This window comes from Stenella coeruleoalba, assembly GCF_951394435.1.
Source record: "Stenella coeruleoalba genome assembly, chromosome: 6".
Taxonomy (NCBI): Eukaryota; Metazoa; Chordata; class Mammalia; order Artiodactyla; family Delphinidae; genus Stenella; species Stenella coeruleoalba.
In genome coordinates, this window is record NC_137151.1 from 12,830,455 (window position 1) to 12,902,543 (window position 72,089).

Here is a 72,089-nt window from a genome sequence, read left to right on the forward strand (position 1 = left end):
AGACTTAACTCTTCATAATATAGCCCATCATAGTCCTTTCCTGTTTTACTGTTTGTGAAAATAACTTTTCAATTAAAAAAGAATCTAGCTAAGGAAAAGATAGAAACGATACCTTCTGTGTCTTACCTGCAGCCTCCATCACTTCCCCAAAGCTCTGCCCCCATCATCTTCCTCCATGACCTCCCCTCCCAGGCGCCCTGGGACAGGAGGGGGTTGTATGCAAACTGGAAGCATCGGATGCCCCACCCTGGGAGGACTGCTGGAGGGCCAAGGGTGCTCAGAAACTTCAGGCTGAGGCAGCGGCAGAGTGAGGAGGTGGGATCTGAAGGAAAGTAGAGGCAGGGCAGACAACAGCTAGGTATTCTCCATTTCATTCATTCATTCATTCATTCAACACATAGATGTAGGAAACCACTGTGTGCAGGTTCTGAATCAGGGTCTGGGAGGAGAGCTTGGAGATATCCCTGGGGGATGTGCTGGAGCCCCATCTCTTAAGGTCTCCCGTCTCACTTCAGACCCACAAACCTTTGTCAGCTGCCCACTCTCTGCCTGGTTCTGGGCTGGAGTTTTGCCCCATGGAATTATGAAGTCAGAGACGCCTTTGGGCTGCAGCGGGCCCAGAGATTGGATGGGCTGAGGATTGAGACAGGCAGCTAACTGGAGGCTGGTTCAGGGGAGAGAGTACAAAGATCCGGATAAGACAGTGGCTGCAGGGGAAGAGGGAGAGGATCTGAGGATGACTTGTGACAGAATTGAAAGGACTGGGGGACCTGGAGTGCTCGCTCTGGGAACTGTTGCCTGTCTAAGAGACTGCAGGGACGACAGCAACTTCCAGTGAGAGAAGCGATATGGTGAGAAGGTCCTGGTGTGGGACCGTGCAGTGGAGGCACTCGTGGGGCACCCAGAGGGTGGTGAAGCTGCAGCGGTCGGAAAGTGGCCCAGGCAGCAGGGGTGACGTCCAGGAGGGACAGAGCAGCCGCACTGCTGAGAGGGGAGAGGCCGTGTGCACGTGTACAGCACGCCGCTCTGGCTTAGGGTACATCAGTAGAAGCAGCGAGGTTTTCTAAGGTGTGTTCAGTCAAGCTCTACTGGAGGATGAGAAAACATGCACCTCACTCACCTTTTTCCTCTCCACGTTCTTCTTCATCTGCTTTGAAGGGTGCTTTGGGAGGAAGCAGATGGAGTTAGAGGGTAACCACCCTCAGGCACCCCTTGGCATCATCCCTGCTAGGGAGCGTGTGGCCAGTGAAGAGAGAGAGTGAAGGTCCAGTTTTAAGCCACAGGCAGAGAGAAAGAAGCCAGGGAGGAAGGTGGAGGAGGGGTCAGGGAGACAAAGTGGGGTGAGACTCCAAAAAAGGTTGAGAAAATCAGGGGGAGAAATGTTTCAAAAAGTACATAGTGCATTTTGAATTTAAAAAACATTTTTTGAAAGGAGGCAATGATTAACGCAGTCAAATACCTCCAGTATCTATCTATCTGTCTATCTATCTATCTATCTATCATCTATTTATCTATAATCCATCTACCTAGTCAGTAAATACTTAAGACATGCCTGCCAAGCACAAGGCATCACCTTAGAATCTGCAGGCAATGCTGTTAAGGCACCGTATGTTCTAGTCGGTTGAAAACTGAAACTAGCTATAAAATATTTAACTAACAGTTTAACCCTGAAGCCACAAAGGAAAAGATCGATAAATTTGACTCCACAAAAAATTAAAAGCTTTAGTACAAGGGAAAAAAATCTTCAGGACAAACTGTAAAGGTATTTGACAGACAAAAGACTAATTTCCTTCATTGACATTGCAAGAATCACTGAGAGACAGACCCCGGAGGAGCAGATGTGAACAGGAAGTTCTTAAAAATGAAAGCTGATATGCAAGTATTCTCAACCTAACTCATAATGAAAGAAGTGTAATTCAAAACTTCATTAACCACATCTCAGGTTGGTAAATATTAAAAGGCTCATTACTACCCAGTGCCATGAGGAGTGTGGGGAAAATAGACAGCTACTTACTACTGGTACCAGTTAACTGGTACAGCCTTTTTGGAAGGTAATTTAGGACCATGTCAACATTTAAAATACATATCCCATTTGACCTGGAAATTCCATCCCTAGGAATGAGCTCTATAGGTGTCTTGCGTAGACACCAAGGTGGACCAGGAAGGATGCTCACAAGTGGCAAAGACGACACACGACCTAATATTCATCAGCTGGGGACTGGATAAATAATTTAGGCTATGTCCAGACTGTGGAATATCGCGTAGCCATTAGGAAGGATGAGCTAGAAGTGAAACCAGCTCAGTAGAGAACAGGGTGTCTCTCATTAGGACATTACACTGATCAAAAGCATATACACTGTATATGGATTATACTAAATTTTATTTTGGAAGTAACCATGTGAAACTAGTAATCATTTCCGTCTTCAGACACTATGTGATTGATTGTTCTATCAGGTGAGATAAGAAATGCAGGAGCAGGTCTTTGGGTGAAAATCATGACTCTGTTGACTGTTGAGTTTCAAGTACACTTGGGAGGAAGATATACACTTTCAAGTACACTTGGGGGGTTCAATATAGAAAGGAAGGCTGCTATTATCTAGTTTATGTTTTCAAGTACTTTATGAACTTTTCTATTAAGTTCATGTATTATATTTTATACTATATAAAATAGTTTAGAATAGATTTTAAATAAAATTACATATTAAGACAATACTCGAGCAGTTGGCCCAAGGCCACATGTGAGAAACATCATTGAATTTTTCCCCAAAAAATGGCCAGGACGGGAAGTCTCTCTGATCATCCCTCTGTATCACGTTGTTTCTCTATTTTGTGAAATCCTTTTCTCACTGCATATTGTTCATGGAAGCCCTTAGGAAGACCCCCTGCAAGATGCCTGAGATGTTCCCACCCACAGCTAGCCCCACCACCTTGCCTCAAGATACAGCCAGGACAGGAGCTTGTTCTGAGTAGTTTCTATTTCTTTGAAATGCCAAAACATCAGTAGGGTCTTGGCCAGAGTTAGAATGAATCACTAATTTGGATAATTGTGTGTGTGTGTGTGTGTGTGTGTGTGTGTGTGTGTCCCACGGTGAGCAGTACAGCTTGATGAGTGGGGGGAACCCTGACTTAGGGACCAGGGGCCTTGGGTTCTAATCCAGCTCAGCAGTCGACCCGCTGTGTCCTGTGGCCATCACAGGGCCTCTCGATCTCCATCACCTGCCTCTAAAATGAAGGAATCCAGCTGAGTCATGGTCTCCAATGATCCTTGCAGGTCAGACTTCCTGGTTTCTCTACATTTCTTTCTAGGCCTCAGCTCAGGGCTTGGTTATATATTCTTCCATTTCTCTACTCTACCTGTAGAGCCTCCTGTGGGACGGAGCCTGCAAAGGGCTGGAGTCCATAGCTTCCTGGGGTGGAGAGTTTGGGCCTTGGAGGCAGATACCCTTGGGTTTGAATCCCATTTCTGCTCTTCCCCAGCTGTGTGTCCTAGAATAAGTCAATTACCTTCTCTGAGCCTTGGTTTCTCCCTCTATACAGTACTTTCAAGGTGGTGGTAGAGATTAGAGAGGTACCATCTCCATCTCAGGGGCCTGGCATATAATAGGTGCTCAATAAAAAGGGAAAGGCTTATAATGTCATCAGAAAGTAATGATAGGAGGACACAGGATGCCTACTTCCTTGCCTCCTTCAAGTCTTGTCAAATGCCCTTCCTCTGGGCGTTCATGTCCCAACCCCTCTGACCTTGTGTGTCGTGTCCTATTGAAGTTGTCCGCCGCTGTCTCTGTCTCATCCACTAGACTGTGAAATCCGTGGGGTCCTGAATCATGATCCCCAGTACCTGGCACAGTGCCTGGCACAGATGTACCTTTGTTAAGTGAGCGTACCCACCCAGTTACCTGCCACAGGTAAGCCTGAGAGGCCTGTGGGCTTTGGCGGTGGTTTTGCCTCAGGCCCAAGCTATCCTCGGCCTGCATGTTTCAGCTGCGATTGAGCTAACCTAGGAGGGTTCCTGTATGGATGGGGGCGGGAAGGGCTCTCTGGGCAAACTGATGTAAGCAGTGACCCCTCGGCCCCGTGTCTGGTGGGGATTTAGCCGTCAGCCAGGAACCTCAGGGAGAGGCATGTCCATTCATCCAGGAGATGAAGAGCCCTCAGGTGCTCCGGGGAGCATCTGTAAATGCCACTCACCAGGGAAGGAGGCTCATTTTTAATTAATTGCAGCCTCTTTTATCAATAACAGCAGGGACCACAATCAGCATCACAGAATCGCTTTAATTGCCTCTGAGAACTCTCCACACTTCGGGTGCCCTGGGACATCCCCCTCAGCAGGTCCAGGAAGCCCCAGTGGGCCCTCCTGTTCATGCCAATTGCACAGCTCCTCAGGGGTTCCCAGAGGTCAAACCCAAGCTTCTCTCTCCCTGAAACTGCCCTCCGTTTGACGAGTAGCACAACTACACTCCTGGGTACCCGAGCCAGGAACCCAGGAATCAGGCTGGAGTCCACCCTCCTTTCCAGGCACTGAGGGGCCCATCCCGTGCCCCTTGCGCCTGTTCCAGGCCTCGTCCTCTCTCAGCTGGGCTGCTGTGCCAGTCTCCTCACCGCTCTTGTCCCCTAAATGTCCAGCTCCCTCTCTCTAGAGCATCTTCCCTCTGCCCTCACTCCCCTAGCTGACTTTCCTTATCCTCCCAGCACCAGGGGAACTCTTTCAGGAAGCCGCCCAGGATCTCTAGCACCCCCAGCAGTTCACCATCCTCCTCTGGGTCTCCCTGGACCCCATATTGGATGGCCTAGATGTCTGTTGATGGTTCTGACTCCCCAGCTGGACTGAGAACTCTTGAAGGTCTGGCTGCAGGTCGCCTCGGTCCCCATGTCCCACAGCTGCCGCAGGGTATGACACGTACAATATGCCTGCTCGGGGTATGTTGGAACAGAATGAAACCCAACACGTTCACAGCAGAAAGAGCCGGAGGAGAGAGACAGCTCCCGGCAAGGAAAAGGTGGGCTGTCGAGTGCTGGGAGCACTGCCTGATGCCAGCGGCCGTGGGGCTCACTGAGACCCTGGGTGAGCACCTGCTGGTGTGGGTATGCGGTCCCCTGTCTTCCCAGACCACTGGCCACCCTCAGGCAGGCCTGGGGTGGGGCAACTTTTCAGGGGCTCTGGTCCTCTGGTACCCGGACCTCACTTCACAGATGGCATAACCCTGAGACTGTTTGCATAAGGGCTCCCTCTTGGCTTTTTTCTGACCTCTCTGGCCGGCCCTTGGAGGAAGCCCAAAGTCGGGGAGTCCTCCGTGCACAAACGGTTGGAGATGCCGGGGGCCTTGGGAATGACTTAGTTCCATGCCACATTTTCCAAACAAGGAAATGGGCGCTGGAGGGGAAGGACCTGGCTGGAGATCACCAGCTAATATTTGACTGAGTAGAGACTAGGACTCAGGTCCCCTGACTAGTTTGGTGCTTTTTCTGCTGTAGAGCTCTGTCTCCCCCAAGCTCTTCAGAAATCCTTCCATCAAACCTGCTGTGGTAGCCCCTCCTCCTGCCCAGGTTCTTTACCCTGGGGTGTGGGTATGGGAAGGCACTGGCAGGGATGGGGAAGGACATGGACTTCGGGTCAGCCTTGGGTTTGGACCATTAGCCCTGCTGCATACCAGCTTGCTGGTGACCCTGGGCAAATAACCTAACCTCTCTGAGCGTCTCAGTAAAATGGGAGCTATAGCATCTCATGAGACTGTTCTGAAGAATTAACGTATTTAAAGAACCTCACCCAGTACCAGTTCACAGTGGGTGCTTCGTGAATGGGAGTTTCCCAACATCCTAAGGACCCCCTGAACGGCCCCTTTTGAACGGCTTCTGTCCAGGGTCAGCGGTAGATTGGTTGTTACTGCGCATCAGGGAGAGAGAACGAGGAGAGAGTTTCGCGGAGGCCCGGACTGGGCACAGATGAAGCGGGTGGATTTCTTCTGAGCGGTGCGCTGGATCCGGCCCTGGAGCCTGGACCAGTCTTTCTAGGTCCGGCCCCGGCGGCGCCGGGCAGAGACCGAGGCCGGCTCCTGGCGGGCTGAGCACGGCCTGCAGCGCCCCCTCGTGTCCTCAGCGAGAAGGCGGCCTCACCAGCCGCCGCGGGTTTGCAGGTAAATGCCCCCCAGGCCTTGTGCCCTGAGCAGAAGCGGGGTCCAACAGATCACGCGGAGGGGCAGGCGGCCAGGTTATGTTTGTGGGGCAGGAGGCTTGAAACCCACGCTTCCCCAGACGGTTCTCCGGTCGCAGCCCTGCCACCGCCTGCAAAGGTCAGTCATCGCCCAGTGTTTACCGAGTTCCTGGAGCGTCGCCAAGCCTGTGGTACCAAGCACCTCCTGTGCTCCACAGTGCACCCGCTGTGTTCTTCCCAGACCCAGACAAAAAGGGGCCGAGGGCCAGAGAAGAGCTCCCATCAGCTTATGAGAGGACTCCAATCAGAGAATCCAGGAAAATGCCATTTTAACATTCATTTTAACACACATGCAAATTTCATTTGCTATTTGGTATGATTTTGAGCATATATGAGGGGAGATACCATGCAGCTGTTTCTTTAAGATGTTACCATAGAGATTTGGGGAGCTGGTAGGGAAGGGATCCCAGCCTGGCCCTTGGCCTGGGGGCGTTCAGAGCAGAGACCCCTCTGGCTCCCACATTCCTGGGCCGGGCCAGCCCATCACTCTGTGCTGATGTGTTCACTCATGGTTTCCTCCGTGAACCCTGGCCTCAGGGGTCAGGAAATGGGTCTTAAATCTTTGTGTCAGCGGCTCCCAGCACAGCGCCTCACACACAGAAGGGACAGGTAGAGGCCAGATTACAGGGGCAAATACAAGTGTGAGGCGGTGAGGCTGGGAGCAGCATTGTGGCAGGTGGAAGGAGAAGCCGCACTGGATTAAGTACAGAGGGGGCCCTCGTGAAGAACCCCCCCCCAAACTCTTCTGGTAGGACGTTAAACCTTCGACACTCATTCACGTATTAGAGCCCCCAAATTTGCTGGTCCTGCAGGGAACGGACTTGATCAGGAAGTGAGCGCTGGGATGAAGAGGTGCCCAGAGGGTTAGAAGGGGAGGCAGGACACCAAGACTCAGCGAGGGCGCGTCCAGCAGGGGGTGCGTGCGGAGGGCCACTCGTCTCTGGCATCAGCCGTATGTGGTTCAAGTCCGGCCTCTGCCTCTTGCTAGCTGTGTGAGCTTGAAGCCACAGCTCCTCATATGCACAGCGGTCCCAGGAATTCTTACCTTGCAGACATTCTGAAGATAAGTGAGAATGTGTGCCTGGCACAGAGGGAACCCTCAATGACGGTCGCCCGGTGACTCCTAGCATTTCCAGTAAAGGCGGCAGTGCAGTCCACCCCACCCCAGCTTCAGATCTGTCTCCCTTGATGCCCCCAGCACCCATTCTTCCCCTGAGCCCGCTCAGCTGCTGACCTTGGCTCGTGCCCTCTGAAAGAACAGAAACAATCAGATGAGAACTCCCTTGTCCCTTATCTTGCCACCACCAAACCCACCAGCTTCTGCATCTTTATTCAGATTTTCCCCTTCTTTCCTGTTGGGGATTCCCACCCCCAACCATTGCTCAGAACCCTCTAGTCCTCATAAGGACCTGGCTCCTGAAATTGTGTCCTCCCTCCTGAATTATTAATTTCTCCCTTTCTACTGGGTCATTCCCATCAGCTTACAAACAGGACTTTATCTTTTTATAAAAAATAAAGTCCTCCTCTGCACCCCACCTATCTCGCTCCAGCTGCAGCCCCCTTTCTGTTCACAGCCACACAGCAAAGGTATTCTCTGGACTCTGTACCCCTGTCCTCCCAAGTGCTTGTGCACCAGCGACACACAGTGACGCACAGAGAGCCTGGGACGGAAAGTCTGACCTCAGGAGGGAGAAGATTCTGGACTCTTTGATGATCATATTGCACTTTTATTGTTTACTTTAAGTGACAATTTCTTTTCTGCTTATAAATATATACTCGTGGCAGACAACCACCAAATCATGGAAAAATATAAAAAAGAAAAGAAAAAGCCATCACAATTCTGCTGCCAAGCAGAGACATTTTGGTGTGTTTCCTTCCAATTTCTTTCCCTAAGCATACACATTTAAAAACGTATAGAAATATATATACTGTGTGCCATGCCCTGTGCTCAACAGTAGGAATAGGGCAAGACATAGCTCCTGCTGTCAGGGCAGAGAGAGGCTGTGTGCTAAACTGTGCTGACTGCCATCGTGCTGGCTGAATCCAGGCGTGCGGGACTCAGAGGAAATGGGCATGAATGGCCACAGCTGTCCTGAGGGACTGAATGAAATGCCTCAGGCTGGAGAGTAGATTTGGGCTTTGTGGCAAGTGGTGATTCAAAGGCTGGATGACCAGGGCCCCTTATGTCGGGGCTGGGAGTGGGGACTTCCTTGTAATGGCAGTGGGTGATCGTTGAAGTGTTTGAAACAAGGAAAGTGACAAGAGCTGAGGCCACTCTGGCTGTTCTGGGTGCATGGCAAGGAAGGGGCAAGACTGAAGGGGGAGAGAGCAGCGAGAGGCCAGAGCCATCATCTAGGCCACTGTCGCTATGGCTCAGGCCATGCTGGGGAGGGAGGGATAAGTGGACACACCCCAGAAGCATCTGAGGGAGAACTCAGAGGTCTTTGGTGCTTGATCGAATCTGGGGTAGGCATGGTGAGGAAGAAGGAGGAAGGTTTTTTCTTTTTTTTTTTGCAGTGCACGGGCCTCTCACTGCTGTGGCCTCTCTCGTTGCAGAGCACAGGCTCTGGACGCGCAGGCTCAGCGGCCATGGCTCACGGGCCCAGCCGCTCCGCGGCATGTGGGATCTTCCCTGACCAGGGCACGAACCCGTGTCCGCTGCATCGGTAGGTGGACTCTCAACCACTGCACTGCCAGGGAAGCCTGGAGGAAGCTTTTTATTAAATTGTGGCCCTTCTGTACACACTGTTTTATAATTTCTGTACATACTTTTATAACTTCCGTACATACTTATTTATTCTAAAATATCATAAATACTTCCTCATATTCCTAATATCCTCTGTAATGTGGTTTATAATAGTTGAATAATCTGTAATTGCAAGTGATGTACATCATTTAGTTAACCAATACCCTCCTACTGGCCATTGGCTAGTTCCAATTTCTCTTTACAAGAGAAGAAATCTCAGCTCATGGGGGAAAGCACACTGCACTTTGCTTTATTGAACTTGGCAGATACCGCATTTTTTACAAACTGAAGTTTGTGGCAACCCTGCATTGTCAGATGATGGTTAGCATATTTAACAATAAAGTATTTTTAATTAAGGTACGTACATTGTGGGGAGGAGTCAAGATGGCAGAACAGGAGGACGTGGAGTTTGCATCTCCTCCCAGGTACATCAAGAATACATCTACAGGGCTTCCCTGGTGGCTCAGTTGGTTGAGAGTCCAATGCAGGGGACATGGGTTCGTGCCCTGGTCTGGGAGGATCCCACATGCCACGGAGCGGCTGGGCCCGTGAGCCATGGCTGCTGAGCCTGCGCGTCCGGAGCCTGTGCTCTACAACGGGAGAAGCCACAGCAGTGAGAGGCCCACATATCGCAAAAAAAAAAAAAAAAAAGAATACATCTACAAAGGGAACAGTTCTCAGAGGGCACCTGCTAAACACTAGCGGAGCAACTTGGACACCTAAAAGGACCAGAAAAATCCCCAAGCACCTGCGTAGGATGAAAGAAGGAAAAAAAGAAAAGAGGAAATGTGAAGGGACCAGCACCCCTGGGGCGGGGGAGCTGAAGAAGGAGAGAGGTTTCTGCACTCAGAGAAGTCCCCTCAGAGCAGAGGGATCAGCTGGGACAGAGAGGGCACTGCCTCCATGGGCCCTGGGATGGGTGCCCATCTGAGCAGGCTCGCCCCTCCTTCAAGCCAAGGCCTCCTTCACCTGCACAGGCCCCAGTGGACCCACACCCCACCCCTGCCAGGGCCTCCTGGGGAGTTAGCCCTGGGCGCTCCAGCCTGAGCCAGGTGTCCGACAATGCTGGTGAGGGCTGGGTGCTAAAGCGAGGGGTTAGGAGAGCGGACCCAGGGAGAGGCCTGCTGTTGGCTGTGCGGACGCTGACTGAAGGGATGGGAGTAAGGATCTCTGCAGCCAGGAATGCTCCTGGAGGAAGCCTGGTCTGCCTTGGAAATGAGGTGCCATTGTTGAGGGGCGTGCAGGGGGCGGGACCACCATCACGGACTCTCTCCCCGCGTGCCAGCCGCTTTTTGTTTTTTCGGTTGTTTTGGTGTGTTTGCTCTTGTTTGCTTTTCTTTTTAGTTTGCTTTCTGTTTGTTTTTTGATTTTGTTTTTATTGTTTGTTTTGGTTTTGGGTTCTTTGTTGTTTTCTTTGATTTTATGGTTTGTTTTTTCTTGTTTGTGTGTTTTTTGTTTGATTTTGTTTGGATTTGTTTTTGTTATTTGTCTTGGGTTTTGTTTGCCTCTTTGTTTTCCTTTTTTTGTTGTTGGCCATGCCATGCGGCTTGCTGGGTCTTCTTTCTCTAGCCAGGGGTCAAGCCTGAGGCTCTGGGGTAGGTGAACTGAGTCCTGGCCCCAGGGAATATTAATCACTGTGAGCTCTCTTAGAGGTCCTCATGGCAGCACAAAGATCTGGCTCCACCCAACTGCCTGCAAGCTCCAGTGCTGAGTGCCTCAGGTCAAATAACCAGCAAGACAGAAGCACAACCCCACCCATCAGTAGACAGGTTGTCTAAAGTCATACTAAACCCACAGACACCCCAAACACACCTCCTGATGTGGCCCTACTCATGAGAGGGACAGGACTCAGCTCCCCCCACCAGAGCGCAGGCACATGTTACTCCCACCAGGAAGCCGGCACAAGCTCCTAGACCAACCTCACCCATCAGGGAGCAGACACCAGAAGCAAGAGGAATTATGACCCTGCAGCCTGTGGAAAGGAGACCATAAACACAGTAAGTTAGGCAAAATGAGATGAAGAGAAATATGTTGCAGATGAAGGAGCAAGGTAAAAACCTACAAGAACAACTAAATGAAGAGGAGATAGGCAATCTACATGAAGAAGAGTTCAGAGGAATGACAGTAAAGATGATCCAAGATCTCAGAAATAGAATAGAGTCATGGGTGGAGAAGATACAAGAAAGGTTTAATGTGGACCTAGAAGAACTAAAGAACAAAAAAAACAGTGATGAACAGCAGAATAACTGAAATGAAAAATACACTAGAAGGAAGCAATAGTAGAATAACTGAGGCAGAAGAATGGATAAGTGAGCTGGAAGATAGAATGATGGAAGTACATGGAACAGAGTAAAGAAAAAAGAACAAAAAGAAATGAGGACAGTCTCAGAGACCTCCGGGATAACATTAAACACACCAACATTCAAATAACAGAGGGTCGCAGAAGAAGGGAAAGAGAAAGGGTCTGAGAAAATATTTGAAAAGATTGTAGTTGAAAACTTCCCTAACATGGGAAATGAAATAACCACACATGTTCAGGGATCACAGAGAGTCCCATACAGGATAAACCCAAGGAGAAACATGCTGAGACATATTAATCAAACTAACAAAAATTAAATACAAAGAAAAAATATTAAAAGCATCAAGGGAAAGGCAACAAATAATATACAAGGGAAACCCAATAAGTTTATCAGCTGATTTTTTCAGCAGAAACTCTGCAGGCCAGAAGGGAGGGGCAGGATATATTTAAAGTGATGAAAGGGAAAAACCTACAACCAAGATTACTGTACCCAGTAAGGATCTCATTCAGATTTGACAGAGAAATCAAAAGCTTTACAGACAAGCAAAAGCTAAGAGAATTCAGCACCACCAAACCAGCTAAACAGCACTCAAGGCAAGAAACACAAAAGAAGAAAAAGACCTACAAAAGCAATTAAGAAAATGGCAATAGGAACAGACATATTGATAATTACCTTAAATGTAAACGGATTAAATGCTCCAACCAAAAGACACAGACTGGATGAATGGATACAAAAACAAGACCCATATATATGCTGTCTACAGGAGACCCACTTCAGACCTAGGGACACATACAGACTGAAAGTGAGGGGATGGAAAAAGACATTCTGTGCAAGTGGAAATCAAAAGAAAGTTCAAGTAGCAATACTCAAATGAGACAAAATAGACTCTAAAATAAAGACTGTTACAAGAGACAAGGAAGGACATTACATAATGATCAAGGGATCAATCCAAGAAGAAGACATAACAGTTGTAAATATTTACGCACCTGACATAGGTGCACCTCAATATATAAGGCAAATGCTAAGAGCCATTAAAAGGGAAATTGACAGTAATATAATAATATTGGGAGACTTTAACACCCCACTTACACCCACCTACAATGGATAGATCATCCAGACAGAAAATTAATAAGGAAACACAAACCTTAAATGACACATTAAGAACAGATAGACTTAATTGCTGTTTATAAGACATTCCATCCGAAAGCAGCAGAATGCACTTTCTTCTCAAGTACACACAGAACATTCTCCAGGTTAGATCACATCATGGATCACAAATCAAGCCTCGGTAATTTTAAAAAAATTGAAATCATATCAAGCATCTTTTCCGACCACAACACTATGAGATTAGAAATCAATTACAGGAAAAAAAACTGTAGAAAACACAAACACAAGGAGGCTAAACAGTATGTTACTAAATAATCAATGAATCACTGAAGAAATCAAAGAGGAAATCAAAAAATACATAGAGAAAAATGACAGCAAAACACAACAATCCAAAAACTATGGGATGCAAAAAAAGCAGTTCTAAGACGGAATTTTATAGCAATACAATCCTACCTCAGGAAATGAGAAAACTCTCAAATAAACAACCTATCCTTACACGTAAAGCAACTAGAAAAAGAAGAACAAACAAAACCCAAAATTAGTAGAAGGAAAGAAATCATACAGATCACAGGAGAAATAAATGAAATAGAGATGAAGAAAACAATAGCAAAGATCAATGAAATAAAAGCTGGTTCTTTGAGAAGATTAACAAAATTGATAAACCTTAAGACAAACTCATCAAGAAAAAAAAAGGGAGAGGATTCAAATCAATAAAATTAGAATTGAAAAACAAGAAGTTACAACAGACACCACAGAAATACAAAGGATCATAAGGGATTGCTACAAGCAACTATATGCCAATAAAATGGACAACCTAGAAGAAATGGATAAGTTCTCAGAAAGATACAACCTTCCAAGACTGAACCAGGAAGAAATAGAAAATATGAACAGACCAATCACAAGTACTGAAATTGAAACTGTGATTAAAAATCTTCCACCAAAAAAAGTCCAGGGCCAGATGGCTTCAAAGGCAAATTCTGTCAAACATTTAGAGAAGAGTTAACACTTATCCTTCTCAAACTCTTCCAAAAATTGCAGAGGAAAGAACACTCCCAATCTCATTCTATGAGGCCACCATCACCCTGATACCAAAACCAGACAAAGATATCAAAAAAAAAAAAAAAAAGAGAAAATAACAGGCCAATATCACTGATGAATATAGACACAAAAATCCTCAACAGAATACTAGCAAACCAAATCCAACAACATATTAAAAGGATCATACACCCTGATCAACTGGGATTTATCCCAGAGATGCAAGGATTCTTCAATATACACGTCAATCAATGTGATACACCACATTAACAAACTGAAGAATAAAAACCATATGATCATCTCAATAGATGCAGAACAAACTTCTAACAACATTCAACACCCATTTATGATAAAAACTCTCCTGAGAGTGGGCTTAGAGGGAACCTACCTCAACATAATAAAGTCCATATACAGCAAACCTACAGCTAACATCATACTCAATGGTGAAAAGCTGAAAGCATTTCCTCTAAGATCAGGAACAAGACAAGGATATCCACCCTCGCCATTGTTATTCAACATAGTTTTGGAAGTCCTAGCCATGGCTATCAGAGAAGAAAAAGAAAGAAAAGGAATCCAAATTGGAAAAGAAGAAGTAAAACTGTCACTGTTTGTAGGTGACATGATACTATACAAAGAAAATCCTAAAGATGCCATGAGAAAACTACTAGAGCTCATGAATGAATTTGGTAAAGTTGCAGAATACAAAATTAATACACAGAAATCTCTCACATTCCTATACACTAACAATGAAATATCAGAAAGAGAGATTAAGGAAACAATCCCATTTACCATTGCATCAAAAAGAATAAAATACCTAGGAATAAACCTACCCAAGGAGACCAAAGCCCCTATACTCAGAAAACAATAAGATACTGATGAAAGAAATCAAAGATGACACAAGCAAATGGAGAGATATACCATATTCTTGGACTGGAAGAATCAGTACTGTGAAAATGACTCTATCACCCTGAGCAATCTACAGATTCAATGTAATCCCTATCAAATTACCAAGGGCATTTTTCACAGAGTTAGAACAAAACCTTTTACACTTTGTATGGAAACACAAAAGACACTGAATAGTGAAAGTAATCTTGGGAAAGAAGAATGGAGCTGAAGGAATCAGGTTCCCTGATTTCAGACTATAGTACAAAGCCACAGTAATCAAAATAGGATGGTACTGGCACAAAAACAGAAATATAGATCAATGGAACAGCATAGAAAGCCCAGAGATAAACCCACACACATATGTCAAGCTAAGCTATGACAAAGGAGGCAAGAATATGGAGAAAAGACAGTGTCTTCAATAAGTGGTGCTGGGAAAACTGGACAACTACATGTAAAAGAATGAAATTAGAACACTCCCTAACACCATACACAAAAATAAACTCAAAATGGATTAAAGACCTAAATGTAAGACCGGACACTATAAAACTCTTAGAGGAAAACATAGGCAGAACACTCTTTGACATAAATCACAGCAAGAGTTTTTTCAATCCACCACCTAGAGTAATGAAAATAAAAACAAAAATAAACAAATGGGACCTAATTAAACTTAAAAGCTTTTGCACAGCAAAGGAAACCATAAACAAAATGAAAAGACAACCCTCAGAATGGGAGAAAATATTTGCAAACAAAGCAACTGACAAGGGATTAATCTCCAAAATATACAAACAGCTCATGTGGCTCAATACCAAAAAACCAAACCACCCAATCCAAAAATGGGCGGAAGACCTAAATAGACATTTTCTCTGAAGAAGACATACAGATGTCCAAGAAGCACATGAAAAGATGCTCAACATCACTAATTATTAGAGAAATGCAAATCAAAACTACAATGGGGTATCACCTCACACTGGTCAGAATGGCCATCATCAAAAATCTATTGATACAAACAATAAATGCTGGAGAGGACATGGAGAAAAGGGAATCCTCCTACACTCTTGGTGGGAATGTAAATTGGTAGAGCCACTGTGAAGAACAATATGGAGGTTCCTTAAAAAACTAAAAATAGAGCTACTATATGACCCAGCAATACCACTCCTAGGCATATATCCAGAGAAAACCATAATTTGAAAGGATGTGTGCACCCTGATGTTCATTGCAGCTCTATTACAATAGCCGGGACGTGGAAGCAACCTAAATGTCCATCAACAGAGGAATAGATAAAGAAGATGTGGTACATATATACAATGGAATATTAGTCAGCCATAAAAAAGAACGAATTAGTGCCACTTGCAGAGATGTGGATGGATCTAGAGACTGTCATACAGAATGAAGGCAGAAAAAGAAAAACAAATATCGTATAATATCTCTTTTATGTAGAATCTAGAAAAATGCTAGAGGTGAACTTATTTGCAAAGCAGAAATAGAGTCACAGATGTAGAGAACAAACTTATGGTTACCAAGGGGGGAAGGGGGGACGGCATGTATTGGGAGATTGGGATTGACATATATACATAGCTATGTATACAATAGATAACTAATGAGAACCTACTGTATAGCACAGGGAACTCTACTCAGTCCTCTGTGGTGAACTAAATGGGAAGGAAATCTAAAAAAGAGTGGATATATGCATACATATGACTTATTCACTTTGCTGTACAGCAAGATGCTAACACAACATTGTAAAGCAGCTATACTCCAATAAAAATTAATTTAAAAATACACACCAAATACAAAAAAGAAGTATGTACATTATTTTTTAAACATAATGCTATCGCACACTTGATAAACTACAGTAGCATGTAGACATAACTTTTATATGAACTGGGAAACCAAAATATTCACGTGACTTACTCTATTGTGATGTTTGCTTTATTGCAGTGGTCTGGAACTGAACCCACCATATCTCCGAGGTCCACCACCATATTCAAATATCTTTGAAAACCACTTAAGTCGCTCATGAAGTATAGTCTTCCATATGCATAGACATGTATAGTAATGTGCATGTATCAGTATATAACGTATAACATCTATTTAAAAAGATATGTGCAAAATAGTACTTCAGGCCACTATTTACATTGCCATTTTTCTTTTAATTTTTCTGAAGTCAGGTAGTTGAATTTACATAAGGTGACAGTACCAGAGCAACTGTGTGACTCCACAGTGGTATACACAATGCTCCAAAGAACTTTGATCCACTCCAGTGGGTTGGCAGGTGCCTCACTAGCCCCAGTTCTGCATCTTACCCACCCCACCCCCAATACATGCCCTTTGCCCCTTTGCTGTCCTCCCGCCAGAGGTGGAGGGAGCTTCAACTGCCCAGGGACTTTGTGCTCGGCCATGTGACTTCCTTTGGCCAGTGAAATGTGGGTGACGGTGTGCCACTGCTGACCCCAGGGCTTAAGAGGCATCATATGCTCCTTCTTGCTCTTTCATGCCGCTGCCTTCACAATAAGGCAAATTTTAGAAGGATACAGGTGGAGCAGCCCTAAGCCTGACCCACAGAGAGGAGCCAAGCTCGGCTTGGACCACAGCTTGCAGCAGAGCTGCCTGGTTGAGCCCAGCCCAGCTCAGCCAATGTCCAGCTGACCTGCAGATGCAGGAGTTAGTATAAATAATGTAACCTACCAAATCTTGGTGTAAGTTGTTATGCAGCAATAACTAACTGATACAGTGGGCATTTCTCATCAGCCCCATTTTCTATTTCAGAAAGTTCAGGTCACATCTTGCCAAATTTCAACACCCTCCCATCCCTCCCTAGGAAATCTATTTTTATTTCTATTCATAGTTTCTCTCCTCTCTGACCAACACCAAGGATTTTTTAAATTGCCAATTTGATGTGCAAATAAATGATCTCCCTCTTTTTGCATTTCTTTTATTATAAGTGAGGATGAACATTTTTAAAATATATGTTTACTAGTGTATTGACTCCCTTTTGTGACTTGATGGTTTGTATTCCTGGGACTTGAAATAATTCACCTCTGATTACCCTGTCACTGAAGAAAACTGAAGAGTGTTTGAATGAATGAATTCCTTGAGTTCTGAGCCCCTCGTCAGTCTCATAGGCTTAGAACAACCCTATCAGGTGAGTGCTGTTTGTGTATAATTTTAATAATGCAGTTTCCTATGTTGCAAAAATATAAATTTTCTGAAAGCCTCCTGAGTCCAGCATGGTGCAAATGAAATAGTCTTCAGAACTAGAAGAACTGGAGATGAGTTCTAATGACCAAAGGAAGGTCATTTTATTTCTCTCAGCCTCAGTTTTTCCATCTGTAAAATGGAGATAATAATCGAACATCCCACTCAATGTTGCTGTGAAGAGTAAGTAAGGTCATGGGTCACCAACACAAAAATATAATGCAGCTAGCATGATGCATACCCCGCAGTAGGCCCTTAAAATATCAGATTCTGCACTGAGTTTTCCTTCCTTTCATGGATGGGCCAAAGGGATTAAGAGAAAAGAAAGATGTCTCTGGAGTGAGAGCCATCAGGGAAGGTTTCCTAAAGGAAGTACAATTTGAGCTGGGTGTTAAAGGGTGGGGAGGATTCTGGAGTAGTGGATGGAAGAAGGGAAGATATTGTGGGTGTGGAGACATGGTAAGAACAGGCTTGGAGTCAGGAGCTGTTCTAATAAATGTTGCTGTTGGTCAGTACCCAGTGTATGTCAAGGGCACACAAGCTAATCCACATAAGGTAATATTTTATTTTTGTTTTTATCATCATCATCATCATCATATTCCCATTTCACGGATGCGAAGCAGAAACTGAGAGAGGTTATGTGATGTCCCCAAAGCCACACAACTGGTCATCGGTGCTGGCTTTGAATCTGATCCTAAGTCCCACCCTCTTTTAAGCAAACCGTCTGTAGCAGCCAGAGCGGTGCTTCTGGGTCTCTGGCTTCAAGAGAGAACCTGCTGTTCAGCTGTAGGAGTGCCCAGCTTCAGGGCAGCATCATACCAAATCCACCCTCACATCTGGGCCAAGGCCCTGCACTTCTGGGGCAGACCCCGGCCAGGGGACTGAGTTGGGAGGAGGGACTAGGGCCTGACTATTCTTGCCCAACACGGCACTCCTCTGAGGGGCCATCTTTGCTCCTGTCTCCCTGTAGAGCTGGCTGAGACTCTGTCATGGCTACATGTCGGTCTGAGACTCTGCCTCCACCTTGCATCTTTCACAGGCCTTCCTCGCAATAAACCTCTCCCACTCCCAGCTCCATATGTGTGGGCTTCTGGAGGACCCACAGACATACCATCCTGGTTCATCCTCTCCACAAGCCTGGTGCAGATGGGTGGGCCCTGAGGAGACCCACTGCCTGGTGCAGGGGGCTCAGTGGGGCAGTGTTGGGGGCGAGGGATGGCTGTGAAGGGTCTTGAAGGATCATAATAACCGAGACCAAGCATTTACCACGTGCCAGGCACCATTTAAGATGCTTTCTTTTAACTTACCTTTTCAATTAATCCTCACAAGAACTCTGACAGGGAGGAACTGTTACTGTCTTTATTTTACAGATGAGGAAAGCCCAGAGAGTTTCAGTAACTTGATTGTGCAGGTAAAGACCTACTACGTGGCAGTACCAGATCCTAACCCAGGCAGTCAGGCTCCAGAACCTCAGTTCCGAGCTGCACCTGTCCAGCTGGATGCTGGGAAACTCTCTGTGCTTGCCCTTCCAGGCGGGGAAATGATGGAAGTCTTGCACACAGAGGACCCTGCCATCTCCATGGCACCCAGCCAGTATGCTCAGCGTTGGTGTCTGTGCTGCCGGCCTCAGACAGGGCACAGAGTCCCCAGGAAAGGGAAGCAGGAGGGAGGAGAGTTATTTCAAGTGGACGGTAGTGTCACACAGAGGTCATGCCCAACATATGGCGGCCCCAGCCGCCCAGCCTGTTCTCTGACCGTTGAGGATGCGCTCCTGCTAGTTTTACCCAGTTCCTCTTCCGTCCCACCATCAGCCGCCTATCAGCCACAGCACCAGCATGCCACACACTGCAACTGCTTTCTGTGGTCTCTGCGGTTCTAAAGGGACTTCCTCAGCTTACCTCGGCCTGAGAGCTTAGCAGAGGACCCACCAGGAGGAGCTGCAGGCAGCAACTCTCCGGGCTGTGTGAATTCCCCTCTACTTCTCACTGGCTGTGTCTAGTTTTATTTGGCCGTTATTGCTACCTAACGAACCACCCCCAAACCTAGCGGCTTTCAGTTGCAACCATCTGTGATTACTCATGAGTTTATGGGTCGCTTGGGCAGTGAGTCCTTCTCATATGGGCTTGACCAGTCTCTGCTGGGCTCGCTAGCGTGACTGGGGCCAGCTGTTGGCTGGCTCGCGGAGGATGGCCTCTGCTGGGGTAACTGGGTCCTTCTTCACATGCTCACTCCTCCCCCAGCAGCTTAGCCTGGGCTTGGTTTCATATCGTGCCAGGAATTCCAAGCGAGGGAGTGGAGCAGTAACAGCTTTAGTTCCTGTTAGAAGAGCTGCGGTCACGTCGCAAAGGCAACGTGAATAGAAAGGTGGTGAATTGGGACCAGCATACCCCGGTACTGAACCTCTCAGTGACTCAATTTGCTTATGTATGAGATGCAAATGATACCGCTTGTATCATATGATGCTCTGGCGTGCTGCGTCCTTTTAGGGGTTGGTCGGTGAGGTGCAGCCTCAGGAGGAGACCCAGGAGGGGAAAACAAAGTCTATTACACTCACAGGTCCTAGTGAGACAGAGTCGCTGCAGGCTGAGGGGGAGCCACCCACAGAGAGCACCAAGGGGGTGGGTCAGCCACGCAGGCAGGGAGCCGGGAAAGGGTGAGAACCCGTGGGTGAGGGCCTTTGTCGGGGAGGGGGTGGGTGGGGTACACAGTCAAACAGTGTGAGGGGATTCCATTGGTGCGTTTGAATGTCATTAGGTCGCAGCGACAGGAAGGGAGGAAGGGGAATTTGTGGCAGGGCCCAGCTTATCACACTGGTGCACCTGGTCACCTGGGCTGGTGCTCATAGCCTGTTTGCGGCGATGCTGAGGCAGCAGGAAGATAAGAACTTTTTTTTTTTTTGGCGGTACGTGGGCCTCTCACTGCTGTGGCCTCTCCCATTGCGGAGCACAGGCTCCGGACGCGCAGGCTCAGTGGCCATGGCTCACGGGGCCAGACGCTCCGCGGCACGTGGGATCTTCCCGGACCAGCATCGGCAGGCGGACTCTCAACCACTGCGCCACCAGGGAAGCCCGATAAGAACTTTTAAAATTTACAATACACCTTGTAAAAGTTGGACCCCACGGTTTTGTTTTGAAAGCTAATCTTGTTAAAGGCCTCGGATTAGATTTGCCTCTGGAGAAAACCATTCCTTTGTATGGGGGCACCTGTTTAGTGGGTGGGGATGCAGGGGTCTTTAGTCACAAAAATTAGAGTACAGGGCACAACAAGGATGTGCCTCCCATCTGAGGAAAGACTATGAAGCAATCCCAATACGAGAAGCTAAGCGCCCTGTTTAGCATTCCTTCATTTGTTCAGGCAGTCATTCATTTATTCAGGGAGCCAGTCAGAAAATATTTATCATGAGTCTATTGTGTAAGAGACATTGCATAAGAGAAACTGCATGAACAAAGGACTGGATGTGATAGAGGGGAAACAAAACATTAAGGTTGCTGGAGGACCAGATGAGATTGTCAGGGGCACATCCTTGCAAGCCGTGATGGTGAGTTTGAGCCACTGCCTAAGGGAATGGGGAGCCACTGAAGGCTATAGGCAGGGAGTGGCATGGTGAGCTGTATCATTTCTAAAGATCTCTCAGGTTGCTGCCTGCAGAACAGATAGGTGGTTGGTAGAGCACGGTGGATGCAAGAGACTAATTAGGAGAAGTTCCAAGCACCCAGGCCACTGGGGCTGGGGCCTGGATCATCCTGGTGGCAGAGATGGAGAGGTTTGGGAGGTAGAATGAGTGAGACTTGGTGCCTGGTGGAGGCATGGCATTTGACACTCAGTTTCTGTCTTGGACCCTGGATGGAGGGAGCCATCGGCTGAGATGGGGGCAGGCTTTAGCTGCCTGGCCTTCGAGATACCCGTGTGGAGGCAGTTGGTGGACATACAGGTGGCCAGAGCTCAAGAGAGAGGCCTTCACTGGAAGTATAGGTTGGGGAATCAACAGCTAAGAGATGAAAACCAAAGCCATGGAAGGGAAATGCTGGGTGTGCTGAGCCGTGTCTCTCAGTTTCCTTGCTGTGATGGGGTGGGGGGATGGTCTATTCTCTGCAAGGATTTTGTCTCTTCTGTGCCTGTAAACCGTCGTTTGTTCCTGTGGAAAGATGTGTGTGTGTGTGTGTGTGTGTGTGTGTGTGTGTGTGTGTGTGTGTGTGTGAGAGAGAGAGAGAGAGAGAGAGAGAGAGAGAGAGCATGCCTACTGACACATCCCTAAGGATGATGGAAGGGGTCCCCCAGGCAGGAACCAGTCCCGCAGTGCATCATTCTTGGAGGAGGCAGATCCTGGGAGAGGAGATGAAGGTGGGAGAGTTGGGCCTGAGACTCCAGGGAGGACCCTCCTCTATCTTTGTCTCCTTGTCTCCTTTCCCACCTTCCCCTGTGAGGGGCAGGGGGCTTTCATGGTACCCTCCCTTCCTGATTGCTCTGTTCAGACCTCCTGCACTTTTAAAACACTCTAATCAAGTCAGCCAAGCTTGGCTTTTGATAAGCTAAATGGAAAAAACTAGAAAACTATTTCTGCTTTCAACTCTATTTTCACGGCTCTCCTCTTTCTAAAGAGGTTCAGGAAGTCAGCTCTGAGGTTCAGACGGGAGAGATGACATCTTTGTTTCAGGCTGTACCTGCCCTTTCCTTCCTTTACGGGGGTGGGGGAATGGAGGTGGGGTGGGAAACAAGGAACAGGCAATAAGATTGGAGAGATAAGGAGGCTGATAAGACACATTAGTTACCATTTGCAAAATATTATATCCCAGCACCCCCTGATAGGGCTTAAAGTGTCCTCTTTCCTCCCTGACTGACCTACCACTCCCCTATCGCAAAGTACCAGGAAAACCTGCATCATTATAGAGGTTTCTGACAAATGAAGACAGGCAGCTTTCAACCCCCCGTCCCATGCCCCTCTCCCTGCCGAGGGCCAGAGAGCCCTCACGTCCCCCTGCAGCTCTGCCCTTGGTGCTGAGTGTGCCCCTGCAGCCTCTGAAAGTGCATATTGGGTCCTGGGTGGCTGGTTGAGCTCTTGAGGCAGAAAGCCCTGAGGTGTCCACTCCATCTCCCAGCCCTTCCGCCGCGCCTCCTCGGTCCCACCATTTACAAGTGTCCCTGGGCAGGTCTCCTAACGCCCTGAGGCTGAGCTCCTTACAGGTCAAGTGTGAACAGTGATGCCTCAGAGCCGTTTCCCATGCACCCCACTCTCCCAGATTTCACATTTACCTGAGCCATTTACAGCACCTGGAGGGAGAGGGCGAGAGCATGTGATTGCGCTCAGAGAATATGTATCCCAGGGGAAGACTGCAAAGGGAGAGGGAGGCCAAATTTCCCAGAGAGGGTGAGCTGCTCTACCTTCTTGGTTTAATTCAGTCGTTCATTCCATAAATATTTACTGCATTTATGGAGCTCACATCCTAATGAGAACAAATTTTCATGCTTAATCGTACATTTCCTATTTTCCATGCAACCCGGTGTCAGCTACGCGCGGCCTCTTCGTTTGCTGCCGAGCAGCTCCAGTGCTGGAGGGAGAGCCCGCTGCTGTGCAGAGATGCTACGTCGGATTGATTGAAAGGCTGGTCATGACTACTTCTGTCTACAGGTGAGCCTCGCTTTCGGCATTGCATTTCAGCACCCCCCCCGTACCCTCAGCCTCCCTGGCTCTGAGCTGAGACTCCACTGTCCCCGTGCGTGGGAATGGGGGTGCAGGGAACGTTAGGACTCAGTGAAAGGCTGTGTGCAGGGAGTGGGCAGGAGGGACGAGCTAGTGATTCCAGCCACGGCGCAGGGCGGTGCCAGGTAGCGCTTTGAGCTTTATTAGCAAGCCCACTTCAGAGGCTGTCAGCCACCCCAGGAAGCCCCTCAGAGAGCACGGCCTCCCTTCGTGGGCTGAGTGTCTTGGCTGTGGACGCCCTGGGGGCAGAGCAGTGAATGGCCTGTGGGGTCATCTGCAGTCCACACCCGCATCCTCACTGTGGTTGCAGTTGTGAGAGCCCCAGTTGTTCTTGCTGCAGCTCCACAGGCTCGATTCCGACCCTTGACACGCAACGTTGTCCAGCCAGATGGTCCCAGTGCCTGGACACAGCAAAAGCAAGGAGGGAGAGGAGCGTGGGATTAGGGTCCAAGCAGCATAGCCTGTCTGTCCTCAGGGTCTTCCACGGGGAGCTAGACTGCCAATTTCTCCCACTTGTGCCCAGGCCCACCGTGCTGATGGCTCGTCTGCTCTCTTACGATGGCTCTGCCTCTGTTCTTTCTACCTTTTGACAAAAGTCTCATCCGAGTATTTAATATGTAACCCAAGCATGATCTGAAAGCTCCTCCTAGGATCTCTAGGGTTTGTCTCTTCCTTAAATGCCTTTGTAAACAGGCTATTCACGTGTTCTAAATCACTCACACCTTCCTCAAACCGCCTTCCTTCTGATATAACTGATTTCAGATCAGGAGCTCAGAGGAATTACCGGATGATTTGATTTCCGTAATTGACACTACAGTGTGACCATCTATAGAGGCTTAATCTGTTTGAGGAGAATGTGTATTTTAAAGGAGTTTTGTAATCCAACTGGACTCAGATTGAAAAGTAGGTATGCATTTTGGTGGGGTTGGGGGGAGGGGTAAGGGGAGAGAACATTTTGGGGTGGAGGCAGGAGAAATGGGCCTAGTGTCCCTGTCAGATCAGCTCAGAAATGGTCTCAGGCCTGGGGCTTAACTCTTCTGTTGAAAGTCTAAACATTTTGCTGCAAGACGTAGCTGAGTCTCTAGCACCCGAGGACATCTTTCCAAAACTGATTTTAGGAGGTCCCTGCTCTGATTCGTTTTCTCTTCCCTTCACACCTTCTCCTTGAAGATGATCAAGCTTGGGCCACCTAGACCTTCAGGTTCCAGAGAGCTGGGATGACCACTGTACTGCCTGCCCTGCATCCTTCTCTGTTCTCCCAGCTCCAGCCCCTCAGCTGTCCAGAGAGTGTCCCTCACAAACACCCTCCGACACATGGCATTCTGGCTTTAGGGCTGGACAGACAGCAACTCAAACAAGCCTTTGCTGTCCCTTTGGGGAAGAGAGCCTTCTTTCTCCTGGGGCTGCCAAGTCTGAAGGATGTAAGCTGGGGTCCTGGGCTGCAGAACTTTTCAGTTGCTTGAACCAATCCTTTTCTTTTAACGCAACCAAGCTGAGTCACTTGCAACCAATGGTTGCCAACACCCTACCAGGGAGAGAAAGCCCACATCAGCACCTCAAGGAAAGAGGCTCCTGGTTGAGGATCGATTCACTTACCAGCTCCCACGTTGAAAACGGCAGTTCCCGAAGAGAAACCCAGCATGCGGCAGAAGACGGTGGCATCTGAATTGTCCCAGTCATCATCGCAAATTGTCCCCCAGGCTCCATTATAGTAAATTTCAGCCCGGCCTCGGTTCCTAGAGCCAGCAATCCGGACGGATACCATGGATTCGCCTGGATGACAAAACACACACGGGAGAGGTGAGGGAAGCAGCCCAGGGCTTTGTGTGAATGTAGGCTCTGCCGTTTCATTTCTGGAAGTCCTATAGTTAGGGCAAAGAAGGCTCCTGCTTGGCTGCCACCGCAGCTGGGAAGATCCCACATGCTGGCACCAGCACAACCAGCGGCTCTGTGCACCTGGGCCTGCAGGTACGAGGCCATGGGGACAGGTCCCTCTGCAGCTGGCCTTGCAAATCCAGCCCACCATGTTTAGCCTTGTGTTGTCGATAAAAAAGGGGGAAGAAAGGAGGGAGGGAGGGAGGAAGGTGTTATCTGTGACTCTGTGCCACGGGCAGGCTTATTCAAGGGACAAGCCCTTGGCTTTCCCCCCAAATGAGGAATCTCTCTGACAACCAAGGCCTCTCCCCCTAGCACACCTACAATTTTCAAGTACAGAGTAACCTCTGAAACACACATTAAAGAGAACAGAAATAGCAATTACCTTTTTGACCTTTTTCTCCCTTTGCTCCTTTCGTCCCAGAAGATCCTATCATGAGGAGAAAAACCACACAGTTCGAAGGAAACCAAGCCAGGGCCCCCTTGCCCTCCTTTGCCAGCAGTGGGGAGGAGGGGCGGGCAGGAGGGTGGAGGGGTGAGGGTCAGACTCCCTCCTTCAGCTTTGCCAGCCACCTGGCATCATGGGGACTGGATGTGCCGTGGGATCCCATGGGTGAGCAAGAAGAAATGGGCCTGGGGCTTCCCTGACAGCGCAGTGGTTGAGAGTCCGCCTGCCGATGCAGGGGACGCGGGTTTGTGCCCCAGTCCGGGAAGATCCCACATGCTGCGGAGTGGCTGGGCCCGTGAGCCGTGGCCGCTGAGCCTGCGCGTCCGGAGCCTGTGCTCCGCAACGGGAGAGGCCACACAGTGAGAGGCCCGTGTACCGCAAGAAAAAAAAAAAAAGGAGAAGAAATGGGCCTGAGCCACAGCAGGAAGGATTTAAGCTCTATTAGAGAGGAACATTCAAGAGACATGGAGTTAGAAGTCTCTCCTGCCATCAGTCATGGCGACTGTGTGGTCCAGGGCCTGACTGGGCGTGATGCCAGTGCATGGTCACCGGCCTGCCACTCGGAGTGCCCGGCCGTGCCTTATTCTCTGTAAGCTCAGCGCTGAGGGCGATCCCAGCGCAGGACTTGGCCACAGAGCCACTAAACCTCTACCCTTCTGGTTCTGAAAACTCCCAGCACCTTATGACAGGCCTCTCCTTAGAACCCTCACATCAGAAACCGAGGCCTTACCTTTCGCTCCGGGCTCTCCCTTTCGGCCGTCTGGTCCAGGTGCCCCCTTGAGGCCGACCAGGCCTGGGCTTCCCATCTCTCCCTTCATGCCTGCAGGGCCTGCGGAGGAGAGAGACCACCTCCATCAGATGCTCTGCTCTGCTTTCCAAGGGGAACCAAGGGCCTTGGTGTTTAGTGCCTGAGTTGTCCTAAACCACCAGGTTCCCCCCTGCCCCCATCAATGGGCTGTTCGAATGTTTAGCCTGGGTGGGCAGGGCACTGCCCTGATCCCCCGACTCCTGTGTAAACTCTGGTTGAGGACGAGCGGGTGAAAATCGCGGACAGTATTCCAAGGCTGTTGTTCCTCATTGGATGGCATAATTGTGTGGACGTTCTAGCCATTCTAGGAGAATTTGCTAGAACATTTCTAGCATTCAATTTCCCCTTCAGTAAGTTAGAATAGGGATAGAATATCCAGCTCAGGTGGAAGAAAGACTGCTCAGGAAATGTGTCTGGGGAGTGTCGCTTTGGCTTCTCAGGGTAGGGCTGGCGAGAAGACTAGAAATGCCGTGGGCAGGGCGCAGTAACCAGCTACTAGCTAAGGCGGGGGCCCACGAGGATCTTGATGATAGCCCCGTGAGAAGCAACAGGAAGAGGGCGGCACCTTGGGGGCCAAAGGGTAGAGGGAGATGGACCGAAGCAGATGTGGACAGGCAGATAGAGGCCATGCAACCAACCTGGCAACTGGAGAGGAAGGTCACCCAGCTCCTCTGCGGCTGCGCCGCCTGAAGCCACCACCAGGGGCAGTTGTCCTGGCTTTCTTTACCCTCCACCCCCTCTTCCCCCGCCCCTCTCTCTACACCCCTTCCCCAGGTTTGTCACCCAAAGAGTCTGAGGCTGGAGCGATAGAGCCCTGCAGGCAGAGACACTCTGGGGAAAGGTTACTGAGGTTACCGCCGTGATTTTCAGGGTCGACAAGACCCACCCTTGGAGCACAAGCCCTTCCAGTCATCACTGTGAGAAATGAAAATGAAGCCGGCACTTTACCTGGGACTCCTGATTCTCCTTTTGTTCCTTTCTGTCCTTGAAGTCCTAAGATCAAAATACAAAAAAGGGGAGAAGATAATAAAACGTAGATATTAGACTCTTTTAATCTTAGACAACCTCTACCTTCTGTCTGATTAATGCAGAAGGAAAGGCACATTGGTTCTCCACGATTGTTTAAAGCCTCTTTAGCAGAGCATAAATGTAGACAGACTGCAGATAAATGGGGACGTGTGTTGGGGTGAAATAGAAATGTATTTGATGAGAGTCTAGGTTAGATGGACAGACCCCAGACTCAGTGGTTGGCCTTCCTTGTCCAGAAATAACCTGACTTGGTGTCTAAATTCAATCCCATTCCTTTCTGTGGCATTTTATTGAAAAAGAGTTAGAGATATTTTGAAAATAAAGTTATTTTTATTTCTAAAAGACTGTGGAGGAGACTCAGTGGCCATTAGGAGCTTTGGGGGGGCCCTCACCCTCAGATATTTCATAGCGTTTATTGGTTTATTTCATTGTGGCCCCCAGTGTAGCTAAACATCCTTCTTCCTTCCTCCCATTCATCTCTTTATTCACTAAATTACATGGAAGACCCACCATCCCCAGCACCACGCTGGGTCATAATTTATTGTGGGATAATAATTTATTGGTTTAGCAACTCCAGGGTCTCTCAGAGAAACAGGACTCTCCAAGACAGTTACACAAACTTGGGGAAACTAAAGCTCATTATTGACCATGAAGTAACAGTTACTAGAGGGTAACAGTGGGAATGCACTCCCACCATGCTCTTGACTGGTATCCTTCCCACCACGCCAGCTCAGTCTTAACCAAGAACCCACCCATTTGATGATCACTAGAGACCACAAGGAACTCGGTTACCCTCACTGCCAATTGCCTGGAGGATGTTCCTGCCTTCCACTTCAGTTCCTGGCTTTCCTGAGCACCTACTGTGTGCTGGTCAGTGGAGGGCAGGCGAGGGGCCTGGTGGGCCTCTTCAGGATCCCTCCTTGGAATAATGAGCAAGCAGTCCTGGCTCCTGGCAGCCTTTCAGAGGGCTCGTCTGAGGCCGGGCGCTGCCTGGGGAGGAGAGCCCGAGGGCCGAGGAGCCAGGAGCTGCTGCTGCAAGCCTGGGCACCAAGGGAGGCGGGAAGCCCTGGAAAGATCTGAGAAGGCAACTAGTTCTGCCCCTCATGTTTGAGTTGAGGACCAGAATGGGGCTCAGAGAGCATCTTCTAAAAGCTGGAGGGACCTTCGAGGTTGGCCCTGGCAGACAGGCCCCAGCTCACCCCGCGCCAGCTGTGCCCACTCCAGTCTCTTGGTTTGGAAAGCCTCACTGCTTTGGTCCCCTGGGGAATGGGATCAAGGCTGTGAAAGCTGCTAAGATGCTAGATGTTGCTTTCTCTGAAGCCTTCTCTGGTCTCGCCCGTGGCTGACGCACTTCCTCCCAAGGCAGCACAGGGGCCAGAGTCAGAGAGCCTGGGCTTGCGTCTGCCTCCGTGACCTTGAGCCAGGCTCCCTCTCCCTTAGCCTCACCTTTCTCCTCTGAGCCTCTGGCTGGTTGTCAGACTGAAATGAAGTTGTCTGTGTCACGTACTAAACCTCGTGTCTGACAAGCGGTACCATGAGGACCCCGGGGCCATGTCCGCAAGTGTCTGTCTCTCCTCCAGTGGACAGCGCCTGGGACACTGGGGCTGAAGCCCCCGCAGGAGCTCCAGGCTTGCTGCCCAGCAAGCCCCCCCCCACCCGATGTTTGCTGTTGACCTCAGGTGGCCCAGCACGGGCAGTAGATGTGTCCTCTCTGCTTACCTGCACCTGAATTGCAGGTGTCAAGATGAGGGAGGAGAAACCACATTCAGAAACATGTCTTTGGTTATTAAATAGAAAAATGGTTCATATCTAGACTCTTGACCCTCTCTGTCACATCCTAAAGGGTCTCATATTGCACAGATCTCTACCTTAAGAGCCTGTCCCTAGACCCAAGGTTGAGGGACACCTGGCACTGTGATCTCCCCTTATTGCCTCTCCGCCACCGAAGAAGTCTCCAGAGCACCGAACAACAAATGTCCTATACAGACAGGAGCCCCAGGGGAGCCCCTGCTCACTAGGGCCATGGTCCCCAAGGCCTGACCCTTCTACCTCGTTTCTCACACCCTCCCTCCCAGCCCCCCACCTCTTGGGGCCTCAACCTCTGCTGCTGCCTGCACTGGACTAGGCACCATGCCAGGAGCTTCACATGCATCTCTCAGCTTCCCAGCGAGGTCGTGCCATTTCCCTCTTTACAGAGGAGGAAGTCCACACTCAGAGATGCTAGGTGATTTATCCCACGTCACGCAGGGAGGGAGTGGTGTCGCTGGGGTTAGGACCCAGGGTTGGCCTCCCACTGGGCACTGTGGCTGCCTGTGTGCCACCAGCATGCCAGCTCACTACTTCCTGGAGTTTCACGTGGGCTCTCCACCTTGTTCCAAAGACTCCCAGTGGCCTTAGGCCATCTCTTACTCCTAAATAAGTCGTCAAACTAGAGTGAGCGTCAGAATCGCCAGCACAGGGTTTGTTAAAAACAACGTGCTAAGCCCCCCCCCACCCCGCCCCGGGGTTCCTGATTCACTGCATCTGGGCTGGGAATCTGAGACGCTGCATTTTTAACAGGTTTCTGGGTCTTTCTGATGCTGCTGGTCAGGGACCATGGTTTGAGTAACCACTGTCCTAAACACATCTCACTCAATCTTCAGGGACCAGCTGACAGCCCGCGTCCTCCAAGCAGCCTTCCTATCTCTGAGGAACTCACGGCCCCTCCCCTGTCTGAGCGCTCTCGTAACCCACTGGCCCTTGATAAAATGCCCTCTGAGATGTGTACAATAGGTGTAGGTTTATGTCTTCAAAACTCCCCTCTTCAGGCTTCCCTGGTGGCACAGTGGTTGGGAGTCCACCTGCCGATGCAGGGGACACGGGTTCGTGCCCCTGTCCGGGAAGACCCCACATGCCACAGAGAGGCTGGGCCCGTGACCCATGGCCGCTGAGCCAGCACATCCGGAGCCTGTGCTCCGCAACGAGAGAGGCCACGACAGTGAGAGGCCCACATAACGCAAAAAAAAAAACAAAAAACAAAAAAAACTCCCCTCTTCAAGGCAAGGAAACTGGAATTGAGTTTTGTGTGATCTTTGGGGGTGTGATTTCTCTCCAGGACTGGACTCTTGAGAGGTGCTCGCTGAGTGGCTATGCATGGATCCAGGGACCAGTAATGACTTCACTATACATCAAGGCGGCATCCTGATTGGATCAGGGAGAAGGAGAAATGGCTGAAAAATAGAATTTAGAAGTTCATGTTGTAAACCTTCACTGGAAGGGAATGAATGCTGAGTTTGTCCTCTTAACCACAAGCAAACTGGGATTCCCTGGGTGTCACAGACTCATCACGCTGAAAGGGCTCAAAATATTTATTTGCAAGCAGCTTATTTATAGAAACAATTTTCCCCCAAGAAAATAGTTTCGTTAGAAAGCACAGGCCTTCCTACTGTTTTGTGTTCAGCTGGTGCTCTGCCTAAAATCTTAGAAGGTCCCTGCTTGAAGGGAAAATTGCCTGTTTCAAACCCAGAGTGCTGGCAGATTGGCAGGGACCTGGGTATTATTCTAGAACTCTCCCCACACTCCACAGAGGAGGAAACCAAGGCTCTGGAAGTCATGTACCAACCCATCATCACCTAGCTAGTTGGCAAGTCCAAACTGATGCACAGGCCTCCTCACTCTGATTTAATGTAGAAACTTCCAGTACGTTAGGAAACTTCCTTAAATACCATCCCAACTTACAGGCTAAGTGCAGCCTGGCAAATTTTGGGTTAATTTAATACCTAACACATTGAGCTGTATGACAAGAAGTAAGATGGTAGGTAGGGGACCCAAATTTGGGACGCATGTAGACTTCTTCAGATGTCTCTAAGAAACTTAGAGGAAAACGAGGAAAACTCTAAGTGACAATTTAGTAATACAAGTTGGTAGAATTTAATAAATTCTTGGACTAAGTCAATACTTAGACATGGGGAATGAAATCAACTGAGAAATTATATTCATGATATAGGGCTTAATTGCTATTATGGGTTATTCTTTGTTACTTATCTTTAAAGTAAAACGCGTCTTAAAAGACAGATGAGGAACTAGATTTCAAGTTCTTTGCACTTTGGCTTTGCCTCAAGAGAAACATAAAAGGACATAGAAAATTCAGATTCTTGTTATATGTTAGACATGAAGATTGTTGAGATGCAGAAATTTTGATCAGATTGGTATTTTGGAGCTTCAGTGTTTTGGCTGTGTCTAACTTCATTTCATGAGGTTAGGTGGTAGAAAGAGAAATGCCACGATCACAAGTTGAAGTGAGCCCTTCCTTATTTCCAAACAAATTTTCCTTTTCAAAATGGCCAAAGGATTTAGAGCTAACGTTTGTTTTGCTGTGGATTTTTTGCAATTTTTTTTCCCCAAAGTCAAATGATTCTGCAATCGTTTGAAAGATCAAAGGTGAGAAAAAACTAAGTTTTCGGGGTTTGATAAAACCTTGTTTTATGAACAGTGAAGGAAACTACCATTACAGAAAGTTCTTCTCGGTGATAATGTCCAGCTTAAATAAACTATGCAGTCTCTCTTCCCAACAGAATGGAAGGAGTCTCCTCTTCGCCATCTTTATCTTTAATCTTTCTCAAGGGGTGTGAACGTGGGGAAACGTTCCACCAGAATGGGTTGGAGTGTGATTAGAGAGCAGAAGATTTGGTGACTGAGCTAGGATTTACCCATCTACTGTGGGGTGAGAGGTGCGGGCAATTCTGATTTCTCTGAGTCCTCTACTCTATGTTATTCTACACAACAAAATTTAGAAAAGCACAGTTTTGGAATCAAACTTTGGGATTAACTCCTGGACTCAGTGCATATTAACTGCGAGACCCTGAGGAAAGGTTTTACCTTTGCTTCCTCGGTTGTAAGGTAGGGATGATGAAACTCAGCTGTGTGGATGAACGAAGGTCACGGGAGGAAAGGCCCAAACACAGTGCCTGGCTTGGAGGCGTCATCAGTACTAAACAGACCTCTTACTTTTGGTAATTAATGCACAATAACGGGATCTAGCTGTTACCTAGGTTAAGCTAAGTCACCAGAATTTCTCTGTTTTCATGCCATGCTCCTAGATAGTCTCCTGTGAGATTAATGATTTTATTTACAAAATGGGAAATACATCCGTTTGAAAAATTGGCTTGATATGATCAAAACTGAACCAACACCTCAGTACCTCTAGTCTGGGGAATACCAACATCCTGACATTGACAAGTAAGCATTGTCTTCCGCGAGGAGATGGTCTGGCTCCCACTCACCACCTTCCTTCTCCCACTGCAGAATCTGACCTTTCCAAAAGTTCATTAACCTATGACTTCAGGAGGAAATACAGCCCTGGCTACGGCTGGCCAGTTTATGGTCCTAAGGGAATTCCCTCCTGAGATGTCTATGTAGACCATCAGCTACTCGATCAAGACAAATGTTTGGGTTTGAGCGGGACACATAGGCAATTTGGAATTTGTTGTAATCATCACACGCCCCAAATTGAAAATGTAATTCACCATGTTTACCTGGGTAGCTGGAATTCAGGAATAACCCTTAGAATCTGCCTGATTGGTATTTCCCACTAGGCCTGATTGATGGAGGTTCCCATAAAGGTGCTCACCAGATATGCAGGGACTCTATAATGGAGTTAAAGTGATTCCCAGACAGTTGGCCAAAAGTGTCTGTGGGATCTTAGGTGAATAACAAAGAGCCATAACAGGGCCTGAGAGCTCCATGTTTCCTTCTAAGAGTGGAAGAAGCTGCTGCAGCTTCTGCTCCGATCCTTCCAGGACTTGGGTACAGGGAGAAGGTGCCGCTCAGCGGAGTGCCCTGATGGGGGTGGGGGAGGGCTCAGGCTGCCCGCAGAGGAAGGCAGCATGACAGAGTATAATGGATGAGGCCCCAAGCTTTGCATCAGCCGGGCCTGGGTTCCAACCCATGCTGCATCTCTTACTGTGAAACAGCACTAACGGAAGTGTGTTTTCCATTGGGCTGTCATGAAAATGCTCACGTCAGAAGCTGCTCTTATTATGCAAACCCTCCCATGATGCAGAGTGCAGGCAAGATTCTCCACCTTCAGTGGGAGACGCAGGCTCAGGGGCCTGGGGAGTGGGTGCAGTGCCCCTTGCGGGTAAGATCATGTTTTGTCACCCATACTCTTGCTTAGTCAATAATCACTAGCCTGGCTGTGGTGGGGTCGGGTGGCGGGGCTCCCAGTTTATAACTGAAGGAGAAGAGCCAACATCTCCATGAAGCCAAGCAGAAAACTCAGTGGTAAGACAGCCTCAGAGTCAGGCACCCTAAGATCTGGAGTCAGGGAAGATGGAAGTATAAAATCAGGAAGAGGCAGCCAATTAATCGGGGTCACCTGACCACCACACCCAGACGGAACCTTTCTGGAAGGCCAGACTTGCTGGTGGCCTTCAAGTGGCATTTATATGGCATCAGGTAGCAGAGCCCCTGCCTGCACTGACCCACCATCTGTGAAAAGGAAATCAGCTCCGAGGCTGGATGGATTGGAAGGGCCAGGATATAGGAGTTGCTTGTGCCAGGGCTGCTGACAAGCATCAAGGAAACTCCAAAGGTCGAAGGTCCAGAGTCCAAGGCTCAGGAGGTGGCATGGCCCAGCTGTCTGGCCAGAGCTCCTGAGCCTCTACCACATCCTAGACCTGGACTCCAGGGACACGCGCCTACAGAGCCCTCCCTCGCCCTCCAAGACTTCACCTGCTCGGTTCCCTCTCTCTGGACTTGCCTTCCTCTCCCCACGTGGCTAAGCTCTACTCATCCTCTAAGACTCAGCTCGAGCTCTTCCATCACTCCTGCACTGCCTACCTTTTGCTAACCCCCCCAGGGGCCGCTGTGAACTTGAAGGATTTGGGTCAAGTCACATTTGTTTTAAAAACTCAATCCGTTGACCACTTGTTCAATGAAAACTGAGAGGGCTTGCCCCTGGCGTAGGTCTCTAACATGGTTCTGGGGTGAAGGCATCCGGGTTGTCTAACTCAAGTGTGACCTTCTGCTCTGGCAGTGACTGTCCACAGACATCCTTGGAAGATACACAGCCCTTTCTCACAACCCTGCACTGGCCACAATACCTCCTGGCCTGCACCTGGCTTTCTAAATGGCATGTGACACTTCTCCATGCAAAACCCACAGCACGGTGTGCCTGACACCATCTGGCAACAGTCCATCTACCTATCCCCTGCACCGGCCTGCACATCTGAAGGCAGGAACCAGGTCTTAGGCATCATGGGGGTCCAGCACCTAACACAGTGGACCAGACTTTCTAGACCATCGTAGGTGCCTGGACTTACTTAGTGACTAGAAAACACACAGTTCTTTATAAAGTAGACCACACTGGTATGATGGTTTATAACCTAGACTAAATTGGCGTTAGCAGTTTATAACCTTGACTAGGATGGTTTATGAGCTAGTCTCTGTGAGTTGGGTAACCGTGGGTCACCCCTCTCGGCCTGAGCCCCCCTGGGAAAATGTGCAAGAAGGGTTTCTCGACAGCTGTTGTCCAAATCCAGAGCCCTGACCCTTGGGACCCCATGCAGGTCAGTGGGAGAGAGAGGGCATTACGAGGACCCCTGGAATGCAGACCAGGAGACAGTGCGGTCGAGGCGTCCCCTGCTCTCCTCTTTGACGGTGGAGGTTTGGTCATGGCATTCAAAGCCCCTCAGGGACCCTGGGCAGAGAAAAACAGCCCCAGAGCCTTGGACTCAAAGGGTTCCAGCAGAGGAAAGTGTCCTTTTTAATCCAGGTGCGTCAGGGGCCAGAACACAGGAGACCCTCTGCCTGCTTCTGGTGGACCTGCTGGGAGGTAGTCTTCCTCTCTGTCCATCCTTGACACCCAGCAACTCCACCTGCCCGCCTACCCACGCCCTCTGTTACCTGTGTCCCCCTTGCTTCCTTTCACACCTTCGGCTCCTGGACTCCCGGGCCTCCCTGATGGTCCTGGACGACAGATACCATGGAGGGTGTAAGGTCTGGGCTGGGTGGATCTTCAGACATCACTCCCCCCGCCCACCACGGGACCCAGGACCTCACCTATTGGCCCAGTGGGACCAGCGCTGCCAGGCTCACCCTTGGCACCCGGGGATCCCGCAGCTCCTGGAAAGCCTGGAAGACCCTTGGCTCCGGGTTGTCCTGAAAGTTAAGTCATGAATGAAAGGCTGGGAGTGGTTGGCCCCTTCAACACACCTCTTCTCTGCAACGGCACATGCATCTCTTAACACCTCATATGTTCCCTGGGCAGCTTAAACTCTAGGAGCCTTGAACTAGCCCTATGAGTGGGAGGAAAATTACAGTCTCAGCAATTGATTAATTTTTTCCATTCACTGCTGCAGAATTTGAGGTTTACGGACTTACTAGGAACTCTGGGTGTGAGCATCCTGCTTCATACCCCTGGGTGGCAGGGTGGAAGGAAGTTCTAAAAAAGAATATCAGGTAGGCCTGCCTTCCAAAGCTGCTCCGTTCCTCTTAGGACAGGCCAGGTTTTACAAACCTCCAGAAATAAGAAATAAGACATAGTAGAGTCAGGTCCTGAACTTGACTCTGCCCAGGGACGGCGGTAGCTGGAATGATGCCGATTCCCACAACGCTTACCTTGATCTCCTTTGAGTCCAGGAATTCCAGCCACACCTAAAATACAGAAGGACCTTTAAGGATTTTTTTCCCCTCTAGCTCAGCCCGCCGGACAAAAAGGGAATACCCACAGGACCACAGACCTGACTGTGCAGACTCCTACCTGGGGAACCGGGCATCCCTGAGTCACCTTTCTGCCCCCGGGCTCCAGGGGGTCCCATGACCCCCATGTCTCCTTTCATGCCTATGTCTCCCTTTCTTCCTGAAAAACCAAGGGATTGTAGCCAGACATGGAAGGAGGGCAAACCCGGCTGCCACGTCCATTTCTGACACATCCTGTCCCACCCAAATTCCAAACTCAGACTCCTTGAACTCCTACTTGTGCCCAGAAGTGGAAGATACAATGGCTGCCCGCAAGGAGCGCACCACCTTGCCCAGAGGCCAGACATAAACTCACGAAAAATGGATGAGGTGACCTGGCCTGGCGGATGCGCAGCGGAAGGTCCCAGAAGCCGGGCTCTCAGGGCCCTGGTGACCTGGTCCCTGGAGGAGGGACCCCAGCCCAGGCTCATGCAGCACTGCCTGGTTTACTTCAGTGTGTGAATTTGGGGAATTACTGTTTCAAACTTCCCAAACTGAAATCTGAATATTCCAGAAATCAGATCCCAAGGGCTGAGAACAGAAGCTTTGAGGCACTGCTGGAGAGGAAAACATTGCAGCAGCACTTATCCCCCTAGCGGTTCAGAGCCTGGCTCTCCTGGTGGCCAAGGTTTCAGAGTTCCCACCTGTCATCAGCATTCCGGGCTCGCCCCAGTCTCTCCTCTCCTGGTTCTCCGTGTCTCCCTCTCCTTTCTGCCACTGCTCAGCGCATATCAATCGAGGGAGGTTCCTCCCTAGGCAGGGCTCGGCAACCCCTGCCCAAACCTGCCAACCTCCCCGCACAGGGCCTGCTCCTCGGGACCCACTGGCTTAGGAAGCCAGCCAGGTCCCACCATCAGCAGAGTTCCACCCCAAGCAACTCCCTCAGGGGCTGGGACCAGCTTGTTGGGATGGAATTTGGTTAAAGAGCTCCACTCCATTATTTTCAAGATTTCAGAGCTGGAGAGGACTCAGAAGGGGGCCAGCCTCCTCTCTAGTGATTTAGGAAAAGTAGACAAAGTGGTCTGGAGTGGAGGGAAAGAAGCAACTGTCATACAGAACTCTCTGGGTCTAAGGTTTGAGTGACATTAGGTGCAAGCCTTGAGAATTAGCTTCTCTGAGGCGGTTTGGATACTTGAAGAATAATTATTCCTTGATGGAAGACAGAAGAGCCATAAAGAACATGTTTACAATTCAAGTCCCTTACAACAGACTGAGGTGCAAACAGCAAACAAGTGTTTGGTCATTCAGAGCATCCACCGTGAGTGGAAGGGCCAAATGGCGCTCCTTTCTTCTTTTTTTTTTAACATCTTTATTGGGGTATAATTGCTTTACAATGGTGTGTTAGTTTCTGCTTTATAACAAAGTGAATCAGTTATATATATACATATGTTCCCATATCTCCTCCCTCTTGCATCTCCCTCCCTCCCACCCTCCCTATCCCACTCCTCCAGGCGGTCACAAAGCACAGAGCCGATCTCCCTGTGTTATGTGGCTGCTTCCCACTAGCTATCTACCTTATGTTTGGTAGTGTATATATGTCCATGCCTCTCTCTCGCCCTGTCACAGCTCCCCCTTCCCCCTCCCCATATCCTCAAGTCCGTTCTCCAGTAGGTCTGTGTCTATTCCTGTCTTACCCCTAGGTCCTTCATGACAAATGGTCCTTCTTAAACAAGGCTAGGAATTATTTCCCTGGAGGAATTTGTTGGTGCCCTATGGCTCTGGGCCAGCCAGGGCCATCACGCTAAGGCAATTGTATGGCTCTCTGAGGTTTCTTTCTTTCTTTTCCTTATTTTTTGGCTGCCCCACGCGGCTTGCGAGATCTTAGTTCCCCGACCAGGGACTGAACGCAGGCCCTCTGCAGTGAGAGCACGGAGTCCTAACCACTGGACCGCCAGAGGATTCCCTGTATGAGGTTTCTTGAGACTGGTCTGGGCCTGAGTCTGTATTGCTATGACTTCCGTGTCTCTCTCAAAAGTTACAACCTTGGGAAGCAAAGCAGTACCGGTGAAAGGACCAGAGTCTGGAGGCGCCTGAGGAATCACAGCTGCGTCTGACTTCAGAACCTGCCCGTCATCACAGCTAAAGATGGAGTGAGGGAAATAGATGTGTCCCCTGGAACCTCATCAATGTGGCTTTACCCATCTGCTGGGGCAAAGAGCAGAAAACATCAGTGCCGCTGGGGCGGGTCCCACTTGGTCCGCTAGCCCCGTCCGCTGACAGTGGATTGGGCAAGCAGTGGGTAAGAGAGATCTGGTGACCTTGGGAAAAGAAATTTGGGAAGAGGAGGGGTAGGTTAGAGTCCTGATTTCTGAAGAAGTGAAACTGATCATTTCCGCTCGCCAGCCACATTGCTTCCAGGCCTGAGTCTGGGCGTGGCGGTGGGTGAGAGTGATGGGTGGATGGGAAGTGATGGGTGGATGGGAAGCAGTGTGGCTCAGACTCCACAGGCAAAAGCCTGGCTGTCATCCCCTCTCTGGGGCTGGCAGGGTCACCTTGAGAAAGTCTGGGCCATAGAGAAATGCGGAGGGCTACCTTTGGAGTCATCCTCACAGGTCAACTGTCCAACCACCTGCCTGGTGCAAGGATCCCCCTTCAGTCCCACCAAGGAGAATTCTGCAGCCCCTGTTCCCCACACCCCCCATCTGCCCGTTTCATCGTGCGGCAGCCCAAGTCTTAACTATTTGTTCCTCCCTTACCTCAGCATAATTGGTTCTCCAGAAACCTTTGCCCGTTGACCTCCATTCTTCTGTGGGGTACCACTGAGAGCAAGTCTATTTTCTCTTCCACAGGAACCTCTCTAATATTGGAGGACGGCTGACACATCCCTATAAGGGCTCCCTCTTCCTGATGGCAAGCACCCTCCGTTTCTTCTAATGTAAATATTTCCTACATGCCAGGTATAGCATCACAATCTTGTCTTATATTCCTGTTGTAATCAATCCTCATTGAAGGTTGCTATTATTATCCCCCTTTTGTAGGTGAGTACATTGAGGCTCGGAGAGGTTACACAGCTAGAGCTGTATTAGAACCCAGATCTGTCTGATCTTAGAACTGAAGTCCTTCCCTTTCTACTTTACAGGATCACTAACACTACCTACCACGTAGCAGAGTTTGAACACACGATCTCCAACCCTTATAGCTGTCCTGCAAAGCATGTATAATTTAATTATTATGATTTTAATGTAATTGCCATTCTTTGCTGAAAGGAAGAGGTTAAACCTCAACAGGCCAAGTAACGTGTCTAGTTACACAGGTGAGCAGGGATGGCGACCAAGTCTCCTGGTTCCACAGCCTCATTCGCCTGCTGCGCCCAGAGCCACCCTGAGGGTGGTCTCTTGCCAAGAGACCAGGAGCACACGAGGTGCTCAGTCACAGCCAGAGCGCTCGGGCCGTGCTTCTCAGAGCCTGTCCCCTCCATGTCCAGGGTCAGAACCCTCCACGATCTCTAAAACACAGACCTGCATTTTAAACAAGCACCTCAAATGGTTCTTATCCATGACCCACAGCTTGAGAAGCACTACTCTAGAGAGAGCGCTGGCCATCGAGGGAAGATTCTAGATGCTTAAAGTCCTCCTTCTGGAATCAGCCCCTTAGCCCTCACTGCCAGCGGTCCCCCCTCCTTCCCCAGGCCCCCCTCAGGCCCCATTTCGGTCCCTCACCTTCTCCTCTGAGCTCCCAGCACTGCCTGCGTCCCCACTGGCCACACGTTGTACCTGGCAGGAAATTCTTCCCCCTCTCACTTTGCTCTTAGCTTTTCCATTCCTGTCCTTTGCTCACCTGGACAAAAGGGACCACAGCTGTGCCCCTGGGATGCCTGGTGACCCACCACCCTCTGAGTGACCCTGCCCCACTCTGGCTCTGAAGGTTGAGTGAGCGTGTGTGAGTGAGTTTGTGGCTGGGCGGTGAGTGCGTGTGAGTGCGTGTGCACATGTGAGCACGTGCACGAGTATGCTGGCGCATGTGTGATTGTGTTGCATGAATGTGTGTGCACACGTGTGTGTGAGCCCGTGGGTGTTTGAGTGCCTGTGTGTGTCCCTAAACTCTCCTTCTACTCGTCCTCCCCCTGAAAACCTCCCCGGAAAAACCCTGCTGGTGACCTAGAACACTAGGTTGTTTGGGATTCCCCCTTCTCTTAAAGTCCTTCCAAAAAATTAGTTACTCGAAAATGAGTTTCCCTTTATCAAGTTTCCCTTCTGTAACTGGTGGTGTTTTTCATTCTGTCTCAGCGACCTGGAGGCTGAGAGGATCTTGGTTTGTTTATTTCCCCCTTTCTTGCAAATCCTCTCATTTCGCTTTTTCCTCCAGTAACGTTTGTCTTTGCACCTTTACAGCTCAGCAGCCTCAACCCCTCCAGGGATTGGAGGTTTGAGAGTCTAAGTGAAGAGCAGAGCGGACTGTAACAGTGATGGAGGCCCCCTACCCCCGGGGGCAGCCAAGCCCTCACATTCTCTGACCCAGCTATGCCGTGGCGATTTGTAAGGCAGCTGGGCAGGTTAAGGCCACAACCTAAAAGGGAGAGACAATCATGTGCTTTGAATCGTTATTTTAACCTCCTAGTAACCCTCTGAGGCACTCTTGTCCCCATTTTACAGACAAAGAAACTGAGACTCAGAAAGGTAAGGGAATGCTTCCGAAGTCACAGAGCCAGTCTATGGTGAAGGCAGATGCGTCAGACTCTGGAGTCTGGACCAAAGAGCTTGACTCTTCCCGGTGAGGCTCACAGGCTTGTACTCTGAGCACCAAGGAGGGGCTTGGAGTGTCCACACCCCTCCAGCCACACCTAGTTGTCTTCCCCGGGATGCAGGTACTTCCCAGTAACCCAGCCCATCTAGGGTCTCACTTCAGGTGACCTCCCTCACATACAGACCCCACCGGGTGTTCAGACTCTGGGGATGGCGTGTGTGCCTGCGGACCCCTGCAGCTGCTCCGAGACAGCCTTCTGTGCACACTGGAGCACACACCCAGCCCCTGCTCACCTGCCTCTCCCTTGATTCCTGGTGGACCTTGGGGTCCTGGGGGGCCTGGAAAGGAGAAGGAATTCAGAACGTAGCCTGCACAAAGGAGGAGAGAAAGGATTATGGGGTCTATAGACAGAGGCAGGTTTCTGCGGCTCCATCTCGTCCGGGGCCCCCGTCTCCGCTGGTGGCCCTGGCAGACGGGGAGGCGAGGGCCCCTTTGGACCTGGAAGACTTGAGGAGAAGGGGCAGAGGCACCAATGCCCCAACCAGCAAGGGGGGGGCAATGCCACTCACACCATCATTCACTTAACGAGTGTCACTGAGCACTGAGGACCAGCCAAACTGTGTGGAAGGGACACAAGAAAAGACAGAGCTCCTTCCTCCAAGGAGCTCATGGCCCAACAAGCAAAACACAGCCGTGCAGATGGTGATTCCCGAGGGAGGCTGAGTTCGAGCGGCAGCAGTGCCACTTTAGCTGGGTGACCCTGGGCACACCCTCTCATTGTTTGGGGCATCAGCTCTCTCGTCAGTGAAATGGGGTTCATATACCAGTTATGCAGGGCTGTCCTGAGGCCGCCACGTGGAGACCAGCACGGAAAGCACACCCGCGCTCTGATAAATGGTACCCATCACCGCTGCCACTTACGTCAGATCTCTCCCTTGCCAGGGCTGCTCTGCGGACCACAGCCTCCCAAAGACTCGGGTGGCCGGGACAGGGCTCCTTGTCTGGCCTTGGTCCATGCTGGTTGCTATAACAACACACCGCAGACCGGGGTGGGAGGACCTTAAACATCAGAAATTCACTTCTCCCACTGCCGGAGGCTGGAAGCCCAAGATCAGGGGACGGCCTGGCTGGGTTCTGGGGAAGGTCTTCTGGGCTGCAGACTGCAGCCTCTCGCTATGTCCTCACATGGTGGGAGGAGCCAGGGCTCTCTCCTCTATAAGGACAGGCCCGCTGTCCTCTCCCCTCGAAGGTCCAGGCACTGGCCAGCCTGGCTTGGCGCCCACTGGTACTCTCTCCAGCCACAGACCGGTATTAGTTTGCTGCTTGGGAGTGGTCCTGGAAATCGCCCTGGGCTCTGTCCTGCACACTCTGGATCAGTCTGAGGGCTCTGCGACTCAGACCCGGCCTTTGGCTGGTTGCTGCAGACCTTGGCCCTTGGAGATCACACTCGTCTGGACAGCATCCTTGGTTCCTAGGTCCCTGAACCCACTGTCTCCTGGAGAGCTGTCTGCAGCCACCCAGGATGCCTGTAACTTCATGCCCTCCCCATACGGCCTTCACCCCCTGTCTTGGCCTCCACACTCTCATACGAGGCCAGAGAACGGGATTCAGGTCCAAAGACCCCTTGGTCTGCCCACGAGACGCTCCCCCTTTCCCGTCCTCTCTGGGGAGTCCCAGCCCAGGGGGGAGGGGCCAACCTGGGATCCGAGTAAAGTTGTCCACCAGTCGTAGTAGGTGCTCCTGCCTGGTGCGGACGCGGATGAGCTGGGCCTGCAGGAGATGCTCGGGGACCAGCGTTTGATTGTTGTAGGGCGTCTCCAGGGCCTGGAGCCGCTTCTGCAGATTCAGAACTGGACACCCCACCGCCACACCTGCAGCATCCTTTTAGGGACTTCATTCAAGTCCTAGGCACTTGAGCATAACCCTGACGTTCTGTGTCACATGTGCATAACTCTGCGTCCTGAACAGGTAAGCACGTGTTTAGTGTACCGTGCGGACTTAGAGTGAGCACACAGAACTTTGTCTGTATCTTGCATGCGTGCGCTCCACACTCAGATATGACGTTACACGACCACAGAACGTACCTACACCCTGTATAACCACTGCGCCCACGAATAACCTGCATGCAGTTAGGAGCTTTGTGCATGCTTGGACATGAAAGCGTGGCCGCTAATATGCTGATCTGGCCTAATCGTGTGTAACTTTCATAAGCGTGTGACGTGTGTTTATGACAACTGGCCACACAGCGTTCTTGAGGGACTTCACTCTCTGCTGATGGAATTGCTTCATGGCCTCACCATTTGGGTTGGGAGCACTTTGAAAGTCAAATCACGTTCAAATGAAACACTCTGACCAACAAAGCTACTTCCCATTCAGAGGCAGGGAATCCTTGATGTGAGAGGCATGAGGCACATCCTTGTGAGATCACTGCATCTTTCACTGCTTCAGACACACACAGCCTCACACATGTGGTCCCTCTCTCTCTACCTCCCTCCCTCCCTCTTGCTGTCTCTCTCTCTCTCTCTCTCTCTCTCTCTCTCTCTCACACACACACGCACACACACACACACACACACACACACACACATGCAACACACACTCCCCTTTCTGCTTCCCCCTCTTCTCCCCCACCATGCAGACCACCCAGGGACTGAGAACTCTCTCCCAGCAGATAGGCAGCAGTGGCCCCAAGGGCTCTCCTGTGAACCTGTGCCTTGTGTCGGGCCGGGCCACACTGTCACCCCAGGAGGGACCAGACAGGACCCAGGTGCTTTACCTTGCACCACCAGCAGCCCAGCACCTGCGGTGAGCAGAATCAGGTAGATGAACAGCAAGACCGTGAAGCAGTTTACCCCATTCCTCTTCTTGGGCTTTGGATCTGAAACACAACCCAGGCAGACAGCTGCTGCTGCAGAGGGCAGAGAGCAGGGGCCCCCAGCCTGTGCCCGAATCCCCTCTGTATGAGCAGGGGGCTGCCCATGAGGTCTCACGAGGGGAAAGACACAAAGGCCCACGACCCCCAGATCATCTTCCCCTTGATTCTCCTTGCCACAAGGCAAGGAGTGCCATTGTCAGCCCCTCATTTATGTGGCAAAAAACCGCTGTGCACACATCCTTAGCTGGAAGGGCGCAGTCTTGTCAGCCTTTCTCCCCGTCGAAGCCCCAGCACGGAACCTGCCACAGGGGTCACTCAATAGATGTGCATCAGAGAAATTGATGAACTAGCATATTTCAATTTCAAAATTCTGGGAGGAGGATGATTGTTCCTGTTTTACAAACAATGAGTGTGGTTTGGAACAGTCGAGAAAACCTGTTAGGTTATAAGACAAGAGCTGGAAATCACGTCCAGGCCTTTGTTTTCTTTTTAATTACAAAGGTAAAACGTGCTTAATATAATTCCTCAAACAATATGGAGAGCATTTCAAGGATTAATAGTCTTATAATTAATCCCCTGAGGTCCTAACCCGCTGAGGTAAGCTTTGTTAACATTCTGGGTTGTGGCCTTCCTTCCATCTCCCCTTCCTCTCAGAAACTTACAAACCCACATCCTCCTAGATAGACTTGTTTTTTTTTTCCTTTTAATTTTACTCTAATGACATCATGTTATAATTACATATTACAGTACATATCAATTATAGCACATGCGCTTTCTGCAGTGAAGTTTTCCATGGACTTCCCTCTAGTTTTCTCAGTAGAGAGAGATTTAACTGTTCTCTTTAATAGTTGCCTCGTATTCCTTGAAGACACGTGGTTATGCTCAGTCTAGCACAGGGTGTTCCCCCCACCCCCATGCACCCCTGGAATCTAGGCCCACACAGCAGCCTGAGTGAGTTCTCCAACACACAACCTGCTCCAGTCACTCCCTTGCCCTCAGCCCTTCAGCTCACTGCCCTCAGGACAAACAGCTCCCCCTGCTGGTTCATGTAGCCTGCCCTCCAGCCAGCTCTCCTATGGCCACACCTCCATACCTCACCTCCCCACTGACACTGACCAATGGTCAGGCCAGACCACTGTAGTTACACCCTTGTAACTTCAGGCAGAGTATCTCCTCTGAATACCCAACCTCCCTTCCTTCTTTCTGCATAACTAATTCGTACTCATCCTTTGGGAGCACAGTAAATCTTTTCCTGCTCCAAGATAGATTCTCAGACTCCCCTCGGCTGGGTAGGACCTCGCTCTGCTTCCCCACATCACTGTATTTTTATCCACTGTGGCCCTGAGCACCTGAGCTGTATATATGTTTCAGTATCCTCCATATGGCCTGGAAGTTTCTTAGGCTGTGCTCCAGCACCAACATGGTGTGCTGGAAAGATGGTGACGGGCTAGATGAATGGATGAATGAGCGGTTTGGGTGCTGAACGTGTACAGAGTGGAACATTTTGAAGTGTTGGGAGAGCATCAGGAATGCAACTTAAGACCTCAGGTGTCCATATAGTCATGATGGTGAAGATGGATAACTTACAGAGGAAGCCTCACATTTAATAGAAGATGGTGGATGGTGAATACTATCTCATAGACAGCAACCAAACATGATGAAACATAGCATGCGATGGGAATAGAAAGATAAATTATGCTTCAGAGACACAGGTACCATAGAGGTCAGAGGTGGAGGTGAAGGCCAGCACGGAAGATAAAGATATTTTCAAATTACATGGTAGAACCATGGTGCAAGGCATTTGAGTAAGGATGATGAGAGGAAAAACAGACATGGTAGTATGATGGGAGTAGTTCAAGCCCAGAATGCTTTTTAATTCAGAGCTATCACCTGGCCTAGAGGCAAGGTATTTTAGAAACTGGGAACTTCAAATCTGTGAGCTTTGTCTAACTCACTCTATACAAAGCAGAGGATCTGATAAATTCTTTACCCTTATGTTGATCATTTCATCTCTTAGTGGTTAGAATAAACTGTCAAGGAAATATCTACTCGCGTTTGGGGTTGACCAGTGAGCAAGAGTTGCTTGAGATGAGAGAATGAAAATTAAAAAAAAAAAAAAAAAAACTTCAGGTGAATAAGAATGAGCTTACCTGGAGTAAACTATGGTTATTCTGGGTAGAGATTTTAGGGAAGCAGGTTTTAGAAATTTGACAGCTCTATTGTCTGACTCACAGTGAAAATGTGGCTCCAGAGAGAAATAAAATTTCAATTCCATAAAAGAGCTCAGTGAAGAAAAAAGGTTGCACACAAATTTTAGGGTTCCCAGGCCTTCCATCTCCCAACCCCTCACCAAGTGGCAGAATATGGCTTGGTAGGTGTACTTCTCTCCTACTGTAACACTAGTGGAAATCAAGTGGGAGCCCCTCTCCCCACATTCCCAGCACTGAGCTACTGATGAGGCCCAGGGAAGTGGTCTCTGCCCTGTGGGTTTGAGGTCTCCCACCCTCTACTTAGTAGCACTGGGCAATGTAGAGCAGTGTCCTCTGCCCCTGCAGGCAGCACAAGCAAGGGGCAAGAACACCAATAGCACAGGGAACAAAACAGACTAGAATAGCATGGTCAGGGCTCTGAAAATTAAATTGTGATTGGAACCATAGCCCACAAAATGAACCAGAATCTACCTACTAAATCTAAATAGTTTATGTAAGAAACGTAAACCTAAAATCATTGAGATGACACAAATGTTGGAATTATTCAATAAGGATTTTAAAGCAGCCATCACAAAAATTCTTTAATGAGTAATTACAAATAAAACTTTTTTTTAAAATGTCACAAAATAGAAGATATATAAAAGAACCAAATGGAAATTGTATAATTTCAAAACACAAAAAAATTTTTTTAAACGTCACCACATTGGCTCAATAGTGTAATAAATACAATAAAGGAAAGAATCACTAATTCTTTCAGTGACTGATAGATAGATAGAACTAAATGATAGAACAACAGAAATTGCCCAATCTGAAAAACAGAGAAAATCATCAACAAAAACAACAACAAATAAACAGAGCCTATGAGACAGGTGGAGCAATAAAAAAGAAAAAATAAAACACATAATACTTATATCATTGAAGTCCCAGAAAAAGCGTGAAGCTGAAAAAATAATCAAAGAAATAATGGTAGCTGAAAATTTCTCAAATTTGGGGAAGACATAAACCTACAGATCCAAGAAGTTGGGCAAATCCCAAACATGGTACATTCAAAGAAACCCATACCAAGACACATAGGCAAAAATCTGAAAAATCTAGACATAAAGAAAATTTAAAATCTGAAGAAAAAGAAAAAATTTTGAAAGCAGCCAGAGAAAAATGACACATTACCTATAAAGTGATACCAATTTGGAATATCAGCAGATTTTTCATCTGAAACCATGGAGATCAGCTAGAAGTGGCACAATATTTTTTGTGTGATGAAAGAAATGAATTGTCAACCATGAATGCATGCTTTAGCAAGGTATGGGAAATAGAGATTCTCAGATGAAGGAAAACTAATAGAAGTTATTGCTAGTAAACCTACATTTAAAGAATGGCTAAAGGAAGTTCTTCAAATAGAATGTTAATGATAGTAAGAGAAGGCTTGGCACTTCCGAAAGGAAGAACAAGAAAAAGGAAAGAAGAATGGGTAAAATACAGGACTATATATTCGACCATACTTCTCCTCATGATTTTAAAAAACCACATTTGATGGTTGAAACAAAAATTATGATGCTGCCTGATGCAGTTCTCAGTGTATGCAGAGGAAATACCTCAGGCAATTCATTTTAAAAAGTGAAGATGATAAAAGGACATAAATGGAAATAAGATTTCTACACTTTACTCAAAGTGATAAAATGTTGATACCAGTAGACTGTGATATGTTATGTATGTATATTGTAATGCCCAGAGAAACCACTAAATAAACTATTCAAAGAGATGTACCACAAAAATCTTATAAATAATTAAAAATAGAATTCAAAAAATGTGCTCAAGTAACCCATAGGAAGGTAAGAAAAGAGAAACAGATGAACAGGAAACAGAAGAAACAGAGAAAATACAAAATAGGATAGCAGATTTAAGCCTAACATACCTATAATTACTTTCATGTAAATAGGCTAAATATACCAAGTAAAGGGTAGAAATTGGCAAAGTGAATGGAAAAGCATGACCCAATTATAAGCTGTCTATAAGAAACCAAACAGTAGAGCTTCTATTCACATGAGACAGAATTGATACAACTGAAAGGAGAAATGGACAAATCCCAGTTATAATTGGGGACATTAATACCCCATTCTCAGCAATTGATAGAAAATCAGCAAAGGTATAGAAGAACTGCACACCACCACCACCCAACAGGATCTAATTAACATTTATAGAATACTCCATGCAACAACAGAAGAATACACATTCTTTCCATGCATACATGGAATATTTACTAAGACCATATCCTGGGTCATAAAACAAACCTCAACAAAATGTAAAAGAAATTAAATTTTACAGATGTTCTCTGACAATAATGGAATAAAAATAGAAATTAATAACATACAGGCAGAAAAATGTCCAAACCCTTGGAAATTTTTTTAAAACTTCTAAATAATGCATGGGTCATAGAGAAAGTCTCAAAGAAAAAAAAAATTTAACAGAACTGAATGAAAGTGGAAATACAACATACCAAATTATGGGCTACATCTAAAGCAGCACTGGAAGGGAAATTTACAGCACTAAAATCTTACATTACAAATGAGGAACGATCTCAAATCAGTAAACTAAGTTCTTACCTCAAGAAACCAGGAAAGAAGAGTAAAATAACCCTAAACAACCAGGAAAAAAAAGAAATAATAAACACCAGAGCAGAAATCAATGAGACTTAAAATAAGGATACAAAAGAGAAAATAAAAAACAAAAATCTGGTTCTTCAGTGGCATGGACATATATACACTACCAAACGTAAAATAGATAGCTAGTGGGAAGCAGCCGCATAGCACAGGGAGATCAGCTCGGTGCTTTGTGACCACCTAGAGGGGTGGGATAGGGAGGGTGGGAGGGAGGGAGATGCAAGAGGGAAGAGATATGGGAACATATGTATATGTATAACTGATTCATTTTGTTATAAAGCAGAAACTAACACACCATTGTAAAGCAATTATACTCCAATAAAGATGTAAAAAAAAATCCGGTTCTTTGAATAAAATCAATGAAATTTATAAAGCTCTAGCAAGAAGGACAAAGATAAAAAGAAAGAAGACACAAATCACCAATATCAATAATAAAACAGGGTATATCACCACAGATGCTGCAGCCATTAAAAACAAAATAAGAAAATACTACCACTAACTATGCTCATAACTTAGAAGGAACGAAACAGTTCCTCAAAAGTCACATACTACAAACACTCAACCAAGATGAAACAGATAATATAAATATCTATGCCCCTTAAATAAATTTAATTCGTAATTTAAAATCTCCTATAAAAGAAATATCCACATCCAGATGATTTTATTGAAATTTCCTAACAAACCTTTAAAAAAAGAATTAGCACCAAGTTCAAACAATCCCTTATGGATAACAGAAGAGTAGAGGACACTTCCTAACTCATTTTATATGATAAGTATTACCCTAATATGGAAACCAGACAAAGGCAGTACAAAAAGAAAACTAAAGATCAATATTTCTCATGAAATTTGGTACAAAAATTCCCAACAAAATAGCAGTAACCCATATCAAGCAATGCATCAAAAGGATTTACAGGGGCTTCCCTGGTGGCGCAGTGGTTGAGAGTCTGCCTGCCGACGCAGGGAACACAGGTTCGAGCCCTGGTCTGGGAGGATCCCACATGCCGCGGAGCAACTGGGCCCGTGAGCCACAAATACTGAGCCTGCACGTCTGGAGCCGTGCTTCGCAATGAGAAGCCATGACAGTGAGAGGCCCGTGCACCACGATGAAGAGTGGCCCCCGCTCGCCGCAACTGGAGAAAGCTCTCACACAGAAACGAAGACCCAACACAGCCAAAAGTAAATACGTAAATAAATAAATTTATTTTTTTTAAAAAAAGGATTTACATACCATGACTAAATGGGATTTCCAGGTATACAAGCCTGGTTCAATATTAGAAAATCAATGTAATCCACATATCAATAGGCTAAAGAAGAAAAATCATATAATCATATAGTTGATGCAGAAAAAGCACTTAACAAAATCTAATTCATAATAAATTGTCATAATTATCACTCTCGTAATAACAAATTTATAATAAACCTGTCAGCAAACTAAAAAAGAAGAGAACATCCTCAAGTTAAAAAAAAAAAAGAGAATCAACAAGCTATCTAAAGCTTACAGTCAGTCTTAATGGTGAGACAGAAAACTTTCCTCCTCAGGTTGGGAACAAGGCAAGGATGTCTGTTCTCACTCTCTTTTTCTGTATACAACTGGAAAACAAGTGCAAATCGAAATTTAAAACACAATGGTGGGACACATTGGCGCAGTGGTTAAGAATCTGCCTGCCAATGCAGGGGACATGAGTTTGAACCCTGGTCTGGGAAGATCTCACATGCCGTGGAGCAACTAAGCCCGTGCACCACAACTACTGAGCCTGCACTCTAGAGCCCTCGAGCCAAAACTACTGAGCCAGCGTGCCACAACTGCTGAAGCCCTTGAGCCAAGAACCCGTGCTCCACAATGAAGAGTAGTCCCCCTCACCGCAACTAGAGACAGCCTACGTGCAGCAACGAAGACCCAACACAGCCAAAAATATATAAATCAAATACATAAATTTATATTAAAAATGGCATTTACAATTGCTCCAAAGAAAATGAAATATTTAGATATTAAATTTAACAAAATGTATACAGGATCTGTATGCTGAAAGTTACAAAATCCTCATTAAAAAAAAAAGACCTAAATAAATGCAGAAACATACCATGTTCACAGATTGTAAGACTGAACATAAAGATGGAAAGATGTCAATTTTCAAACTGATCTAGAGGTGTAATATAATTCCTACAAAATCCCAGCAAGGTTTTCAATGGTATAAATTTATACCAAAATTTATATGGGAAGGCACAAGCCCCAGAATAGCTAAAATCATGTTGAAAAAGAATAACTTGTGAGAAATAATGTTACCTGATGTTCAGAGTTACAGTAAATCTACATTATCAAGACAGTGTGGTATTGGTGCAGGGATAGACATGCAGATTAATGGGACAGAATAAAGAACACAGAAATAGACGCACACAAGTATGCCCAACTGATTGTTGACAAAGATGCAAAAGTAATTTACTGGAGGAAGAAGAGACTGTTCAGCAGATGGTGTTGAAGCAATTGTACATCCATAAGCAAAACACACAAACCTTGACCTAAACTTTACATCTTATTAAAAAATCAACACAAACTGAACCATAATATTGTCATGTAAAACTGTAAAACTCTTAGAATTAAGCATAGGAGACATCTTTGGGACCCAGTGCTAAGTGAAAAGTTCTCAGACTTGACACCAAAAGCACAATCCATGAAAGGAAAAATCAATAAATTGGACCCCAATAGAATTAAATGCTTTCGCTTTGCAAAAGACTTTGTTAAGAGGAGGAAATGACAAATTACAGACAGAGAGAGAATATTTACAAATGATGTATCTGGCAAAGGACTTGTATCTTGAGTATATAAAGAATTCTCAAAATGTTGAGTTTTTGTTTAGATTAGTCAAAGACCAAAGAATCCAATCAAAACACTGGCAAAAGGCACGAAGAGACATTTCACTGAGGAGGGTGTACCAACAGCAAATGCACACATGAAAAGGTACTAGCTATTAGGAACGTCATTAGCTATTAGGAAAATACAAATTAAAATTACAGTGAGGTATCACTATCACGTGTCTATCCAAATGGCTAAAATAAAAATAGTAATAATATCAATTGCTGGCAAGGATTGTGAATCTGTTGTACACTGCTGGTGGGAATGTAAAATGGTGCATCCACACTGGAAAAACAGATCAGCTGCTTCTTGTGATACTAAACATATATTTAGAGTCCAGCCATTGTACTTTCGGGCCTCTATCCCAGGGAAATGAAAACTTGTGCTTACACAAAAACTTTTATGTAAATGGTCATAGCAGCTTTATTGGTAATAGCCCCAAACTGGAAAAACAACCTAAATGTCTTTCAATGGGTGAACGGTTAAGCCAACTGTGTACATTCATATCATAGACTAATACTCATTAATAATACTCATTAATAAAAGAACCAACTACGGATACATACAACAACTTGGATGGATCTCGAGGGAATTATGCTATGCGGAAAAAAAGCCAGTCTTTAAAAAGTTACATGCTGTGTAATTCTATTTATATAACTTTCTTTAAATAGCAAAATTATAGAAAGGAGGAACTGATTAGTGGTTGCTGGGGGATAGTGATGGCTGGGCGGGGAGAGAGGGTATGTGCGTCTATGAAAAAGTATCATGTGGGAGATTTTTGTGGTGATGGAACTGATCCAGATCTTGATTTTGGTGGTGGTTACACAAGTATACGCATCTGATAAAACTGTAGAGAACTACATTCACACACACGAATGAGTGCGTGTAAAACTAAAGAAATCTAAGTAAGCTCTGTGGGTTGTACCAATATCAGTTTCCTGGTTGTCATATTGTACTAGAGCTATGCAAGATGTTATCACTGGGGGAAAATGGGTGAAGGTCACAAAGACTTCCCTGTACATTTGTTTTTTGCAACTTTTGATTGCAAAAATTTACAATTATTTCACACAAAAAAGTGAAGAAACACCTCTGGGTAAAGTCAGATTTTAAAAAAAAATTCTAAGAACTAGTGACACGACAAAAAATAAAGTCAGAACAATGACATGAAATGAAAGAAGTCATATCAGTAAGGCTGACCCTGCATAGACTCCAGGGTTAAGGTTTGTTAGGAGAATATTTAAAATTAACTTCAGAGCAGGAAGAAGGGACAGCTAGCTCTAATGTTGGGGCCAATGCTTAGTGTTAATTAAAACAAACAACAAAAAAAAACATAACTTTCTTTCATAATTTGTATTTTTGGGGGTCTTCTCTGTCAGGAAGGATGTTCTTCAGATAGAAATTGATGGGAAGGAATATCATGAAGAAATGTGTGAGACCTGAAATAGTTGAGGGCTTTGGGTGAGAGGGCCAGATTACATTCCACAGACGGGCAAAAGGTTGCCAATGTGGTAACAGAACTTGAGAAACCAGACACATCAGGAGACTGACAGGAAGACCTGAACCAGACAAATGCTCATATTTTCAAGAAGGTGAAAGGAGCGCATCCCAGAAAGATACGGTCCACAGGGACAAATGTGAATTCTCTCGTTCAGGCTCAAATGCTCCATTGTTGAAGGGGAGAGGGGCTGATACTGGTTCGTAAGGGAAGACCTGGGGTTTTGTTGGACTTTCAGGGCAGCAAGAGCCAGCAGTCTGTGGTGCCTCTTCAGAAAACTAAAGCAAATCTTCAGCCTACAGAGAGCTAGGTAGGTAGATAGATAGATAGATAGGCAGATAGATGAATAGATAGATAGACAGGTAAACGAGGCTGGAGCCGTTTAGTGCTAAAGTAAGTAGATTCTTCATCTCAGTAAAGCCCTGAGTGGGTAACTGTGTTACAGAGCCTCACAGTGAGTGCTGTCCATGATGGCACTCATCTAGTAAGTTCCATATGTTCTTTGTATGAGGAGGTAGAAGCTGTGAATGCACTTAGGAAAGTGTCCCATCCAAACTGGAGTGATTTTGGTCTGGGGTTAGATTTTTACTTCGTGGTATCTATAACCCCAGTCAGAAATCTGGGATTCACCCTTGACCCTTGTAGCATCCTCACTTACCTTGTCCCCCCACTATAGTCCTACTGATTTGACTTTTTTAAAAAATATATTTATTTATTTATTTGGCTGTACCAGGTCTTAGTTGCAGCACGTGGGATCTTCGTTGCTGCATGTGGGATCTTGGCTGTGGCATGTGGGATCTAGTTCCTTGGCCTGGGACTGAACCCAGGCCCCCTGCATTGGAAGCATGGAATCTTAGCCACTGGACCACCAGGGAGGTCCCTGATTTGACTTCTAAAATTTCTCCAGAGCATTCTCTTTTCCTTCCACACACCCACTGCCTCACATCATCTCTCGCTGCCAAGCTCGTCTCTGTCCTCAGGGTTACTCTTTCCAACTCGTCCCCCATCTATGACGGTGAGTAACCTCAAGTGCAGATCACTGGCTGTCAGCCCAACTTCAGTCTCTTCAAAGCTCCCCATTGCCCTTGCCACTTACAAATCGGCACTTGCCATCCACCTCTACAAGGATTAAATCAGGAACCGCTGCAGCGGCTGACCTTCAACCACCCCTGAAAGGAGTTCAGCGGGGAGATCAGGAATGAGGCTCTCTGCGCTCTGGGAAAAAACTGGCAGAACAGGTCTTCAGATAGGTAGATATTTTCAGGAGAAGATTTTAGGAGCCCAATTCTTGCATCTCCTCTATTTAGAAAAGCGCTAGAATCATTAGCAGGGACATCTGCTCCTTTTGACTAGCAACGAGCCTCTGCCAACATGTGTGCTTGACTGCACATCCCCCCTTCACTAAAGTCATATATAACACTGCCCTTCCCCCCTGCCTCTTTGGAGCAGTTTCTCAGAGCTCTCTGAGATGTTGTCTCCTGGGCTAGAGTCTTCATTTTGTCCCCAATAAAACTTAACTCCCATCTCTCACATTGTGCTTTTTCTTTTTTCTTCAGTAGACACCCTCAGGATAAAGTCCAAATTAATTGGTCCTAGTCTCAATCCCCACTGAGCTCCCCCACCCGATTCTGACCCTACAATATGGAGCTATTTGTATTTTTTCTGAATCTTCCTTGGGAAGGTGTCATAAACACGTTGTGCCCTACCCCAGCTCCAGCCTCCATCTCCTTTCTCTAACGAATCCTTGCTATCCCATTAAACTTTAGAAGAGCTAAAGCTCAGCTCTGCCCTCCAGGGTCCCACATCAGCTTAGATCTGTCCATAAAGTCCTGTGCAAATCTCAGTGACAGCCAGTAATGAACTGTATAGAAATGGGTTACGAATAGGCTCTCTCTGCCGCCCTCCATCCGACATGACTGTGGGCTCCCTGGGGCCAGAGGCCGGGTTGATCCGTGTCTATTTTCTCAGTGCTGAGTGCAGTGTCCAGCATGGAGTAGGTGCCAAATCTGTTTGATCACCTGACTTTACTTGAACATTTTTAGTATCTTAAAAAGGCATGTGTCCAGAACACTGCCTTCTCCAAAGTTCTGAATAACCAACAATTATTAAAGTCATTTGCACTCCTGCCTTCTCTGTTACCCCACTGTGAACACCTAAAGGCAGAACGCTGGACCCTTAATCTTTATACCCCCATAATTCCAGCCACTGACCTGAACAAACAGACCCTGGGTGAGAGGGACAGTCAGGCCAGGGGACAGAGCTGCAGTTGTTCCTGCACATACAGTCTCCAGAAAAGAGAGTGGGAGTGGGAAAGACTGATCAACTTGGAAGACAATTCCAAGAGGATATTCTGAAATGGGAAATCAGAGCTCTCCTGTGGGAAGCACTCACCAGTGACTTTGCATGCTACAAATTCTAGAAGATTTAAAAAACTGCATCACCTGTGTAACACTGAAGGCGAAAATAAAACAACAGTTGACTGAATTTTTAAAATCTGAGTTTAATCTAAGACAGATTAATTATGAAGCTGTAACATACCCTAGCCCACACCAAATGGAGAACACACTCCCCGAGGAACACATGAGTTTTCACAGAAGACATCTTAAAGAATTTTAACAGAATTGCATTAAATAAATTTTCACAGAAGACATCTTAAAGAATTTTAACAGAATTGCATTAAATAAATATGACACTTGGCTTCAGTTTTGTGGAACTTTTTCATCCCTCTTGTTTTGCATTGTCCTTTCATCACACACGTCACAAACATAATCTGTGTGTCAGAATGAGACACTAATAAAAAGGAGGGACATATAATAAGCATTAGCATTAATTGAAGGGAAAATATTTAAATACAGTTTAAAGGAGTCACGAAGCTAAAAAAACCCCTGTATGCTAAAGACACAGCATCTTTACTAGCATTATACAAATTTCCAATGGAAGCATGGAGGTATTCCAGAAATGTATTATTGACTCTCTAAGGTGCAGACCTAGACTTTCAATGGACTCGTCTATTCTTATGCCGCCAAGAGAAAGACTACATCACAGGCAGTGTCATTACTGGGGACTAGTACTTTACCATTAAGTTCAAAGGTCTCCATTGTAGACGGCATGGTTTGGTCCAGAGTCGTTCTTTCTCTGGCGCTAGCTGAGAGCTCTTTCTCCTTGAGAATTTCCTCATTTTCCATTGCTAAGTTTTATAGATGGCCAAAGTCCTGGAGCCAGCAGAAATGCTCCCCACAAGAGGAACCACTCGGGGAAAGATTGTTCCCTTTTAACTACTGCTGCTACTGGTGGAGCACACAGCACTTCCCTTGGCTCTGATTTCTGAATTTGCAAAATGTTTCCTGACATGATCAGGCTTAGGTATTTCTCAAACATGGGCTATTTACATGTGGAGCTCCTGCTTAGTGCAGCTGCTTGTTAAAGGGGGTGTGGGGAGTTGGGACACAAGTCACAGGTCCTTGAACCCACCCCTTGTTCCCAGGCCCCTGAGAGCAGAGCCGATGATCCCCCACACTTTCTCCATCTGTCCAGACCCTGCCATCATCCCAGACCCTGTTTATTGTCGTGGGACCTCTCCAACCCACCGTGAAACCTGCCTCCTCTGACCTACTTCAACCCTTAGAGTTCATCCTTGCTACTCAAAGTGTGGGCCACGGACCAGCAACGTCAACATCACTTGGGAACTTTTTATAAAGGCAGAGTCTCAGGTCCCACCCCACAAAGACTGAATTCAAATCCACAGTTTAAAAAGGTCCCCAGGTGGTGTATGTACGCATTCAAGTTGGAAGCGCCTGGCTCTACCCCATACATTTTAGTGTTTAAGTATGTTTCCTCTCATAGCTTTCCTGTGTTCTCTCTGTGTGCGTGCACATGCGTGCTTGCTCTGGCCCCAGTAAGATCTGAGCTACTTAAGAGAAACCCCTTTGCTCTGCCCCCTACACCAGGCACTCCCCACCAGGGAGGTTGTATAGCACAGTAGTTAAGAGACAGACTCTAAAATCTTGAATGCCTAAGTTCCAATTCCACCTCCTGCAAGCAGCTGCGTGACCACAGGCAAGTCATGTCAGCTTTGAGCACCTCACTTTCCTTATTTGTAAAATAAGGAAGGTGGTAATGATTTTTGTGTACATTAAATGATTTAAGTGGTATAAGGTGGCCAGGATGAGTACTGACACCATGGTGCTGCTATCACTAGAGACATTGTGAACCCACTGTGTCCAGGGAGATGAAGGAAACAACCTTTGCCTTAAAGGAGCTCAGTCTAGTATGCAGGATGATAGTGGATACAACTGAATTCCAGAAAATCGCTGTTTGGTGATTGGACCACCTAGGAGGACAGAGGTGGCCCGGAGGCAGAGAAGGCAGAGAAGGCAGGGCTGGGAATGCCACAAGGAGCTTTTCCATCAGATCTGGGTTTAAAGGGATGACTTGGAAGGTCACCTGTAGAGCAGAATAAGGTGAGGGCCTTGCAAGTGGGAAAGATGGCAAGTGTAGCCTCACAGTGGCCGGATGCTTGTGGACCATGGACCACTGGACTATTTGGGACATGAGAGGTGAGGTGGCAGGAGACGAGGTTGAGCTAGGTCAAGTCGCTTTCTTTGGCCTGTGGCATGGCAGAAAGTAAAGGGGTAAGAAAGTCAGGAAAGAGCATTACTGGCAGTGCCCCACAAGGCAGGGGCCCCCATTGTGCCCACATTTCAACATTCAGGAGGTCCCCAGTTTGGGCTGAGGGCTAGAGGAGCAGAAGCCAGGACAGAAAAAGTTAAAGGAGAGAATTGGCAGTGAGGAAATGAAGGCAGCTGGCAGCTCCAGTCACAAGTTTAGGGGGGGTACCCCCCAAGAGGGCAGGGGCTGTAGGGGCCTCCCCTGTGGACAGGAAATCCCCTGACAAAGGGGTACCTCCTCTCTCCGCCTGGTCAGCTCAGCGCTGACCAAGGGCAGTCCTCACTCATGGGGGTGCAGAAGGGACACTTTGGAAAATGCTGTGTGTTAATGACCGAGTGTAGCCTTCTTCGGAGGGAGCATTTAGTGGATGTCAGGTTTCGTCATTTAGCTCTGGCTCTGGGATCAAACAGACTTGGGACCCAAACCCAACTCTTTCATTAACTTGCTGTGTGACCTTGGGTGATTGACTTAGCTTCTCTGAACCTCAGCACAACGTAATAGCTCATAGAAGGATTAACACATATACATTACTCAAAACTCCCAATAACTTGTAACTTGCCTCTGATCTTGTGGTTAGAAAGTGATGACACCACAATGCAAACCCAGGACTTCCTGCCTCTACAGCTTGGTTTAAATCTAGTTTAATCTAAGGGCTATAATCCGGAAGTTCATACCAGATGAGCTTTCTGAAAACACACATGCCATTCCCCCAACCCCAGCCAGAGATTCTGGTTTTAATAAGAAGCCTCATGGTTGGTTCTAATGCACAGCCAGGCTGAGGACTGCTGTGCAGAATCGTAGAGCAGTCACAGGCAGCACGGAGACATGTGTGAGCCCTCGGGACTCCATCCTGGGAGGATCCATGCAGTTGAACAATCAGAAATTACTGATATTCACCCCTTTTGATAGTTGATAAATAAATACTTCATAGGATTGCAGGGCCAGACTAGGCACATGAGGCACTAGCGTGGGGTGCAAAAGATTCAGTAATCAAGCTACGTAATATTTGAACACAGTTTTTAAAAATCAAAATGAATGCAAAAAGCCCATCACGAAAACAAAATCAACATTTTAAATAAACCACAAAGATCCCATGCTGCATTTTGCAATGACTCTCGTCACCCGCTCACCTGGTCCCAGCCCTGCTCCTTACTCGGGGTTTCAGCATCCTCATTTGCAAAATGGGATACCAACAGTTTCCCTGTTTGTCCATAGGGTGGGTGTGAGGATCAAACGAAATAATAAAAGTCTAAGTGTAAGCAAAAGGGCTTTCAGGGGAATAACATCTTATACCAAGCCGGCACATAACGTAAAACTCCTGCATTGTCGATGCCACCCTTAAAAATACCTTAAGTCTCCCATAAAGTGCAAAACACACAATTTGGAGAATATTGCACAGTTTCTTCCTAAGTCCCACTCAGACACTTTTATCTCCAGAACACAGATCTGGCTGTTGCTTCCCTTGAGCACCAGATGAAGTGGTCGACTTGCATTTGGGGACTATGCTGTTCAAGAAATGCAGGGTTTGGCTTTCTTTTTCTTTCAGAGCGCATATAATTGCATTGGAGAAATTAAATGTATTTTCAGAGGGGTTCTGGTGTAGTTCTATGAAGGTCTGATGTTCTCCAAACTGGCTTCATTAGACAGGGGTAATGGGGCTGGAGTCCTAGGCAAGCACAACCCAACTCATGGTAGCCTCTGCAGAGCTTGACTTTCTATAAACTAGCCTAGTCGATGGGCCACCTGGCAGATCACCGAGGACTCCTGAGTAAACCCATTCCCGCTTAAAACTGGGGCAACCATGTTAACACATGATGTAAAAATCAAACCAAAGTATTCAAACCAAAGTATTCAAACCAAACAAACAAAACCTCACAGCAAAGAGGCAAGCCAAGACTCTGGGATGGTCCTTGAGTCCCTGTCACACCTCACGGGCAGCTTGGCCATTCGTTCTGTCGTCTTCTTAAGCTCATCAGTGGAGACAATGGAAGGAGGACCTGGGCTGAAGAAAATGCAAAGGAGACAAATATTAAACATTTCTATCTGTTGACTTTATTTTTCTTGCCAGTCGTGCATGACAGTAGTGGTCGGTGTCTCCCAGGCCTAGCCTAGCACCTACTTAATAATTTCATTAATGGTACTTCATGAAGCATCATTACTGCAGATTCATTTTAAAAATTAAAAAAAAAAAATCAACACCACAAATGATCATCATTAGGTGAACAGGTAAATAAATTGAGGTGTACCCATTCAATGGGATACTAATCAGTAATAAAGAAGCGGCGACACGGGTGAATCTCAAAAGCCATTATGTTGAGCAAAATAAGCTAGACCCCAAGAGAACATGTTGTATGACTTCAGTCACATAAGTTTCCAGAACAAGCCACACTCATCTATAGTGTCAGAAAACAGAGCCACAGTTTCCAGGGGTGGAGGTAGGGGAGAACTGACTGCAGAGGAGCACAGGGGAAATTTATGGGTTGATGGCAGTGTTTTGTGCCTCGATGAGGGTGTTAGTTACAAAACTCATCAAATTTTACTCCTGAAATATATATATATATATATATATATATATATATATATATACACAGTATGTAAATTACACCTAAGGAGAGTTAATTAAAACAGAAATTAAAGAAAAAAGATGACAAAATTATTATTGTTGGACCTTGGCCCACCTAGCAGAAGTTTGTCCTTTGAGAGCCATTGGAGGGTGTAGATGGGGTGAAGTGTGTGTGAGGCCTCGCTGAGCCACCACACCTTCTCTTCCCTGTGTAGGGATGCTCACACACGTTTTGGGATTGCTGCATCAGGACTGCAGCCTGTGTCCTCAGAATAGAGGGAAGAAAAGGGAAGCAGACTGGTCTACGGTGGGACTTTCCCACTGACCCAGCACTCCCACCCAGGGAACACCCAGCACAAAGGCCAGGGAGGCAGCTGTGCATCTCTGGGCTGATTTGGAAAACACAAGTTCTCCTGACCAAAGATGCCACCCTCTGTCTTCCGGACACCTACAGTGTTTTCACAGGGGCCAAACATTTTATTACCCCGATTTAAATGTATCCCTTTCTTGGAGATTATTCATACTGACGTGTAAACAAGCAATATTATTCCTTTCCCAGAGAAGGTTTTGGAAGTTGGAGGAGATGCAGGGGCAGGTGAGAGTTGGAGCCACCCTGGATTCTGGAAGCCTCTGCACAAGAAAATGTTAAGTATGCACTAAAAGAAAAAGAGTCACTATTAGAAGTTGTACCAAGGGTCACCTGTGCTAATTATCATTGATCTGAAACAATTTTGCCTGAGCAATCCTGGACTGGGAGCAATTGGGATGGAACAGAGAAGATAGGAAATCAGTCAGAATTGCCTGGAGGTGGTTGTCAGTCATCCCCCATTCATTCAACAGATGTTCACTGAGTTTTTACTCTGTCCCAAGCTCTGCACTGGTAAGAAAACAGACTCATACCCTCTCCAATGATCTGGTTCTTCCCCTCTATTAGTCACATGCTGTCAGGGTCATACCCTACCTTGTCATTTTTACTCATAGTAAATCCTTCATAATCACTCATCCGTTCTACTTTCTGGCCACAGCACAGATCTTTACAGTTCTTCCTTCAGTATGCTATTTCTAACAGTCCTTTGCCTCTAGGACTTCTGATCTGTTATTCTGCCACTCTTCCACTGTCCATTCCCCAGTTCATGTCCTTTCTCCCATTTAAATTTATGGTCAGTCATTTTAATCACCCCCGGTACACACTCTCAACTCCCTTGCCCCTGTTTTGCTTCATTGTACTCAGTTGACAAAAAACATGGCAGAGGTTAGATCCAACCCTCTGTGCAACGGAATGTAACTGGAGTAAATGATGTGATCATGGTGGTGGTCTCATTTTAATTTTGTGACATAAACTGCAAATGAACCTTAATCTCGTCTGGCGATAAGACTATAGTTCTTTATTCAAGTAACTCTCCCAAACAACTCTTTCATCTTCACTTCATCTCCTGTCTTCACTCTGAGCTGATGACCTTGCCCTCCTCTTAAGAAAATTCAAGCAACCAGAAGTGGAACACCAGACTCCCACCACTGCCGGCATCTCTACCAAGATGCCATCTTCCTGCGATAATGACTGGCGTCTGGCGATAAGACTATAGTTCTTTATTCAAGTAACTCTCCCAAACAACTCTTTCATCTTCACTTCATCTCCTGTCTTCACTCTGAGCTGATGACCTTGCCCTCCTCTTAAGAAAATTCAAGCAACCAGAAGTGGAACACCAGACTCCCACCACTGCCGGCATCTCTACCAAGATGCCATCTTCCTGCCTTCTTATGACTTAGATGAACTGTCCAAGCTCCTGTCAAGAAGCACTCTCTCAACCTGTGCACTAAATCCCATCACCTCTCACCTACTTTCGGGTATTTTCCCAGCAGCAGTCCTTCCTTCTCTCTCCTCTACAACATCAATGATACAGTCTCCATTGGATTGTTCCCAACTGCTGAACATACATACTATTAGTTTTCCATCCTGAAACATTTACTCTTGGTCCACTTCATGCAACCTACTACCTAAATTTTTGCTCTCCTTTGTGGAAAACTTCCTCAAAATTGTTGTTGATACCCATTGTCCGTAATTCCTCTCCTTCCATGCTTTTAAAATCCACTCCAATGGAACTTTTATCCCCATCGCTTAACCAAAACTACTCTCATTAAATCACTAATGGATTCTACATGGTGCCCTCCTATGGTCAAATTTTAGTCCTCCTTTTTTTTTATCAGAAGTACATCATAGGGTTCCTCACTCTCTCCTCCTTGAAATAATCTTTTATGTTGTCTTTTAACACATTATTGAACGGCGGATTTTTGCAGAAACTAGTGCCTGTGGCCAGAGATTTGTTATGTAAGTGAATACTGAAATGTCTCTAGTCAGTAAAGTTTGGGTAACAAAAGACGTATTAAGACGTCTCTGGTCAATAAGTTGTTAAGACATAGCACTTTCTTGATAGTTTTCCTACCTCACTGGTCACTCTTGGTTAATTTTGCTCATTTGTTCTCTTTCTTCACCTATTTATGTTAGGGTGCCCCAGGATTTGATCCTTTGTCATCTTTTCCATTTATACTCACTTCTTCAGGGAAGTTATCTGGTCTCATGTTTAAATTCCACCTATGTGTCATTATTCACAAATTTATATTTCTAGATCAGACTTCACTCTTGAACTTCAGATGCCTATATCTACCTACACGTTACATAGACATCTCAAGCTCTATGTGCTCCAGATTTTGCTCCATCTTAGTTGATGGCAAATTTATCACTCCAGTTGTTTTGATCAAAAAACCTGACACTGGGCTTCCCTGGTGGCTCAGTGGTTGAGAGTCCGCCTGCCGATGCAGGGGACACGGGTTCGTGCCCCAGTCCGGGAGGATCCCACATGCCGCGGAGCGGCTGGGCCCGTGAGCCATGGCCGCTGGGCCTGCGCGTCCGGAGCCTGTGCTCCGCAATGGGAGAGGCCACAGCAGTGAGAGGCCCGCATACCACAAAAAACAAAACAAAACAAAACAAAAAACCTGACACTAACCTTGACTCCTTTCTCTCTCACACACTCTTTCTCTCTCCACATTCAATCCATTAAGAAATCCTTTGGCTTTACCTCCAAAATAGATCCAGAATTCGAAACTTCTCATCATCTCCCCACTACCACTCTGGTGCAAGTCACCACAATCTCTCTCCTGAATTACTTCACTAACTTTGTTTTTTGTGAAGAAACAAGATATTAATATAATATTCAAACTTAGTATTCTTTTCTTTCCAGTTTTATTGAGATATAATTGATATACAGCACTGCATAAGTCTAAGGTGTCCAGCATAATGATTTGACTTACATACATCATGAAAAGATCATCACAATAAATTTAGGGAACAACCATCATCTCCTATAGATACAAAATTAAAGAAATAGAAAATAATTTTTCCCTTGTGATGAGAACCCTTAGGATTTACTCTCTTAACAACTTTCGTACATAAGGTTCTGCAGCGTTAATAATATTTATCATGCTTTGCATTTCATCCCTACTTCAATAATTTTCTAACTGGTGTCCATACTACCATATGGTCCACATTCAATATAGCAGCTAGAGTTATCCTTTTAAAACATAAGTCAGGGCTTCCCTGGTGGCACAGTGGTTGAGAGTCCGCCTGCCAATACAGGGGACGCAGGTTCATGCCCCGATCCGGGAGGATCCCATGTGCCGCGGAGCGGCTGGGCCCGTGAGCCATGGCCACTGGGCTTGTGCATCAGAGCCTGTGCTCCGCGGCGGGAGAGGCCACAGCAGTGAGAGGCCCGCGTACCACAAAAAATAAAAATAAAAAAGTAGAAAATAAGTCAGGCATGATGTCAGGGAAGATGATGGAGCAGAAACTAGCAGGAATCTATCTCTCAGCTGAACAACAATTATACTGACAGAAACGGTGTGAAGTGACTATGTTGTAACTCTGAAATTTATTTGAATATTTGCGGCTTCAATGAAACAGCTTGGCTGATAAATTGCAGTTCATTTCTACTGATTTTAGCCATCAGCATGGTGACAGCTAACCATCTCCTACCTGCCCCTCACTCCATGGCAGGCATTTGTAGGGACAGCAACACACATTTCTGGCATGACTTGACAGGGCCAGAGTGTGCAATAAGGACCTTGTCCTCCAAATATTGGGGTTCTGTGTTCTGATTACAGATTGCTCCTTCAGATTACTAATGGGAAGGCATGAAGGCTGTATGCCCTTGTTTCAACCCTCACCTGCTGAATCAGCTTTGAGGAGATTTACAGGAGCAGTAACTGCTGTTTTGGGCATTCAAAAACAACCCTATATATGGAGGAATTTAGAAAGCAAGTCCAGGGAAGGAGGCAGATTCAAAAGAGAGCTGAGAAAACCTTAGGTTTTCACTGTAGGCTGATCCCCAGCACAGAGGCACCCTAGAACAATTTTTGAAAAATTAAAACAACAACAAATTTTTTTAAATTAAAAAAAGCCAGCAATCCAGAGGAAGATGCTAATTTACAGATTTACCACATTATAAGATTCAAATGTCCCAGCTTTCAACCAAAAAAAATCACAAGGTGTACAAAGAAATAGGAAAGTATGGCCCATTCAAAGGAACAAAATAAATAGACAGAAACATACTTGAGGAAGCCCAGATATCAGATTGACTATACAAAAACTTTAAAGCAATTCTCTTACAGATGCTCAAAGAGGTAAAGGAACACATGGACAAAGACAGAAAAGCAATGCATGGACAAAATGAGAATATCAACAAAGGGGTAGAAAATATAAAGATGGACCAAAAAGAAATTCTGGAGCTGAAAGGTACAATAAGTGAAATGAAAGGTACACTAGAGGGTTTCAAAAACGTATTTGAGCAAGCACAAGAAAGAATCAGAAAACTTGAAGATATGATCATTGAGATTACTGAGTCTAAACAGAAAAAAAAAAGAATGAAGAAAAAGTAAACAGAGTTTAAGGGATCTGTGGGGCACCATCAAGCCGACCAACATACACATTGTGGGAAGAAGGAAAAAAGAAATGGCAGAAAGAATATATGAAGAAATAATGGCTGGAAGCTTTCCAAATGTGCTGAAATATATTAATACCCACAAATCCAAAAAGCTCAACAAACATGTAGGATAAACTCAAAGAGACCCATAGTGATACACATTATAGTCATATTGTCAAAAGATGAAAAGAATCTTGAAAGCAGCAAGACAGAAGTGACTTCAAGGAATCCTCAATAAGGATCTCTGTGAGACAGCACACAACACTACAGCAGCAGAGTTTTTGTATGCTGTTGAAATTAAGTTGGGATAGATTCTAATTAGAATGTTATAAGTTTAGGATGTTGAATGTAATGGTAACCTAAAAGAAAATAGAATTTATGCATAAGAAAATGACAATAGAAATCAAAATGTTTCACTATAAAAAATCAACTAAACACAAAGAAGGCAGTAATGGAGGAAATGAGGGGGAAAAGCTGTAGTTCATGTAGAAAACAAATGGCAAAATGGCAGAAATAAATTCCTCCTTTCAGTAATTATTTTAAATGTAAATGGATTAAACTCTCCAATAAAAAAGCAGAGTTTGGAAGAATGGATTAAAAAAATATAATTCAACTATATGTTGTCTACAAGAGACTCATTTTATTTTATTTTTTAATTTATTTTTTGTCCTTGAGATGTTTTATTTCATGAATTTTTATGCCCTATGCCCAAATAATTTTTTTATTGGAGTATAGTTGTTTTACAATGTTGTCTTAGTGCCTGCTGTGCAGCAAAGTGAATCAGTCATACATATAAGTATATCTACTCTTTTTAAGATTTCCTTCCCATTAAGATCACCACAGAGCATTGAGTAGAGTTCCCTGTGCTATACAGTAGGTTCTCATTAGTTATCTATTTTATCCATAGTAATGTATATATGTCAATCCCAATCACCCAATTCATCCCACCCCGCCTTCTCCCTTGGTAACCGTAAATTTGTTCTCTACATCTGTGACTCTATTTCTGCTTTGCAAATACATTCATCTCTACCATTTTGCTAGATTCCACATATAAGCGATATTATATGATATTTGTTTTTCTCTTTCTGACTTACTTCACTCTGTATGGCAGTCTCTAGGTTTGTCCACATCTCTGCAAATGGCACTATTTCGTTCCTTTTTATGGCTAACTAATATTCCATTGTATATATGTACCACATCTTCTTTATCCATTCCTCTGTCAATGGGCATTTAGGTTGCTTCCATATCCCGGCTATTGTAAGAGTGCTGCAATGAATATTGGGGTGCATGCATCCTTTCGAATTATGGTTTTCTCTGGATATACGCCTAGGAGTGGGATTGCTGTGTCATATGGTAGTGCTATTTTTAATTTTTTTTTTTTTTTTGCGGTAAGCGGGCCTCTCACTGTTGTGGCCTCTCGTGTTGCAGAGCACAGACTCCAGACACGCAGGCTCAGCAGCCATGGTTCACAGGCCCAGCCGCTCCACGGCATGTGGGATCTTCCCAGACCGGGGCACGAACCTGTGTCCCCTGCATCGGCAGGGAGACTCTCAACCACTGTGCCACCAGGGAAGCCCTTTAATTTTTGAAGCAACCTCCATACTGTTCTCCATAGTGGCTGTACCAAATTAGATTAGCACCAACAGTGTAGGAGGGTTCCTTTTCTCCAAACCCTCTCCAGCATTTATTGTTTGTATCAATAGATTTTTTGATGATGGCCATTCTGACCAGTGTGAGGTACAAATCAAAACCCCATTGTAGTTTTGATTTGCATTTCTCTAATCATTAGTGATGTTGGGCACCTTTCATGTGTTCATTGGTCATCTGTATGTCTTCTTCAGAGAAATGTCTATTTAGGTCTTCTGCCAATTTTTTGATTGGCTTGTTTTTTTGATATTGAGCTGCATGCGCTGTTTGTATATTTTGGAGATTAATCCCTTGTCAGTTGCTTGGACTGCAAATATTTCCTCCCATTCTGGGGGTTGTCTTTTCATTTTGTTTATGGTTTCCTTTGCTGTGCAAAAGCTTTTAAGTTTAATTAGGCCCCATTTGTTTATCTTTGTTTTTATTTTCTTTACTCTAGGTTGTGGATTGAAAAAAATCTTGCTGCGATTTATGTCAAAGAGTGTTCTGCCTATGTTTTCCTCTAAGAGTTTTATGGTGTCCGGTCTTACATTTAGGTCTTTAATCCATTTTGAGTTTATTTTTGTGTATGGTGTTAGGGAGTGTTCTAATTTCATTCTTTTACATGTAGTTGTCCAGTTTTCCCAGCACCATTTATTGAAGACACTGTCTTTTCTCCATTATATATTCTTGCCTCCTTTATCATAGCTTAGGTGGCCATAGGTGCATGGGTTTATCTCTGGATTTTCTCTAAGGATTGCACTGAATCTGTAGATTGCTTTCTGTGGTACAGTCATTTTCACAATATTCATTCTTCCAATCCAAGAATATGGTATATCTCTCCAACTGTCTGTGTCATCTTTGATTTCTTTCATCAGTATCTTATTGTTTTCTGAGTAGAGGTGCTTTGGCCTCCTTAGGTAGGTTTATTCCTAGGTATTTTATTCTTTTTGATACAGTGGTAAATGGGATTGTTTCCTTAATCTCTCTTTCTGATATTTCATTGTTGGTGTATAGGAATGTGAGAGATTTCTGTGTATTAATTTTGTATCCTGCAACTTTACCAAATTCATTCATGAGCTCTAGTAGTTTTCTGGTAGCATCTTTAGGATTTTCTATGTATAGTATCATGTCATCTGCAAACAGTGACAGTTTTACTTCTTCTTTTCCAATTTGAATTCCTTTTCTTTCTTTTTCTTCTCTGATAGCCATGGCTAGGACTTCCCAAACTATGTTGAATAAAAGTGGCGAGAGTGGACATCCTTGTCTTGTTCCTGATCTTAGTAGAAATGCTTTCAGCTTTTCACCATTGAGTATGATGTTAGCTATAGGTTTGTCATATATGGCTTTTATTATGTTGAGATAGGTTCCCTCTAACTCCACTTTCTGGAGAGTTTTCTTTTTCTTGATCATAAATGGTGCTGAATTTGTCAAAAGCTTTTTCTGCATCTATTGAGATGATCATATGGCTTTTTTCTTCAATTTATTAATGTGGTGCATCACATTGATTTATTTTCATATGTTGAAGAATCCTTGCATCCCTGGGATATATCCCACTTCATCAGGGTGTATGATCCTTTTAATGTGTTGTTGGATTCAGTTTGTTAGTATTTTGTTGAGGATTTTTGCATCAATGTTCATCAGTGATACTGGCCTGTAATTTTCTTTTTTGTGTGTTATCTTTGCCAGGTTTTGGTATCAGGGTGATGGTGACCTTGTAGAATGAGCTTGGGAGTGTTCTTTCCTCTGCAATTCTTTGGAAGAGTTTCAGAAGAGTAGGTGTTAACTCTTCTCTAAATGTTTGAAAGAATTTGCCTGTGAAGCCATCTGGTCCTGGGCTTTTGTTTGTTGGAAGATCTTTAATCACAGTTTCAATTTCAATACTTGTGATTGGTCTGTTCATATTTTCTATTTCTTCCTGATTCAGTCTTGGAAGATTGTATCTTTCTAAGAATTTATCCATTTCTTCTAGGTTGTCCATTTTTTTGGTGTATAGTTGCTTGTTGTAATCACTAATGATCCTTTGTATTTCTGTGGTATCCATTGTAAGTACTCTTTGTTCATTTCTAACTTTATTGATTTGAATCCTCTCCCATTTTTTTCTTGATGATCCTGGATAAATCTTTATCAATTTTGTTTATCTTCTCAAAGAACCAGTTTTTAGTATCTTCGATCTTTGTTATTGTTTTCTTCAGCTCTATTTCATTTATTTCTTCTCTGATCTTTATGATTTCTTTCCTTCTACTAACTTTGGGTTTCATTTGTTCTTCTTTCTCTAGTTGCTTTAGGTGTAAGGATAGGTTGTTTATTTGAGATTTTTCTTGTTTCTTGAGGTAGGATTGTATTGCTATAAACTTCCCTCTTAGAACTGCTTTTGCTGCATCCCATAGGTTTTCATTTGTCTCTAGGTATTTTTTGATTTACCCTTTGATTTCTTCAGTGATCCATTGATTATTTAGTAACATATTGTTTATCCTCCATGTGTTTATATTTTTCACCTTTTATTTTTTTCTGTAATTGATTTCTAATCTCAGAGCATTGTGGTCAGAAAGATGCTTGATATGATTTCAATTTTCTTAAATTTACTGAGCCTTGATTTGTGACCAAATATGTGATCTATCCTGGAGAATATTCCATGTGCATATGAGAAGAACGTGTATTCTGCTGCTTTTGGATGGAATGTCTTATAAACATCAATTAAGTCTATCTGTTCTAATGTGTCATTTAAGGCTTGTGTTTCCTTATTCATTTTCTGTCTGGATGATCTACATTGATGTAAGTGGGGTGTTCAAGTTCCCACTATTATTCTGTTATTATCGATTTCCCCTTTTATGGCTGTTAACATTTGCCTTATATATTGAGGGGCACCTATGTTGGGTGCATATATATTTACAATTATTATGTCTTATTCTTGGATTGATCCCTTGATCATTATGTAGTGTCCTTCCTTGTCTCTTGTAACAGTCTTTATTTTAAAGTCTATTTTGTCTCATATGAGTATTGCTACTCCAGCATTCTTTTGATTTCCATTTGCCTGGAATATCTTTTTCCATCCCCTAACTTTCAGTCTGTATGTGTCCCTAGGTCTGAAGTGGGTCTCTTGCAGACAGCATATATATGGGTCTTGTTTTTGTATCCATTCAGTGAGCATGTGTCTTTTGGTTGGAACATTTAATCCATTTACATTTAAGGTAATTATCGATAGGTATGTTCCTATTGCCATTTTCTTAGTTGTTTGGGGTTTGTTTTTATAGGTCTTTTTCTTCTCTTGTGTTTCCTGCCCAGAAAAGTTCCTTTAGCATTTGTTGTAAAGCTGGTTTGGTGCTGCTGAATTCTCTTAGCTTTTGCTTGTCTGTAAAGCTTTTGATTTCTCTGTTGAATCTGAGTGAGATCCTTGTTGGGTAGAGTAATCATGGCTGTAAGTTTTTCCCTTTCATCACTGTAAATATATTATGCCGCTCGCTTCTGACCTCCAGAGTTTCTGCTGAAAAGTCAGCTAATCCCCTTATGGGGATTCCCTTGTATGTTGTTTGTTGCTTTCCCCTTGCTGCTTTTAATATTTTTTCTTTGTATTTAATTTTTGTTAGATTGATTAATAAATGTCTCAACTTGTTTCTCCTTGGGTTTATCCTGTATGGGACTCTCTGCTCTTCCCAGACTTGGGTGACCATTCCCTTTCCCATGTTAAGGAAGTTTTAGCCTATAATCTCTTCAAATATTTTCTCAGATGCTTTCTCTTTGTCTTCTTCTTCTGGGACCCCTGTAATTCGAATGTTGGTACATTTAATGTTGTCCCAGAGGTCTCTAAGACTGTCCTCATTTCTCGTCATCCTTTTTTCTTTATTCTCTTCCATGGCAGTTATTTCCACCATTCTATCTTCCAGGCTCCCTTATCCATTCTTCTGCTTCATTTATTCTGGTATTGATTCCTTCTAGTGTATTTTTCATTCCAGTTATTGTGTTGTTCATCACTGTTTTTTCTTTAGTTCTTCTAGTTCCTTGTTAAACATTTCTTGTATCTTCTCCATCTGTGACTCCATTCTATTTCCAAGATCTTGGATCATCTTTACTATCATTACTCTGAGTTGTTTTTCAGTTAGATTGTCTATTTCCTCTTTATTTATTTGGTCTTGTGTGTTCTTACCTTGCTCCTACATCTGCAACATATTTCTCTGTTGTCTCATTTTGTCTAACTTACTGTGTTTCTGGTCTCCTTTCCACCTGCTGCAGGGTTGTAGTTCCTCTTGCTTCTGGTGTCTGTCCCCTGATGGGTGAGGTTGGTCCAGGGGCTTAATAGCTTCCTGTTGAGAGAGACTGGTGCCTGCGCTCTGGGGGATGGAGCTGAGTCTTGTCCCTCTGATGGGCAGGGCCACATCAGGGGTGTGTTTTGTGGTGTCTGTGAGCTTAGTATGACTACAGACAGCCTGTCTCCTGATGGGTGGGGCTGTGTTTCTTTCTTGTTTGACCTTAGGCATCCAGCACTGGACCTTGCAGGCAATTGGGTGGAGCCAAGTCTTGATGTTGAGATGGGGACCTCCAAGAGAGCTCATGCTAATTGATATTCCCTGGGGCTGAGAATTCTCTGGCAGCAGTGCTTCCACCACAGGTGCTCAGGCTTCACCCCAGGCCAGGGAACTAAGACCTCGCAAACCATGCAGCATGGCAAAAAAAGAAAAATAAAACAAACAAACAAAACCCAGGACAAATAATAAAAACAAAAACAAATGAAAACAAACAGAAAAACAAACAGCAAATAAAAACCAAAGATAACAACAAAACAAACAATAAAAGAGAGACTCATTTTAGATCAAAAGACAAAAACAGATTGAAAGTGAAAGGATGGCAAAACTTATTCCCTATAAATGGTAATCAGAAGAGAAGTGAAGTCAGTATACTAATATCGACAAAATAGACTTTAAATCTAAAAAAGATTACAAGGGACAGAGAAGGATATTATATATTAATAAAATGTTCAATACAGCAAGAATATATATAATATACACTTGCAGACATAATAACAGACCCTCAAAATATATGAAGCAAAAATGGACAGAATTGAAGGGAGAAATAGATCATCCAACAATAATAGTCAGAGACTTCAAAACCCCGCTTTCAGCAATGATGGAATGACCAGATAGAAGGAAGATAAGTAAGGAAATAGAGGACTTGGACAACACAGTATATCAATTAGACCAAAAAGACATATGTAGGGACTTCCCTGGTGGCCCAGTGGTAGAGAATCCACCTTCCAATGCAGGGAAAGTGGGTTGGATCCCTGGGAAGGGAACTAAGATCCCCCACGCCTTGGGACAACTAAGCCCATGTACCACAACTAATGAGCTTGCGCACCTCAACTAGAGCCCATGTGCCACAAACTAAAGAGCCCATGCACTCTGGAACCCACGTGTCACAACTACAGAGCCCATGCACACTGGAGCC

The 72,089-nt window shown here is 46.0% G+C and overlaps 1 protein-coding gene across 1 annotated transcript; it reads right to left on the minus strand.

Moving 5' to 3' along the window:
* Nucleotides 1–23,398: 23,398 nt before the first annotated feature.
* Nucleotides 23,399–55,982, minus strand: MARCO (macrophage receptor with collagenous structure). Its single transcript, XM_079924408.1, has 12 exons — nucleotides 55,900–55,982; nucleotides 43,512–43,613; nucleotides 41,029–41,073; nucleotides 36,075–36,173; nucleotides 35,933–35,968; nucleotides 35,375–35,473; nucleotides 35,219–35,281; nucleotides 27,254–27,298; nucleotides 26,228–26,326; nucleotides 25,435–25,479; nucleotides 24,771–24,947; nucleotides 23,399–23,575 (listed from the first exon to the last, which is right to left on the minus strand). Exons 1-12 carry the CDS (start codon nucleotides 55,931–55,933, stop codon nucleotides 23,445–23,447), a joined length of 975 nt encoding a protein of 324 aa, XP_079780534.1. The 5' UTR covers nucleotides 55,934–55,982; the 3' UTR covers nucleotides 23,399–23,444.
* Between the last annotated feature and the right edge of the window lie 16,107 nt (nucleotides 55,983–72,089).

Bases quoted from the DNA above. Each gene is read 5' to 3' on its own strand.
- MARCO (XM_079924408.1), bottom strand. From the start codon at position 55,933: ATGCCGTCTACAATGGAGACCTTTGAACTTAATG. The intron at 24,948-25,434 runs GTAATTGCTATT...TTTGTCATCCAG, and splicing joins GGGAGAAAAAGGTCAAAAAG to GCGAATCCATGGTATCCGTC. The intron at 23,576-24,770 runs GTAAGTGAATCG...TGCTGTGTCCAG, and splicing joins CGTTTTCAACGTGGGAGCTG to GCACTGGGACCATCTGGCTG.